At 42.5% G+C, this 72,089-nt stretch overlaps 2 protein-coding genes and 1 long non-coding RNA gene across 3 annotated transcripts in view; all 3 read left to right on the top strand.

The window, feature by feature from the left end:
• The first annotated feature begins 23,608 nt into the window (after positions 1-23,608).
• Positions 23,609-41,582, top strand: LOC134185367 (uncharacterized). The gene is made up of 22 exons (XM_062653147.1): positions 23,609-23,663; positions 23,728-24,174; positions 24,257-24,288; positions 24,418-24,568; positions 34,339-34,479; positions 34,544-34,978; positions 35,040-35,363; positions 35,425-35,571; positions 36,611-36,931; positions 36,987-37,241; positions 37,311-37,625; positions 37,686-38,006; positions 38,081-38,086; positions 39,079-39,264; positions 39,307-39,363; positions 39,423-39,541; positions 39,622-39,914; positions 39,970-40,261; positions 40,322-40,352; positions 40,423-40,546; positions 40,614-40,765; positions 41,262-41,582. The coding sequence occupies exons 1-22, from the start codon at positions 23,609-23,611 to the stop codon at positions 41,378-41,380; spliced, it is 4,323 nt and encodes a 1,440-aa protein (XP_062509131.1). The 3' UTR covers positions 41,381-41,582.
• Positions 41,583-54,321: 12,739 nt separating this feature from the next.
• On the top strand, positions 54,322-55,547 carry LOC134185366 (beta-1,4-galactosyltransferase 1-like). Its single transcript, XM_062653145.1, has 7 exons — positions 54,322-54,361; positions 54,436-54,554; positions 54,604-54,720; positions 54,781-54,968; positions 55,029-55,151; positions 55,210-55,314; positions 55,387-55,547. The coding sequence occupies exons 1-7, from the start codon at positions 54,322-54,324 to the stop codon at positions 55,523-55,525; spliced, it is 831 nt and encodes a 276-aa protein (XP_062509129.1). The 3' UTR covers positions 55,526-55,547.
• Positions 55,548-70,270: 14,723 nt separating this feature from the next.
• The window catches only part of LOC134186263 (uncharacterized), a 6,646-nt gene continuing 4,827 nt past the window's right edge, over positions 70,271-72,089 (top strand). Inside the window, exons 1-2 of the long non-coding RNA XR_009970942.1 lie at positions 70,271-70,494; positions 70,558-70,714. This is a non-coding gene — a long non-coding RNA (uncharacterized LOC134186263). The remainder of the gene's footprint in view (positions 70,495-70,557; positions 70,715-72,089) is intronic.

The raw sequence follows: 72,089 nt of genomic DNA, 5'->3' as shown, positions 1-72,089 counted from the left end.
TGCTTGTAATCTCAATATTCAATTCTATTAAAATTAAAATTGACTGATTGACAAACTATAATTATCTGCGGATTATAATAAATATTGAAAACATACTTAATTTCTAACCCATTTTCTATTTCAATGCAATGCAATATTGAAATTGCAAGCACGTTAGTTTAATTTTCAATGTTAAATTCAATAATCAATTTAAATTTAATTTAATTTTAAATTTAATTTTTATTTTCAATTTAAATTTTTAAAAATTAAATTTTGAATTTTGAATTTGCATGGCCAATTTGTCCATTTCATTTTTAATTTTTGAGACAAATTAAAAATTGAATGTCAAATTAAAAATTGACTGGCGTTGTTTGCTTTTACCTGCGAATTTTCAACACTTGCTGTGTCCACTGTGGACTCGAGCCCGCCACACGCGGGGAAGTCCCTAGAGGCACTAACCTTAGTGGATACAACAGATCAACAATTCACAGGTAAACACTTTGTGCAATGATAAGGTCCTTACAGGCCTGTACAGGCACCTCTACACGTTGTTGTAAACATTGTTGTCTAGAGACGTACGCATGTTAATTAACATCGTAGCTTGTATCCACTAGGGTGCCTGTTATAAGAAAGCCTTTATACAGCCTTTAGGGACATTGGAATAGATTGATAGTTTGTTGTATTTGAGATTGTTCTGCGTTGTCTAAGTAAACTAATAAAGTAAGAAACATGTAGAAACATGTAGAAACATGTAGAAACCAGGGGCGGATCTAGGATCTAACTGAAGGGGGTGCGCGACGGTGCGAAATCAATTGTGGGCGTGGTCAGAAAGTTGTTTAACTAGGAAGCGGAGCCAAGCTGCATCCTATGCAAGAATAAATGACACACACACGCACGCACACGCACATGTAATGTGTATGTACACGTACAGTATGTACCGTAAGTGTAGTCACAATCACTGAATGCAAGATCGAACAACGAGATCACACCGCCTCTGATTTTGAAAGATGACTTTGGCATATTAATACGCACAAATCAACGTCGTGCGCAGATTGTCAGTGTAAAGAGAATCAAAAAGCCTTAACAATATTGAAACTGGTAGATTCATACATAGATTCTTACATAGTATGATACTGCGTCAAGAGACGTAGAGACTAAAGGTGCGTTCGAATACTAGTTCTAGAACTGGAATTGTAGGGGGGAGTAAAGTTCTATAGCGTTCGATTGGTAGTTCTGACAGTTCTAGAACTGTCAGAACAGTTCTAGCAGTTCTGCCTAGCGAGCTGGAATTGTTGGAACTGTCACGCCCTAAATGCAAAATTCCCGGAGGTTGACGAAGTGAAATGACGGGTACAGATGCCGAGGCCGTTGTGGACCTTCTTGTTTGTTATAATGAACACTTGTGGCGACCATCGGCTTGCCGAACACCAGAAGAACGACATTTGGGACTGATTACAGTGACCTTCTTGGCGCGAGCAGCTCCAAAAAACCCGAAAGCGAAAGCACTGCTGATGTTCGAACAGACTACAACAAGTGGAGTCGAAACGTCGTGCTACTTCGTATTGACGCTTACCGGAAGTATGAGCCTTTTACTCATGCTCAACTTGCTGACAGTTCTAGGCGTTCGTTTGCTAGCAAGAGTTCCAACAGTTCTGGCGGTTCCAGTTCTAGAACTGGAACTAGTATTCGAACGCACCCCTAGTCTGCCCGAAAGGTGGCGCGCGACCCTCGCGCCCATGCCTGGATCCGCCCCTGGAAACGTGTGACTGTGTGTTGAGGGTGTTGGCTGACTTAGCTAGATTGAATTACAGAGTAGCCAGGTGTTGAATATCAGACTTGGGTGGCAAATGGTTGCCAGGAAACGTTCTTGTTACACGAAATGTTCTTGCAGAGTTCTACACAAATTGCTCGTAAGCAGCCGCGAAACTCAGCAAGAAACTACATCTCCATAAAAGTATCGAATCTAACGAGCCATTTCCACGTCTCAGACTGTTCCCTTTGAACAACCACTACGTGAGTGTCGTCAGAAAGAAAACATTGCGGGGAGGAGGCATGAGAAATGCGTGGGCGAGACCGTATTGGCACCCTACAACAGCTAGAGCAGTTCCTTTTAGACTAGCAACGTAAATACAAACAGCCACAGTATCACGGCAGTAGCTTGTTACTGCAAAAAATTGTCAGTGCAAGAAACCGTGCATGCAAAAACCGACCTTACAAAAAACCGACCTTGCAAAAAACCGTGCGTGCAAAAAACCGTGACCCTTCTCGGCCACGGCAGTGTGTGTGTGTGTGTGTGTGTGTGTGTGTGTGTGTGTGTGTGTGTGTGTGTGTCTGTGTGTGTGTGTGTGTGTGTGTGTGTGTGTGTGTGTGTGTGTGTGTGTGTGTGTGTGTGTATGTGTGTCTGTAGACAAATCTTGAATTTCTCCTCCCCACGACCACGTTTCATGATAGGACCTACCTTAAAAATCGTTTTCTTGTCCGACTACAGATGAGTCTAAGAACGATTCGTGCAAGTGACCAAACGGCGGCGAAAACGCTTCCTGAACTTTCGTCGCCCCATCCTTTTGTATTGTAGCTGAGGACTTTGTGTAAGTGACAACCAAGAAACACCTTCAGGAGTTGAATGCCACCTACACTCAACTATTCACACGTCCCATCCTACGTATACGGTACAGTATGATCAATCCTTTACTACACTGACAGTCTGTGCTGCATCTAACACTGTTGATAGTCAATGTATGCGGTTTAACGCAGTTAGACAGAGTTGACTCCACCCCGGAAGGTAGTAGTCCTTGTGCGGAAGTTCGTAGCGTGTCATTTCATTTCACCCCCGGGTATACCAAGGTTTTCTATTACGGATGTAAAGAGATGTCGTAGTAAATGAATATTTTAAATGTTGGCAGCGTCGGAAATGTGCGACACCTGCACTAGAGCTTAGCAATTTCCGTAAGTGAAGCCTTGGACACCAGACCGTCGTAAGAAGAGCGCAATTTGGTCTTTACAGCGTTTTTTCTTGATTTAGCTAATACTGTTTATAATTGTATTTACACTACCCCGTTTATTAATTAAGTGATAAGTAGATGAACTCGTTGCGCAACGTTAAAATACGCTAAAATAACTACTGCAGCGAGTGTACGTACTACATCGTATACACTGCGATTAATCTATGAAAGTATTATGCTCACTCAATATCAGACTCTAAATCAGATTCCGAATCATCATCATCAAAGTCAGAAGGTAGTGCCGTATCGTCCAACTTTGCGAAGGTGGAGTTAGCTTTCTCTGATTCTCGAGTGTTGGACTCTTCCTGGCGTTTGTTTTTACAATTGCAACACCCTCAAACATTCGTGCATCCCAAACCGGAATCAAAACATGAACATGCACATTGGTAGCTTGTACAAATGACATACCGACGCCTCACACCGTTCCATAACGTCGTCACGGCAGGGCAATGAGTTTCCTAAGCCAGACATTGCCAGCCGAACAGAATCCAATTTTTTTGTTGTATGAGGTGGAAAGTGGCTCGTTTACCTTTCCCTCTAAAACATGACGTAGTATCGAACGCATGCATTCCTGGCAGAGCACTCACAAGATCTTAACCTAAGCTGTTTGCAATTGCTCCTAAATCAATAATTCGTCTACGTTCTTTGGTACCAGTCGACCACAATAATCTGGCATCGATAGAGAATGAATGTAAATTCCAATGACTGCGACATCAGTGTCTGCCAATGATATCACGACAGTCTGCGCTTGACCACCTTCCGTCGAACATGCATGTTTGGCATGAACAAACATTCTCGTGTCAGCCTCTCTGTGATCACATGTAAGAACTGGTTCACGAAACAGTGCGTTCGAATTCCATCCTCTGACATTATCCGGTTCTACAAAGCTACGCGGTTCTACAATGACAGCAGTACTTGCACTACGCTGCACTAGTATACCATTAGTACAGTGGGTGGAACTCTTTCCAGACAACGTCTCTTCTAGGATATCATTACTAAGCAAAAGACTGCAGGTCGACCAAGCTGAATGTTACTGGGAATGTATGACATAAACTCTCTCTCCTCAAGGAGTTGTTTTGCTACCGCCGTATCAACTTCGTCCAGCTGTTTGCGTGAAATACAACGCCCAAACTTGTTCACCAGAGAGAAAATTGTCGTGTTTCCCGTGAGATGACGAATTGCAGTGGACAAAGTGATATTTTAGGGCGTTTTACATTAACTCGACTGTTGTGTGTTGCATAAACTATACCTGAGCAAAAGACATTATTAGAATTGTGGCACAGGTTTATTAACTTCAGTAATAGCACAGTTCACCCCACTTGCCTTATAAAGCTGGATTTACAATACAGCTGATTATCCACGAGCAAGGACAGCTCCCTACACAATCTATGGACCGCTCAACGTCGAGTACAGCGCCGAAATCAGTAATCATCACTCACGGTAGCCACACGTGCATTTTAGTTGGTCCTGATTGGTCGAAATCAAGGTGCTACTTCCGACGCGACGTGCTCAGCTTCTGCTTCGACGCTCAAATAGAACTCGATTTTATTTGAACGCGTCGTGACGTCGCGTCGCGTCGAGTCATTTACAATTTGAACTTAGTACGACGCGACGCGATGCTCAAGCGTTCGCATATTGTAAATCCAGCCTAGATATCACTTGGCGGGGAGAAAAGGGGAAGAGCTGGCTGCGCAAAACTACTATACAAAATACCAAGCCAACATTCTAACAAAAGTAATTTTTTTTCTTGTCAGCAGGGTCGACGCAGTACTCTAGTACATGTACAGCAGCAAGTATTCGCTCTCCGTGACAGTCTGGCATATACAACCACCGCCCACATCCGTAACTCGAGTGCCTCGGCTAGAGTATTTTGCGTTCAATTATCCGAAGCCAAAATATCTGATTGATTCAGGCAATCAATTATCCAAATTGGGCATTCAATTATCCGTTGCTTAGCTAATTACGGCTGTGCATGAAAAAATAAATAACTTACATACTATACTAGATAGTCTGCAGTTGGGCAGCTGCCGAAATATCATTCATCAGCTGTTTCTACGCAATAATCCTCTTTGTAGTATTTGTAATGTGTGTAATTCTTGAAGTTAGGTAGGCGTATTTGTCTAGGTATTGTGTGTGTTGTGAGCTCGAATTTCACATTGCCTTCGACCACATAGGTGCCCAAAAATCAAACTTTAAAAAATAAATCTAAAGATCACAAGAGTCAAACATCAAAAGATGAAAAACCATTTTACCAAAAAAGGAAAAATAAAAATTAAAAGTTAAAATTTAATATGCTGCTTTGCTAGTGTCCAAAAGGCGGGGCTTAAAGACGACGACGTCAGCCAATTCTCAAACAACAACATGGAGACGAAGGCTGGATATGGAGATTCTCACACTTCGACGTGCGATCTCACTGTTGCTGGAGGTTAGAAAGGGTTCATCGGGCATTCGTATGTTACATGAACTCCGACGTCTTCGGCATCGGTTGGGCATTTCCTGTTCGGAGAGTTGTGAGGTCTCCATCAATCGATTGAAAATGGAACTTAAGTCCAAGGTCGAGCGGACCAGGAGGCTGGAGAAGAATCGTAAGAGACTTTGCCAGAATGGTTTGTTTCAACGAGATGCTGGACGGTTTTACAGAGAGCTGGATAAGCAGACTATCCGGGTCACTTCCCCGCCATCCGAGTCTGAGATGGGGTGGTATCCTAGAAACTGAGGTACATCACAATGAGTCTGCCTTCAGACTGAGACGTCAAACCGATGACGAGACGCACCGGAAAGATGAGCAGCAGTGGTTACCTATCTCAGACAATGAGGTCACATCGTGTCTCAAAAGGATGGGAACTGGAAGTCTCCTGGTCCAGACAAGGTTTATGGTTTCTGGATCAAGCGTATCACGTGTCTTCACACTGATCTGACTCGTAACTACAACCTGATGGTTCAGAATCCAGACTGTGTACCCGACTGGTTGTCTCAAGGAATAACCACTCTGATTCCTAAGAATGACAAGACTGACCAGGCCAAAAATTACCGGCCTATCACGTGTCTGTCTGTCTTCTATAAGACTCTCACCTCAGTCATCAGGCAGAGGATTGCAGGGCATTTGAATCAGAGAAACCTCATGGCTCCGGAGCAGAAGGGTTGTCGACAGGGATCTTTTGGTGCAAAGGATCAGCTGTTGATCAACAAGCTGCTTACCGAAGACTGTAGGACCAGGCACAAGAGCTTGAGCATGGCTTGGGTGGACTACCAGAAAGCCTATGACAGCGTGCCACGCAGTTGGTTGCTCCAATGCCTTCAGCTGCATAAGATCAGTCCAGTTTTGTGCGGGTTCTTGTCACGTGTGATGAAGAGTTGGAGGACATCGATGGTGCTTTCTTGCGGGAATAGTACTATCAAGACAAGGCTTATGCAGATCAGGAGGGGTATTTTCCAAGGTGACTCACTTTCTCCACTTCTCTTCTGTATGGCTCTCAATCCTCTGAGCAAGGAGCTGAACAGAACCGGTTACGGCTACCGGATGACCACTGGGCATGGTGAGACTGCCAAATGTCAGCTTATCAGTCATCTACTTTACATGGATGATCTGAAGCTGTATGACAGAAACTCTGATCAGTTGGATGGGTTGTTGCACACGGTTCGTACCTTCTCTGATGACATCCAGATGAAGTTTGGTCTGGACAAATGTGCTGTTGCACACTTTGTCAACGGCAGACTATCTGGACACAACTCTGGAGTGACGGTAGGAAAAACGGACACCATCAACTGTCTGGAACCGGGTCAAGTCTACAAGTACTTGGGTGTAGATGAGAGTAACGGTATTCAGCACAGCATGATGCGGGAGAGACTCCGTCGTGAGTACTTGCGCAGAGTGAAGGTGGTTCTCCGGACTGAGTTGTATGGTCGGAACAAGATTCTAGCCATCAATGGGTTTGCACTACCGGTTCTCACTTACGGTTTTGGCGTCATTCATTGGAGGTGCACGGACCTGCAGCAGCTCGATCGACGGACCAGAAAGCTCCTCTCTATGCACGGTGTCCACCATCCTGCTGCAGATGTTGACCGACTGTACGCTCCTTGCAGTGATGGGGGTAGGGGGTTACAACAGATTGAGTCGACATATCAATCTTGTATTGTGAGGCTGAACTGTTACCTTGCTGACAGTTCTGATCCTTTCATGCAGATGATACGGGAGTGTGACTCTGGAAAATCTTCACACTCGATCAAGCACATGGCTCGTCGGTTTACTGCACAGCTGCGAAGGAGTCTTGCTTCGGACGACAAGTCGCAGAGCTTACACAGGAATGCATCCATCTCGGTTGAAGGTGGCTTTGAGCAAGTACCTGAAACAGATGCGAGACATTACCGTACGTGTTGCAGTTCTCTTCGTGTGCAGTCCTGGAGCGGGAAGCCCATGCACGGGCAGTATCGTCGTCTCACTGAGCAACCGCCTGTGGACATGAAAGAGACCTACGGATGGCTAAAGGCAGCGACTCTTCCTGCTGCAACTGAGGGACTGGTTGTTGCTGCTCAAGACCAAGCTCTTCGGACTCGGTACTATGAGCGCAAGATTCTACATCGTGATGTCAGTCCTACTTGCCGCATGTGCAGTGTAGGCCTGGAAACAGTCGACCACATTGAGAAACATGCTGAGAAGTTGGCGAAGTACAGCGACTTGAGGGTGGAGATAAGCCGCATGTGGCACTGTCGAACACTGGTGGTTCCGGTGATCTTGGGAGCTTTGGGCACAGTGCACGCAGGTATTGCACGGTGGCTGGACATTATTCCAGGTCATCACAACCTGCAGCACTTACAGAAAACAGTGCTTCTGGGATCTACTCTGATCCTTCGTAAAGTTATGTCTTCTTTCTAGACAGCCGTGATGGTCTAAGTACTTCTGAAGCAGGGTTTGCCTCCGGTACTTGTAATAGACTTTACAAACCAGACTGATCTGGTTGAGCACGACATAAAACAAAAATTTTAAATAAGAATGCAAGTAAAAAAGTAAAAATAGGAAATAAAAAATTACAAATAATATTAAATAAAAATTGAAAATTGAAAAATGAAAACATGAAAATTGAAATGCAGATAATTAAATGGCCGAACCATCCACTGATCGCCTTCCCATCTCCGTTTGATCAATCATCTAATGATCGGCTGAAAAGTGAGTGAGCATTGTAGAAAGACGTCTTGAAAGGAATGCGCGTGGTGTCGACTTATATCTATCGGACTGAAAGAATTACTTTCCTTGGTAGTTCTGTGACACAACCTCGGATAATTGATTGCCTGAATCGAATAATTGAACACAAATGACTATAGTACTGTACTGTAAAAGCATTCGGCACGGTTCTGTACATACGGGCGGCCGATCGACCTCTGTACAAAGTATAAATAACCTATTTAGTATAGTTTTATTGGTCCGGCTTAATTGTGCTACATATATATACGCGACGCCAAACAGTCACTGTTCAGTGCTTTAGAAAATGTCGTACCATGAATGACATTGCTTGTGGGATCTAACGCTGCATGTTTGATGACGTCACACTTGATGACATTAGATATGTTGTACACGTCATAACTATTTAATGTCGAAAAACTAATTACCCAGTAGGCTAAAAGTTTACTAGTTGTGAGATTGTAACTGGGTGTAGCGTGATCTCTAGAAATGAGGGGCTAGACTTCAGGACTCTTTGGGACATGCCCACTTCTTAGTGCATGGCCTAGCTGATGCATTTGTACTCATCCACACGCTTCATGCATGCCTAGACCCACAGTATACTGGTGTACATAGTAAGACTGACTAGTGTATACGCGTCCGCTAGAAGATTTAGATAATACTGGCCAGGGGAGCTATCTAGCTATAGAGCTATGCAATTGTCTATTATATCCAAATTCATATTACATGTGACTCACACGTGAAGCCTTGGTATCCCAATATTGATATTTAGTTGAAATGCATTTTCAAGCATTACGTTTTTGAAGTACACAAAATTTAAGACCACGCCTAAAAGCAGGGGTGTTGTTACCAGGGCAATGGAGCCAAACTTGGCTTCATCCATGGATCCTTAAACTTCTGGAATCTCCAAGTTATGAGAGTGAAACTAAAAATGTAACGCATTCCCTTCCCGTGTCGAGTCTTTGTCAATGCCATTGTCAGAGACTTGACTCCGGGTCCCACAAGTACAAGAATTATGCTATCAATGGTCTGCCTATATGAGGCTACAATTCTATATACTGTCCTCTCCCTACGACTGGCCAACTCACGATAGCATCTTGCTGGAGCGGCAGTGCAGCAACGCTTACAGACAACCTCGATGTTAGTCTCGTAGGACGTACAGGGTGGTGTGAAGCTATCGTGGATGTTTTTGACTGAAGTGGTAGTAAGCGTCTAGAGGCAGGTGGCATACTGTGTCATGTGTTTGTCAAATTGTTTAATAAATTTTGGTACTGTACTCAGTCTCTGGGTCTCGAGTTGTGCCACCTTGCTGGGTGCATACATAGTATGCCAGTCGTGGACAGAGCAAGTGCACAGCAGCCTGTAGGTGTCAAAGGGCTTTGACTCCAGGTACAGGGCAGCAACACCTAAGTTTGGCTTCAAAATTGACAACCACCTGCAACCCTGAAAAAAGCTGGGCTATAGAGCCAGGTCTAGCCCACGCCACACTATGCCCCTGATTGGTTTCACAACAATTGAATAACTCTGGCAAGGTACAACAATCACTTTGAAATGAGTTTGGACGTATTGTATGTAATACGTAGTGACTTCATATCAGTATTGATAGTGACTTCAATAGTAGGTACTGTCTGTAACTGTGCTTGAATTCTAGTGTTGTGCGCTTGCTGCACACGGCCTGCATGCTACTATGATTGCTATTTCATGTTCATAGGTAAGAGGAGGGAGTCTTAATTTTAAGGTTGATGAGTGAATCTATGGCACGTTTCTCTCAGCCATCTTCAAGCATTCGTGTCCATGAGAGAAATATACATGTGATATGTTTCTTGTTAGGGGTGACAGTAGTGTGCGTGGCAGTGCTGACTCCAACCATGTTTCCTCGAGTTGTTACCAGCACACCAACACACAAGAAAAGACTTTACAGGAAAGTTATGACCAATATGCCAATGAAAGTTTCTAGTCATGCATCTCTTAAGTCATCTCCTCTTGGCATGGTAACTTCAGTGAAGAATGACAATGCTGGTGTTTCTTCTATTATCTCACCTAACAACACGTCAGAGTCTTTTAACAAATTGGCCAGTCTATCACCACTCAATGCCAGCATTCCTTTTATTATCCCATCTAACAACACGTCTACGTCTTCTAGAAAATTGACTAATCTATCACAACTTCTCTCGCATAAAGTGTCTCCAAAGTCATCTCCACAAATCAGTCGGTTAACATCTGCGAGTAAGTCATTCTGGTCTATTGTGACGAAGGATATATTTGTAAACAAACCGTTTCACATTATGATGACTGCTTGTGATCAAAGTGGAAATCGAATGAATCAAGGTGGTGACTTCCTTCGTCCTATTTTGAGCAGTAAAACAAGAACGGGTCAGCAGAAAGTGACCATTCTGGGTGAGATGAAGGATTTTGCTAATGGTTCTTATCTCATTACATTTCTTCCCTCTTGGACTGGACCTGCATACATTTATATTCAACTTTGGATGACCAGTCGTACAGTGAGCATGATCGAAAGCAAGATACTACATTCTAACTATGTTTTCTTGTGTGCACTTGGACACAATTATGGCTATGATGTCTCATATGCTGACCCACAATCACGAGTGAATATTTTGAAAAACCTCAAAACGGCCGGGAAACGAAAAGATGGCGAACTACGTTTATGTCGAATGGACTGGCAACCAAGTTTAGTAGATTTCTCTAGCAAATCATGCAACATGTCGTTTCCTCCTAACTATCATTGGAATGGCACATGTGAAGGAGAACGAACTGGTGATTCGACTATGTGTCGTTCTCATCATTGGTGTGTTTTTCATCAGCAGATGGCTGCAAAAAATAAGAGAGAACTGGCAGCTAACAAACAAGGCATTGGCATTGTGTCAGGTGATGTACAATCGGTAATAATTAGAGGAGACGAAAATAATTCTGTGGAGACAAATAGACTAGAGCCTTGCAAACCACAACCGTTGGTCGTTTCGAGAGGTTATTGGCGAGACAAAGAATGGGTGAACCAAGACTGCTTATTCGCTTGCAACAGCAAAGAAAAATGGTGAAAGTATCTAGAAGGCAAAAACCTGTATCTGATCGGTGATTCTACTGTAAGACAACTGTTCTTAGTTCTTATGGCAAGTGCAGGCACACGGGTACCAACAAATGGTGCATTTGTTCCACCCAAGTTTAAAGACTATTCTATTGCAAAATACAAAGCTACAATTCATTATAGATTGCATGGTCTGCCTTTGCTGTCATCTCTCGCTCTCAATTTTGGAAAAGCTAAGTACACAGCTGATATCATTGATGGTATTCCAGGAAATATATGAATGAAGTATTGATATTAAGTTGTGTACATCATTTGGTTTTGTTGCCTCCAAATGTATTTCGAGATCGTCTTCAACAAATTCTGTCTGCAATCAGTCGACTTAGACAGAAAAGTTTGGGCAAAACATTCCAATTTATATTCCGAACAGCAAATCCTCGAAATTGTGATTCAGCTCGCATTAATTCTTACCGTATCAGATGGTACAACAAGATTGCCATTGATACATTTACAGCTTCTAATCTGGGCATTGTTGTTTATGATATATTTGATATGTTTGCTGCTACTAACTTTATAGAACTCGTTCATTTGCCTGCGGGCATGATTGAGTTGGAGTTGTCTCAAATGTTCAGTTTACTTTGTCCAACTTGTTGATTGGATATTGATGCGTTCTTTATCATTTAGTTTTATTTGAAATACAGGAACTTATGATTTCCTAAATATCAGTCTACAGTACACCAAATGCTAGATCTTATCTTTCGAAAGTTCCCGTATGTTTGACACTGCCACGCGAACTAACTGACTTCCGTTGGCGCTGGTAAGGTTCTTTGATGTCTTGGCTTTGCCGACCCCTGCATTCCATGGAGTCTAGACCTAGCGATGATCTGTTAATTAATTAAGCTACGCAAGCAACTGATGGTAACGTACTACTATGTGCAGCGAAGTTTTCGCTTCTGTTTCTGCTGCAGGTGCTGCTGGACTTTGTTCTTGTTCTAGGCGAGTTCATTTGCTCTCACAGGTTGCGTGGCTGCCTGCTCTAGGGATATGCATGATAAGAGAAGCATGCAGGTCGTCTTCTTGTACGACATGAGTTGTTCTTCGCAAAATTGCCCAGCTAGAGACTCATCTGGACGTCACGCAGCTGCACTTGCAAGGGCGTACGGTACAGCATATCTATGGGTCATAGTTTCACAGCGAGTCTGCTGCGATTAGCTCAGTTTCGTGCATGGCTTGTCTCATTTCTCTCTAGTACCGGTAATGGTTTAGCCAAACCTGAGCTATTTAGAAAGGCGCTGACCAGCTCACAAATTTTGATTTTAAAAATTTTAATATGTTAATATGTTATTGATATCAATGATTTTATTTAGTGCGCGTTATCAAACCTATAGCGCGCTTTACAATTTGTGTTATCATTATCCGGGCTTCAAAGGCATGTTTAGCTATCCCGTATAAAGAACCGTACATGTTGGTCAACGGCGTAATCTAAAGAAGGAAGTCTTGCTACTGTTCGCGACATGTCTTCTGCTTTTTGTTTGCACGGCGTTTGCGCAGGTAAGTTGCTATAACTATACGGATCTTACTGTGTATGATGTAATATCCAGGCAATCAATAGTGGTGATCGTAATAAGTTGTTACAATTGGTGTACATTTCTATGATTTCATATGAGCCTTAAACTTTGGAGTTCTGTCACATCTTTTGGTTCCGGCGCTTCCTTCACTGATTTGACCTTGATGGGATCCAGATGCAGTCCTTGTTTATCAAATGATGTGTCCCAAGTAGGTGACTGACCTGGTCATAAAGGTGCACTTCACCCTCTTTAATCGGAAACCTGTCTCTTTCAGCCTGCTCAGCATGCTAGCCAGAACCTGCATATCATCTTGCTTTGACTGTGTCGCTACTAGAATATTATGAAGGTAGTTGTTTGTTGTGTTCTTCCCTTCAGCACTCCTTCCAGTACTCTCTGAAATATGTACTATAAATCAACAGAATTTCGTAAGCATCTAACTTTTGTAAATTTTGTAAGGGATCTCAGATTTACTAAAGTTAAATGCTTACTCATTTTTGTCACTTTGGGGGAAGGGATTAGGGACACTTCCGCATAGTGCTAATAATCATCATGTATCACGCGTACCAGATAGACTGACACCTAGTTGGTGAGCCTAGGCAATAGCAGATATTTACGTGTGGTGCTGTGATTTTGACATGTCCACACATGGACACCTGGTGAGATACTGCTAGGACGTACACATGCCTAGCCACTGAGCAGATACTTACTCGTGGTGCTGTGGTTTTGATTCTGTTGATTTTGTGTTGATGTTCTGCACAGAAAGTGGCTATGTTCATCAACGCTTATGAAAGTTGGCTGCTTATGAAATGCCGAATTTGGACACTTACGAAAGTTTTCCACTTACGAAATTTTGTTGATTTACAGTAGTTGGAGCTGATTCGATACCGTATGGCAGTCCTCTTGAGGTGTTAATGGTGGTATATTTCCTGGAAGCGTTATTGGTCAGTGCACTTTCTGGCCATTCCATTTTCCAATTTTTTTAGTTTAGCTAAAAATTGAAAGTACATTGTACATTTCAATTCTTGGACCAATTTTTAACTAAATATTAAAAATTATAAAATTGAAAATTGAGTTACTACATATAAAAAAATCGAAAATACAAAATTGATATGACAGTTGCAGTTTCCAGCCAAGTATATTCTATCTAGTCTTTAGTGACAGCACTTGGACATGATAAAGCAATTTTTTGGCACCATTTCCTCCAAGGTGTGCACTCTCTAGGTGACAATTGACAGACAAATCGCTTAAATAACACTTACACTGATGAAATAGCAGCTATGCAGTAACCATCTGTAGGATTCTCTATATAGGGAAGCGAATTCTTGTTCAGTTGATGTATGTGGTGTAATTCGTGGATTCTAGGTGTATACAAAGCAATTAGGGTTGTGGCACAGGTGTACACATAGCTATCTGGTTTTAGAAAGGTGTTATTCCCAAGAAACAATAATTAGCACATGATGATCATGGAGAGAGTTTCTGTTGAATTAGTCGAGCTCATTGTTCTTGTTACATCTACGCTCAGATTGCCCATTTCTTTGGCAGCAATACCTGTATCGAGAAGATCATTATCTGAGTGGTCTGCTATACTTTGTGTTCTTATTGTGCTAAGTAATTTGTGCTAAAAACAAGCTATAGTTGGCTTAGCGCTTATGGCAAGTGCAGGTGCATTGTGTACATAGGCAAGTGCAATTCTAATCACTTTGGCTCAAGTACAGGTGCACCGTTACTATTTCTGCAAGTGTGCTAGAAACCAAATCCCTCTACTAGCGCAAGCGTACATTCGACAAATTAAAGACGCCACATCAACTGAACAAAAATTTACTTCTCTATAGAATCCTAGATCGTTACTGCTAACTGCTATCTCATCAGTATGTTAATTGAGATTGTCACTTATATATATATATATATATATATATATATATTGATATGTATATAATTATACTTCTTACAGATCCCAACTGGGATCAACTCTACCATCTAAAGCTATTCTACATAACACCATCTTAGCATTGTATAACCATAGCTTTACAGACAGTTGCTGATGCAAATTACAAACCGATCTACTGATACCAGCATAGTTCAGAAAAGAAGTCCTTCGTACTATAATTTTAAGTACTTGTAAACTGTTCGATGTTCATAATCCTAAAGACTCTACCACGAGGGGATGAAAATACCTCCAGTGTTCGAAGCCATCGCATCATGTCGCTGATCTTTCTCAATCTCTCCTGCTGCAGTCGCTGCCCCTGGACAAGTGGCTGCTTGAACAAGGTAGGATGGCTGTAAGGAGTTTCGGACGGTCAAGTCAAAATATGTTGGAAGACCATGTTCGAAATTTGGGTGAAAAATATCACCAGGTCTTGAATTGCTTGTGCTACTGCATCGCATTTCTCGACGACAACGAGAATCATCCACTAGGAGTGCATTGAAGACTACTTCACAGAGTGCATTGTGACGCTTCATTCTCAGATTCTGCTCTTGGTTGCAACCCAATAAATGATCACCGAATTTGTCAATGATTGCACCACATGTACAGCGTTTGGCATCAGAAGGCAAGTTAAAGATTGGAATGCCCAACCATACTCTCAAAGCAACATTAAATTCTTTGCTGGTCATGGCGAGGCCGACGCTTAGGGTTGGCAATGCCCACAACCATGCACCAGCATGTTGGCCAGAAATGGTGTTCAGTCTAGCGCGATCTCGAATACTAGCAGAATCTTCTAGGGAAGAACTTAAATCACAATCCAGCCTACTCTGCAAACTTCGTTGACTGGTTATTTCAGTCTTAAGAGCTGTGTCTGGAATACTTTGACATAGGCGTTCATGAGCAGGCTGCTCTTCTGGAAAAGTGTGCTCGTTTACGATGGAAATGACACTTTCAACTGAGAAAGCAGAGAATGGAACCGACATATCAATTGACGAGTGGAGTTACAACTGGCAAGGTAAGATGCAGGGGCACTTCTGCAGGCTTCCCTCAAACCAAGGCCGGCCAACGAATTGGCCGTGTGGCCTGTTTTCACGAATTTTCAGAAAGAGCAGTTAGCTATTTCTTCAAGACTTTTTCTTAAGTTGACATCAAAACGCCGCAACTGGGAAGTGGCCTTATCAGGTGGCACACTTGTGAGCAGATGGTTGATCTTGCACAATGAAAGGCATAATCTCAACAAATGTAACTCAACCTGAGGAGTTTCAAGACTTTGAAGGTTTTGCTGACATTCCCAAATCTTATCTATTTGCTTTGAGAAGCAATTCTGGAAGAAATCGTTCGATCCCCACACTGGAGAACCCAACAGCTCAACACCTCCATTTGTTTGAGCTACTCGTTCAATGGTTGATGGAAATTCTGGAAATGTAGGATCTCCAGTTGGCCAGAAGACCTCACACTTGGACATATTGAGCTGGAGTCCATAAGATGGCCCTTTTGATCTCACCATCTCTAACATTGAAGCGATGGTGGAACGCTGACCAACGAAGGATCCGTCGTCCAAGTACCACAAATTCATAGATATTCCCTCCTGTGCACCAATTTTGTCCATCAGCTCTAGAATGACCAGTGAAAAAAGCAAAGGACCCAAAGGATCCCCTTGTTGAACACCAGCCGAAGATGTTAGTCGATTCTGGCCAAACCTAAGTTCGGCCTCCGTGTGACAACACCATTGAACCCAACCAAATAACTCGGGCAGATCCCTATGTAGGCGTTGCAGGAAAGGAGTACGATGACAATTGTTAAAGGCATTTGCCATGTCAAGCTTGAGGCAGCATAGAGTTGGATTGTCACAATAAGTATCAATGAAACTAGACATGGAGTGAACAGCTGCCTCCAAACCACCTGGAATCTCAACACCTACTTGCCCATGTGGTAGAAATATGTTTGGCAGCTTAGATTTGACTGCAGCACAACAAACTCGGCTTATCAGACGGCGGAGAATCTCTCCAACTGCTATGGGTCGAACACCACCACCACCTTGCTTCTTGTACAGAGCTGTTAATGGAGCGCCCGAAAGCTTTATATATATATATATATATATATATATATATATATATATATATATATATATATATATATATATATATACTAGTACACATGGCCCGTCCTTCGTACGGGCAAGATACTGTAGTGTAAAGATAGGTCTGTGGACACGTCACGTGCAATCTTTGTTGCGAGGTCCCGGATATGCTGAATGAATTCGAATCTGGCTCTTCGCGCTTGTTTCGATAGAAATCGGCACACTCCCCGTGTAGCGCTTGCTGCAGAAAACGTGTAGGTTGGATTCAGTGCAAATATGATCAGAATTTGGAGAGAAACGCAAGCGATAGAAGAGTAAGTTTCGTCGGCAAGAGATATTCGATCGCTCGAAGCTTTGCGAAGGACATCGATGCATAGGGTCTACACGGGACTGGTGCGGGCGTGTGTTCGAATGAACTGCAATGTGTAGCGTTTGCGTCGTCGAGAAATTTTACGGGGAGTCGATCCCTCGAGAGGGGACCCGGTGCAATATTTTTTTATTTTTTACGCAAACCGTCCTCTGTGCGTGCCGAGTGTGCGTGCCGATTTCGGTTGCAAACGGACAAAAGACGTGACCGCCAAACGCGAACATACATACACACACACAGAGACACACACAGACACACACAGACAGACAATTTCAGCTTTGTATCTAATATATAAAGCTCAAATTGTCTGTCTGTCTGTCTGTCTGTCTGTGTGTGTGTGTGTGTGTGCATGTTCGCGTTTGGCGGTCACGTCTTTTGTCCGTTCGCAACCGAAATCGGCACGCACACTCGGCATGCACAGAGGAAGGTTTGCGTAAAAGAATTAAAAAAATTATGCACCGGGGCCCCTCTCGAGGGGTCGACCCCGCCTCAAATTTCTCGACGACGCAAACGCTACACATTCCGGTTCATTCGAACACACGCCCGCACCAGTCCCGTGTAGACCCTATGCATCGCCGTCCTTCGCAAAGCTTCGAGCGATCGAATATCTCTTGCCGACGAAACTTACTCTTCTATCGCTTGCGTTTCTCTCCAAATTCTGATTGCATTTGCACCGAATCCAACCTACACGTTTTCTGCAGCAAGCGCTACACGGGGAGTGTGTTGATTTCTATCGAAACAAGCGCGAAGAGCAAGATTCGAATTCATTCAGCATATCCGGGACCTCGCAACAAAGATTGCACGTGACGTGTCCATAGACCTATCTTTACACTACAGTATCTTGCCCGTACGAAGGACGGGCCATGTATACTAGTATTATATATATATATATATATATATATATATATATATATATATGTATAGTGTACACCTTGAATGAGACTGTAGGCGCCATCAATCAATTGCTTTAAATCAAGTGCAGGTGCTGTCACTGAAGACTACATAGAATATACTTGGCCGGAAATTGCAGCTGTCATTTTCAATTTTGTATTTTGATTTTCTTATATGTAGTAACTCAATTTGTAATTTGGTAATTTAAATGCTCAGATGCCATCACAGTAAATGCTCTGTGCCCCTCCCATTTTCGGGTTATGTAGAACAAGAAAACAATCGAGAAAGCGCTTTGTCGTTCAACTGCAAGCGATCTGAAGATGGTAAATGGTAAATGTGTGGATAAAGAATCTAATACTCTTGTCATTAGCTTTCTTGAAATGTCAACTACGAGGATGCATTTGTTAGTGCTTGCCATGCATGTATGCTTAGCATGGCCGAATTAAACATTTACAATTTCTAAGCTGGGCATTGTTGTCTAGTGGTATATTTGATACGTTTGCTTCTACTGACTTTATAGAACTCGTTCATTTGCCTGTGGGCATGATTGAGTTGGAGTTGTCTCAAATGGTCAGTTTACTTTGTCCAATTTGTTGATTGGATATTGATGCGTTGTTTATCGTTTAATTTATTTGAAATATAGGAACTTATGATTTCATAAATATCAGTACTGTACCAATGCCACTACATTCGCGTGTCACTGATCGACCTCCTTGGGAGGATAAGTCAAAATGTTGGCTAGCTGAAGCTGTTACAAACTCAACTACTGTTCATACTATGCGGCATTTTTCCACATCAGGTATACTGAATGTAGAAGTAGAATGAATGTAGATGTAGATGAATGTAGAATACAACGAGAAGAAACGCTCGAACTCACTCTCAAACGGAGACAATATCACGTGATACTGCCCGGTGGCTATCCTCTCGTGGAAGGACCACCGAAAGCAAAGGAAGGCCTAGCGTCGAGGCTATTTGACTATCTTACTAGTCTCCCGTCGGGTCTTGCCTACACAACCTTTTTGTTGTAACAAACTTGCCTAGTATTTCCGTCATGCTTCCGTGGAAAGAAACCTTTGCAACTGTTTGTTTTTCTAGCTGTCTATAAATAAATATGGTGGGTTCAACTGTTCATGTCCAGTGGTATGGGTAGACGAGATTCGTGTAGCTTGGTAGTGTTACTAATTGCTAAAATAGAGTCTTCAAACTGGTAGCTTACTTACAACCTTACTACATTGTTGTGTCGGAGTCATGAGTCTGTCTACTAGGTAGTAGGTGGCTTCTGGGCGTGCCGGTACTCTAGTGTTTACCTGGTACCGTACAGTACGCGTGCATCTCTGCAAGTACTACACTAAAACACGGGCGGACGACAATTGGATCATACTAAACGCTAGTTGCAAGCGCGAGATTGCTGCAGTGCTTGTCTTTTTCTAGCCACGTGCACCACGGTACAGTGTAGTGTCACTGTGTACCTACTACCACACGTGGTGACAGCAATACCACGATAGTCTTCTGGTAATGGTTCTAACCTTTTTAATTAATTAGAACAGGCGCTGACTTGGTCTCTCACATTTTGATTTTGAGATTTTTGTAACCGCAATTATTATAGTAATGTTGTTGATATCCATTGTTTTATTTAACGTGCGTTACCAAACTTTACGAAGTTTGGCTTATTAGCAGACGCTACATGATTATCCGGGCTTCAAACGCATGCTTAGCTATCCCGTATAGCGGACTACCGTAAGTTGTAGACGTTCGTCACGGAATAATGAAGGAAGTCTTGCTGCTGTCCGCGACTTGTCTTCTGCTTTTGTGTTTGCACGGCGTTTGCGCAGGTAAGCTGCTATAACTATATCCTACTGTGTGAGGTGCGAGAAAACCTTTCCTTCTCACCTACGTTTAGGTGGGTGCAGTGCTCGTCACAGTTTTAGTTTAGCGTCAACTAGCACTTTGATACACCCGATTATCGTACTCCGAAGTGCTCATGTCGCAGCGGGACCCCCTTTGTGTGCGCATGATGTTCATGGAATAGTTGTCTATCTGCAGGGAGCTACAAACGTCCCGAGGTTTACTTATGTTACTGTATAGCGTCGGCGGTGCCAACGAATTTTTGGCAAGTGTTAATTAATTAATTAAGGTGCGAAGTTTGGAAGTTTTGAGAACAGAGTGTGTTGAAAGTGATGTGACAAGTGATATATTGATTATCCGGGTGATCTTTTGCGGTGATCACAATAACATGTAGTACAGTTATGGTTTCTATGATTTCAGCTATGAGCCATGAGAAACGGAATTTGTAATGGTCACGTGACTTAGCAAATAACTAGGGTGTACACTCAAAAGTGCTTGCTAGCTCTGGTCACAACATCTGGTCTGCGTGACTTCTAGTCCCGCTAGCCACGCCTCTTTTGCGAAGGGGCGTGGCTATCAAGACTACACTCTAAAAGTACTTTTGAGTGTGTGTTTGGAATGTACCACGCCTTCTGTGGAGGCAGTCACTAGCAGTATTTCCGTTTGGTTGCACACTACAACTGCAGACAACCAATATGAGCAGCGAATAAAGTTCATGACAGTGTTTTACCACAACAGTCTATTTCGTGTTCGCAATTACTTATCTTTGTCAGAAATAAACAATGAAAAGTTGTCTGCAATGCATTATGATATTTGGCCAACGCGAAATCAGTAGTGTTTCCTACTCACTGCATTATTCTAGAGGAACTTAACGTGAAGGGAGTGGCCGTTGGCTGGGACAGTGAGAATTTTTTTGTGTTATATAGGCACTAGTCCTCACGTAGCCAGACTTGCTCTCCGTTGGCTGTCTGTCTGGTGGGGAGATGGTCTCATGTGTGTTTTGATGTCATTCTGCTCCCCCATCTAATGATGGGAAGTTCCGAACTAATTGCTTACTAGTAGGCTGTTTATGACAGATATGTAGTAGTGGAGGGATCTAACTACTACACTAGAGCTTCAAAACATCACTACTAGTAAAATATAGTAGAATATAGAAGGATTTTTTTAGTAAAATATAGAAACCTAGTCTTCTATGCTGGTATCTAAAGCCTTTAGTTAACATGGTCAACAGGCATGCCTGCAAGTTGAATATTACCAAATCTAGCCAACAGTGACTGTGGAAAATGCCAATTAGCACTAATCAAAGGACTAAGAAGTGTGACAATCTGGCCATGGTTAGGGCTGGGGGCTTACTTGAGTTTTTGGATAATAATTGAGGGAGTATGGTAAAAGGTCCAGACAAATTATTTCTTCAGAAACAGCTTTTGGAAGGAGAAGAGTTGAAATTGTACAGAAATGTTTGATGTCTGACAGTTATTTTGAACACTGAGTCATTGAATAGCCTAGATAGTTGTAGCACTCGTAGCACAACTTTTGCTAGTTGAGTGAGTGCATTTTATGCTATCTGTGAACGTTACAGCTATCACTAAACTGGCAACAATGCCTGTAATCATTGCTTCAATCATAATTTTACATGGAAAGTTTGATGAATGAGTACCGTATTACCCCGCATTTTGCTGCATGCCCGTATATGCCGAAGTTGACCAGGGTGTCGGTATACTCCGGGGTTTACTGGCATGCAGCAAAATGCGGGGTCAAATGACTGCTTCTCCAAGTGTGCATGGGTCATTCACAAAGAGACTATAACTAGAAGGTAGAAGAACAAAACTGCAACACTGAAACGTAAATTTCAGTCTTCAAGTTCTTCCTACATGTCCTCTGCTTCTTTATCTAACGGTACAACTTACAACACTAAATGGTAATGTTCAGTTATCAACCTCTTCCATATCCTCTGCTTCTTCATCCTGTTCTTCATTTTCTTCTGTGTCTGTAAGACCACTAGCTTCTTCATCTTCGTCGTTAACTGCCTCATCTTGCAATATCAGTTGTAGTCTTTGGTGAAGTCTAACAGATGCTTCTCTAGTGATTCCACGGCTCAAGAATGGCTGGTGGATGAAGTCATTAGACAAGGCTTTCGAGCATTCAGACACCCGATGCACCACCATTTCATAGTATGCTGATTTTTGTTTGCCAGAACGAGTGTACTCCACTTCTCCATCACTGAGCCACTGGATCCACTTCTCTCTCACTGTTGTCTTAAATGGCTTGTTCCAGTGGACATCTGCGGGCTACAATACTGGAGTCATTCCTTCTGGTATTATTGCTACTTCAGTGTTGTAGTGTTGTTTGAAAGATGAAATGACAGTTTCTTAAGGTGACTCGTTGCGCTGTCCATGACAATCATGGATGGTGGGCGCCAAAATCCTCCTGGTCTTTTTTCACACACTTTGTTTCCAGACATTCGGAAGTCATGTATCCCTTTTCATTGACTTGTGCAAGCACATCGTTTGGATACTTCCCCTTGGGAACATGCTTCAGGCCCTTGAAAATTACCATTGGAGCAAGCTTTGAGCCATTAGCCATAGCTGACAACACAACTGTGTACCTCAGTTTTTCCTTTCCTGCGGTCTTTGCTGGTATAGATTTGACCCCTTGAAAGTCATATGATCGTGAACTTGGCATATCAAACCATAGAGGTGTCTCGTCCATGTTGCCAACATAGTTCATTTCAAACTTTCTTGTCAAAACCTTCTCGTGTACATATTAAAGAAAGTTTTCAGCGAGATCTTTGGCATTGCTGGGTATTTTCTGTCCCTGGCTTGTGACGCTTCTACAACAAAGGCTGTGATGTGATAGAAACCAGTTCAGCCAACCGTGAGAAGCTTTAAATTCAACTGTTGCATCTTCTGGAAAGAGTTCACCATACACCTGTTTGGCATATCTTTTGATACCGCCTCCGCTGATCGTGACGCCCTTCTGTCTAAGATCTTTCATCCAACTAACCACTCTTTCTTCCAAACGTGGAAACTTCCTCCGTTCTTTTTACAAATCATGCGTACTTGGCGCATGTCTTCTCTTCCGGACTGCTATTTGTCGCTCTCGTTTGGTCTCTTGCAGTGATTCTGGGTCTCTTACCCAATCCTGGACACATTGCGTGGAGACTCCGCATTCTTTGGCTGTCTTTGACTTGTTTCCGCGTAGTTTGTCGTACTTTGAAAGTACGCGAAGTTTCCTGGCAATGCTATCAGATTTTCTTCCACGTGCTAGACTACTGTCGTCTTCAATGCTTGTTTGATGCTCTTCCACGGCAGTCGTGTCTTCCTCCTGCCTCTTGAGAGTGCCATCATCCGGCTCCACCATCATGCAACACGTGCGCGATGTTAATATCTATCGCATCGCCTTCACCAGCAGTACCCTTGCCACCCACATCCAACCCTATACTGGCAAACCTCACCCTATACCGGCATTATCCCATCCTATACTGGCAACCCTCATCCTATACCGGCATTACCCCACCCTATACCGGCATGCCGGTTTAGTTACCAGAACTGTCTCACGCAAGTTTTGGTAAAACTCGAATATACCGGCATGCAGCAAAATGCTGGGTAATACGGTAATGTTCTATTGATTGTCTTGTGTTGTGTTTCCAGTGGATTGCAGTTGGGGTAGTTGGAGTTCATGTAGTGTTGAATGTGGAAATGGCACCAGAATTCGGAAGATTAGTCAAGCAGCTACAATGAGTGGTCAGATGTGTAGAGGACCATCGACTGAGATCTGCATAGTCACATCTTGTATGATTACTGTTATGGTGGAAGTCACACTTGTTGCTTTATGTGCAATGTTTATGTGATGTAGGTATGGCAATCAATCTAGCTGCCTCTCTTGGAGCAACAGTGAAAATGAGTTCAGTGCACAGTTCTCCGTTTGTTGCTGCAAAGGCTATAGATGGCAATCCAAAAGATGTTACTGGACAGACCCTATTTGGCACTGATTGTGCCGCTACAATGAAGTCTGACAATCCTTGGCTTCGAGTTGACTTGCAAAAGGAATATCTTGTGTCACGTGTTAGAATTATCCCTATAGGCGATAGAGGTGAAAATGTGTATGTTCATGTTGGTAACAGCTTAACAAACAATGGGAATGACAACCACGAGTGTGGAAAGGCTCCATATGACGGCTCTTCCTCTAATGCAATATGGCGAGATGTTGACTGCAGCCCACCAGTTTGGGGAAGATACATTAATTTACAGAGAATAGTGACGAAGAACATTCTTCAAGTATGTGAGGTGGCTTTCAACTATGGTTAGATGATGTTGTGGTGTAGGTAGGTGTTGAATGAAGAGTAAATGTGTTTTTGTTGTAGAGTTGGAGATTGCTATTCTAGACAATAACATGAATATTGAAGGAACAAGTGTGGTAGTTGATGACAATCAAGATTACTCTAATCCTATTGATTGTGGTGTCAGTCCTGATGAGACCAACTTTAATGCTCTCTTGCAATGGAAACACAGCACAGCCAATGACGTACCATCTTCAAGTGTACAGAATGCTGGTGTATATCAGATGTATGAGAATGGTGTGCAGCGGCTCTACATCAAGTCAGCTAATGCCTCTGACAGAGGAGTGTATACATGTCAATATACCACAACTGATGGTTCTATAGTGTCAAAGTCGTTTACATTGAATGTTATTGTGGGTAAGACTACATACTTGAGATAATAGTTAACTGGATGCTTTGAGTTTGTTTTGTGGTTTTCAACTGTTCAATAGTATTGTAATGATGAAATGTTTGTCCATATTATTATGTCTGTCTGTTTTGTTTGTTTGTCTGTGTGTCTGTCTATTTGTTTGTCCATCCGATTGTGGTTGCAATTCTCTGACACCTTTATTCTTATCTGGACCAAACTTATAGAAACTCATTTGAGCTCCTGCCATGTTTATGCTTTGAGCTAATCAAAATACAGATAAGAGAATTATGTAAACCAGAGCCATCTATCTGACTGCTGGGTAGGTATTACTACTGTGGTTTGATCTGCAGGGAAATACTGTGTGGTGTTCTTTACGAATGAGTGGAAGTTACTACGTATATAATGGTTTACAACACATGAATTTTGCACAGCTGTAAACTGCTACTCTTAAACTAATTCGATGCAGTTTTTGACTTTGTTAGGCATTGGAATGTTTTCTCTTTGCTATGAACCTTAGATCTACTGTTTATGGACAACACAGTTTCTGGTATTGTATTTACAGTTGTACTCACTGACACCAGGTACATGTTTACACACCAGGTGTCTCATGGCAATAGACGAGGGGGCGCAGCTTCTAGAGCATGCGCAACCTTGAGGGTAACACGCACCTTTTGCCGATCACACTGCACACAAAGTCAACGTTTCCGGGTCTGCTTCTGAACCGTAGATCATCTTGCCGTTGACTAGGCTTTGTAAGTAAGTTCACTACTTACCATTTCGTGCATCTTGTGAGAGACTTTGCCTGCGTAGAGACGCGTAGGAAATCATTTCTTGAGTACGGCTTCTCGAGGCTAAGAGACTGCTGTTCGAGCTGAAGTCGCCTGATTCACACTCTGAACATATACACGTGGAGTGGAAAGACAGACTACTCATTTCCTAGCGATGGAAGTTTTATCAGGTGAAGATTTGCGGTAGGGGAACCCATTCGGGGTGCCGAATGTGACGCACTGTGCGGCTGAATAGGAGTACTTGTTTCCCCCATCTAGCATTCTGGAACCGTGAAACTGTGTATCTTGTCGAACTAGAGTCTGCAAAATTTGTCTTGCCTATTCAACCCTTCATGGAAGGCGGTGAGCTCATGAGCTTACATCACTTGATGTACCTTGGCCTGATTGTTTGTTTGCTATACAGAGTAATAGTTTTGGCTGCTGGTTCAATCCAACTCCACACTGTATCAAGCACATTTCTCAACACAAAACTTGTAAAACTTGATTTTTCTTTATCGTTTGGCAGTGTGTTGATCGAGCGATTCCTTGCAACTCCTTTGCAGATACAAGGTCTTACTCGAGAACTCTAATCTTGTTTCCAAGTTCCACTATTTCATTTGCTTGCTGTTCAATTATTCGATGTAAACCATCAGCTTCAGTCTCATTGACATTTTCGACAATCAACATTTTCACTTCTCTAGGGTCACTAGACTATATCCATATCTCGATCAACTGCACCTGCGGATGAGGTAGAACAGCCTCTGCTTTCTGATTTAGAGATTGCAGCTATGAAATAGCTAGTGCGTGTGTGTTGTGTTACTTTAGACATAACTGTTGCTGGGACTTGTAAGCTGGCAGTGCTAATATACAGACTGTAGTGTACGTGTACTGTACTCTGATCCGCGTCAGTACCTATCGAGTGCAAGTTATCACAGTAACATCTTCGACTTGGCCAATCACATATATACAGAAGCAAGCTAGACTGCCCAGAAACAATGCAAAACGTCCTACATGTCAGGTTACCTCAAATGGGTTCCCAAGTGGCATGATTTCACTCGCTAAACTAATCTATCACTAGACAATGAGTAGTCTGTGCTTCTACTCCACGTGTATATGTTCAGAGTGTGAATCAGGCGACTTCAGCTTGAACAGCAGTCTCTTACCCTCGAGAAGCCGTACTCAAGAAATGGCTTCCTACGCGTCTCTACACAGGCAAAGTCTCTCACAAGGTGCACGAAGTGGTAAGTAGTGAACTTACGTACAAAGCCTAGTCAACGGCAATGTTACCCTGGAGGTTGCGCATGCTGTAGAAGCTCCGCCCCCAAATATCGTCTATACTAACTACGCCTAAAAGTGCTTGCACCAAATCTTTGCAATATGGCACTGGTTGCGAGGTTTGCAGGCTAACGATCATTGCAAGAGCACAAGAAGGTTAGCATGCCAGAGTTTACTCACTAGTAACTGAAGATGTGTTTTTACTTTCAATTCCACATTATGGTTCCTCTGGAGAAATTGTTGACTTCTTGCGAAGTGTTACAAATTTAGATGCCATTTTGCTTTCGAATGTGCTACTTGAAAAAAATCTTTTTAAAATTGTACAAAATGATTATTATTTCATGTGACTACAAATCTTATAAATTTGCTCAAATTGTTCGTCATGTCAAATGGTGAAATTCAAGACATGGAACGTGGATATCACTCTGTGTTAGTTAATTCTATATAATTTTATTGAGTTGGAAAAATGATTGCCTTTACATTGGCCATTGCAGATGTGTAGGTTTCAGTTGTTTGTGTTTAACAAGATTCTGTGATTACAAACATGGATTATAAGTCGTCAAGTCGTCTTATGACGAGTTAAATTTTACAAGTGACGACTAGCGTTAAAGTCTAGGTCGTCAAATGATGACTATAGCAGACGAAGGCTAGTTTGTAATGGCTTTCTCAGTATGCAGGTGGATAGCTGTATTGGACTGAAACATGCGCCGGTTGACGCTTGCATTGGGACATTTGTGGCACAATGACATGTACGCGTAATAAATTATTACGCCAACAAGATACGTGGACAAGCTGCCGATATCCCGGATAAGAACCATTTCAGGATTCCGACAGAGTACAGGCATGAAGTTTATGACCAGGGAGCACGTGAGGAAGCAGTGAGGAAACACCTACCGTGGTCACGCAAATTGACAGGACATAGCTAGAGACTGTGATCCAGTCAGCAGTACAAGCATCGGTAGCTGCCATGTCTGAAGCTATTCGTTTCATGCTCAGTTGTTCGAGATCCAGGACAGGCTCTTCCCGCCACTCTACAAGGGAGGGCCGTACCCGCGGAGTCGCAGTTGTGGGAACTGGAGCAACAAACAACGACAACAGCCAAAGCTCTCGCTCATCATCAAGGTCTTGATCACCACACAAACAACGGTCTAGATCTCTCAGTCGCATTCCTGCACAAGATCAAATCATGTTTTTTCAACCCTTGCACATCTCTAAGCCATGCATGGACGGAAGTTGGATCTAACGATCAACCGGCATCCTGGAGGCTATCTAGGAGGACAAACAGGAAGATACTAGCAGGTGAATATGTTGGCTTTGACACCATACTTACTGAAGTAACGACTAACACGGGTGGGGTCACCGTGGCAACGAAAGCCTCGGTGTCCGGTCCAACACGCAGACGTGTCTGTGACATCAGCTCGTTGCTTCAGGCTTGGTCTGCATACGTGGCTACAGTCTTACTAGCGGATTTGGTGTGAGGTTACGAACTTATCGGCCACCAGTCTATAGTCGCTCAAGCTAGGTCGGAATATCGAACCTCAACCTGGCTGAAATACGATAGAGCTTTTCATTATTTTGCCAGCAGGACCACTGGCATAAGATGGGACACGATCAACCATCATTTGTGGGCTCAGTGCTTCACAGGTCACGCAGCAATCTCGATCATCTGCCATACATGCGGCCAACCAGGTCACATGGCAACAGACTGTGCACACACTGACCAGTCCTTTCGTCCCCAGGTGAGCAAACGCATCTTCCAGTAACATCTCTAAATCCTTTTGCAAACCCAAAATCTGCCGTCTCTTCAATGCCGCTACCGAGCTGCTCCTAGCCTGTGCAAATACCGACACGAATGTTTCATCTGCCATGGCGATCACCCTGAGGCCATGTGTTCCCGCAAGGGCATCAATAAACAATCATAAACTAGACATTCCACTGCAGCCTGAGGTTTTTGCAATGTCACTACGCAATCACCCTGATCATATGTTTGTTGAATCACTGCTGTGGTCGCTGTGTCACGTTTTCAATCTTGGCTACACTGGTGCACGTTAGGTTCGTTTGTCTTCCTACCTAAAGTCCACACTGGAGCACAATTAAGGTCATTGTTTAGCAAGGGCTGGGCTCGATTTAGAATGTGAACACGGTCACATGGCTGGCCCTTACAACGAACCCCCTCTGCCAACTCTCCAGTGCTGTGTCGCAGGTGTTGTTCCAAAGAAAACGGTAGCTGGAGACTAATTATGCACCTCTTCGCTCTTCGTGGACTTAGTATTAACGACGACATTGACCCTGAGGAGTACCACTTGCGGTACAAGAAAATTGATAATACCATTGTCTTCGTGTAACAGACCGGTCAGGGTTTCTGGATGGTGAAGCATGGACTGGAAACATGCCTTTCGTTTGTGCCCTGTCCGCCGAGAGGATTGGGACCTACTGAGAGTTTATTGGGACGGCCAATACTACTTCGACAAGCGCTTGCTCTTCGGTATATGCTCATCACCAGAACTATTTAATCAAGTAGCAGACGCGTTTGAATGGATCCTAGTAAAAGATTGCCACATTAATCGTGTTCTACACTACCTCGATGATTTCTTCTTTGTTGAACCTGACAACTCCACTTGCCATGCATCCATGACACGGGTGAAGGACAAAGCCCATCAGCTGGACGTACTGATGGAGCCGAGCAAAGAAACAGGCCCGATTACAACCATAGCTTTCCTTAGGCATTGAACTGAAAACTGAGGGATCTAATGGATGAAATTCCCTAATGTCTGTCACACCATAAGGCGACCAAGTGCGACTTACAATCCATCATTGGTAAGCTTGGTTTTGCATGGTCTTTCCGGCTGGCCAAATTTTTCTACTACGATTCATCGACTTGACATCGTCCGTCCGATTGAGTCATCACCATGTCTACATTGACAGCAAAACTAGGAAGGATTTCCATGGTGGTATCGCTTCTTATAGTCCTGGAATGGGGTTGCAATGATGCTGGATGTCCATCTCTCTGCCGTCGCAGACATGGAGCTCTACATAGATACATCCAGTTCACACGGTTTTGGCGCTACTACAGTTGTGCCTGGATCCGGGATGACTGGCAGTTGCGTCAGATGCTTGAATCAGGGAAGTCTATGGCAAGAATTGTTTGCTGTCGTCGTTGCCTGTTTGACGTGGGGTAAGCATTGGTCTGGCGAATGAATTTTATTTCACTGTGACAACCAGAGCGTAGTCGACTTATGGCAACAAGGCTCATCTCGCTGGCCCAGTCTAATGCACTCGTTCGATGCTTGTTTTTATGGTGGCAAACATTAACTATATTGTCATTAGACATATTCTGGGCGTTTATAACGTAATTGTTGATGCATTGTCTCGCACACAGATGCCCAAGTTCCATGCATTGGCACCTCGGGCAGCACCACGGCCAACTGCACTGCCTGCGGGAGCTCTCACCATTGGTCTCCCTGATCAACAGCCACATTCTTCTAAACGAAAGCATCGCCGCCTCATCACGACAAACCTGTAACACAGGCGTGTCACAGTATACGGAGTTCTGCAGACAGGAAGTGGTCATCATTTCCAGCCTCAGAGTCATCTTTCGTCTAGTTTGTCGTGTCATCAGCTTTGGAGGTGCGGTACCAGACGCTGAAGGTATATCTGGCTGGCATCAAACAACATCATCAACTCGCAGGCATGCTAGACCCCATAGCAACTTCTATTCGCCTTTCCCTCGTCCTCCGAGGCATCTGACGCTGCGTACTTTAGTTACCTCCAAAACCTCTTCTTCCAATTACTACCAAGATCATGGGTCAAGTGAAATTGGTGCTGTGAGAATGTCTTGACCAATCAACCAACGACCATCAGATGTACTGGGCCGCATTTACCACGGCCTTCTTTGACTTTTCTTCGGTGCTCAGAATTCACGCTCTGATCTCACAACCGACAGCAACGGGTATCGGCTGCACATCAAGGCTTCTAAAACGGACCATTCCACTTAGGCGTTGACTTATTTCTTGGACGGACATTTCATTCAGTTTGTACGGTAAAGGCGTTGAAAAACTACCTAGCCTGTCCGAGAGCATCGGATCTACCGCTATTTGCACACGCAGACGGGTCCTTTCTCACTCCCTCTGCGTCTTACCTCTATGCTTCGGTCTTTGCTACACAAATTGGGGTACAACGAAGACCACTATGCAGGTCACAGCTTCTGGATCGGAGCAGCAACAACTGCACCCGCCGGTCCGGCCAGATTGGCTGATCAAAACTCTCGGTTGTTGGTCTTCAGACTGCTACCAATGATACATCTAACCGAATGGCAAGGCTCTTTCTTCTGTGGCAAACACGCTCGTTAAAGCTCCACATTTCTACCAACTTTTCACCGTGGTTTGCTGACTGACATGTTTTTCTTTCACATTTACTCACAATAGAGACGGTTAATGCTCATACCTGTTGGATTTGATGGTTCCAGGCTGTATTCCAGTGCTCTGGTAGACACGCAGTCTTCTGGCTCTCTTTGGGGTAGCGTGCCATTTGGGGAAGGGGCCTTGTTCAAGCCAGTCTTGGCCCAACATTACGAGTACCTCCACTCAGGTTGCAACGTCAAAGCGGCTAACATCTTTGGCACAAGCCAGTGGCCTCATGTACATCATTAAACGGAATGGGTTCTGTGATGGTGTGTTGAGCCTCTAACGTCGACTCCACTGACCTCTTGGGCTCAAGTGAGGTTGGACAGTCTCCAACGTCAGCTTGACTGACCTCTTGAGCTTGAGTACATGGTTGTTCCAATGGGCGTTGATCCTCCAACGTCACCATGAGTGACCTCTTGGGTTCACTCCACTTGTTGGAGCTCAACGTGTGAGCTGACCACTCTGGTTAACCCCGTTGTTCACAAATCCCTCACGACCTGGCACGTTGCCCCATTGAAGCCCACGCTGTCTCATGTCTATGCGGTATCGAAACTAGCGGGCATGTTGCTTACAAGACAGTAGTGTATTACGAGTGATGTTAATCATTATTTAATAATAATATGTTTGCAATCGCAGTAAACTATCTAAGCATTATTGTCTACTGGCGCTAGAGCTCTGAACGGTTCGCTATCAACTTTGGCACCTACTAGTATTGATAAAACTCGTCTATTGTACTCTTAATGTTTCAACAGGCACTTGTTGAGTCTGTCAAAAGAAACACAATTATAACAATGAGGATAAAATATTCAAAGCTTGGACAGCATCAGTTCAGTTCACCTCCGGGTCAATGCCGTCGCTAAGTTGGCGAGGAGCGGAGAGGTGTGTAATTAGTGTCCAGCTATTGTTTTTCTTTGGAACAACACTTATGCCAGAGCACTGGAGAGTTGACAAAGGGTGTCTTGTAAGGGCCAGCCATGTGGCCGCGTTTGCATTCTAAATCGAGCCCTTGCTGAACACACTGCAACAGTGGTCTTGTGCTGCAAAGTAACCACGTGTTTACACTCGCGACAAGACATGGACGATGACGTTTTGCTTTGTTGCTGCAGCCCCGTAGTCTCAAGCGTTTCCTTTCATTTTTAGGTCCTTGTAGTTTTTTGACTGGACTTGCCAAAGGCAGGGAAACCACACACACACACTCAATGAAAAACTTTTATCGATGCCATTTGAACGAATAGAATATCGCAGATACGGCCAGTTGCTCTGACTGATTTTCGATTGGTTGAAAATGAGCATGTGCTGTCATCGGACGCTGGTTTACTTCCGGATAGGACGCTCAATTAGAACTTTTCTCTATTCCAGCATTGTCTATGGACACTAGGCGAGCATCACAGACGCTGACATGTTCACAATGTGATGCTGACGCTCGCTCATCTTCAGTGTTTAGGACGCTCGCAAGACGATCGTGGTAGCATCGTACTGTGAACCAGGCTTATCGTGCACCAGTGTAGCCAAGATTGAAACCATGACATAGCGACCAAAGCAGTGATTCAACGAACATGCGATCAGGGTCATTGTGTAGGGACACTGCAAAAACCTCAGGCTGAAGTGGAGTGTTTGGTTTATGCTTGTTTATTAGTGCCCTTGAGGGAACGCGTGGCCTCTGGGTGATCGCCGTGGCAGATAAAACATTTGTGTCGGTATTTGCACAGGCTTGGTGACACTTGGTTCTTGCAGCGACCAGCGTTGAAGAGTCTCGGCAGAGTTTGGGTTTGCCCAAAGGGGGTTGGAGATGTTAGTGAAGATGCAGTTGCTGGCCTGGAGAGATGAAAGGACTGGTCGGTGTGTGTACAGTCTGTTGCTATGAGACCTGGTTTGCCACATGTACAGCAGGTGATAGAGGTTGCTGCGCGACCTGTGAAGCACTGAGCTCACAGGTGGTGGTTGATCATGTCCAATCTTGCACGGCAAAATAACGAAATGGTTTATCATATTTCAGCCAGGCTGAGGTTTGGTATTCCGAACTAGCTTGAGCGACTATAGACTGGTAGCCGATTAAGTTTGTAACCTCGAGCCAAGTTTGCTAGTAGTACAGTAGCCATGTGCGCAGACCAAGCCTGAAACCACGAACTGATGTTGCGGACATGTCTGCGCTTTAAGCTGGAGATCGAGACTTTTGTTGCCATGGGGACACCACCTTTGTTAGTTGTTACTTCAGTAAGTATGGTGTACAATTCAACGTATTCACCTACTAATATCTTCCTCTTTGTCCTCCTAGATAGCATCCAGGATGCCGGTTGATCACTAGATCCAATTTCCGTCTATGCGTGGCGAAGAGATGTGTAAGGGCTAGGACAATATGATTTTGATCTTGTGCAGGAACGGGGACTGGTCGATCTAGATCGTCGTTTGTGTGGTGATCGGGACCTTGATGATGAGCGAGAGCTGTGGCTGCTGTCATTCTGGTTCCCACAACTGCGACTCCGCGTTCGGGTACGGTCCTCTCCTGTGGTGTGGCAGGAAGAGCCTGACCTGGATCTTGAACCAGTGGGGCGGAGCTGGGGGAAGAGGGGGAAATTACTCTCAATTTGTCATTGGAAAGCACTTCTCAACAGGAAATGCTTACTGAAAGCTCACCCTACTCCATGTACTCCGATGTCTTTTTATGCCCCCTAACTTGCAACTTGCGACTCGCTCCACCACCCCTGCGAAAGACTGAGACTAGGACTAATAGCTTCAGACATGCAGATACCAAAGCTTGTACTGCTGACTGGATCACTGTCTCTAGCGATATGCTGTCAATTTGTATGGCCATGGTAGGCGTTTCCTTCGCCACCTCCATGGATAAAGCTGCTGCTGGCTCTAGTTGTAGTAGCTCTGTCAGTAGGAAAAACAGCGGACAGTTGCTTAATCCATCCCCGTCTGGAATTAGTGGAGACAAGATGGTGTTGCTCTAGGAGCAAGCAAATTGATATGTCCAAAAGCGAAGCAATTTCTTCCAGAGACAGAGGAAGAGTGAGGGGTGAGGGGCGATGCTCGTTGGGTTGAACGATTACTGCGCTTACTCATACCGAGAAAGCTACCAGCTATACAATGCTAACCGAACAATGCTACTCTCACAGTCATTTGTATTAATACATAGTTCACCGGCTACATGAACAATACAGAGCTTTGCTAGCGTCTGTAATCTTCTACTCTTGATGTTAACCTACATTTACTATGTAAAGTAACCATTTATTTATTGTTGAAGTAATGATTACGGCATCATCTACGAAGAGAGTTGTAAATTTGTTGAATGAATAATATTGTATTGACTGTCTTGTGTTGTGTTTCCAGTGGATTGCAGTTGGGGTAGTTGGAGTTCATGTAGTGTTGAATGTGGAAATGGCAGCAGAACTCGGCGGATTAGTCAAGCAGCTACAATGAGTGGTCAGATGTGTACAGGACCATCAACTGAGATCTGCATAATCACATCTTGTATGATTACTGTTATGGTGGAAGTCACACTTGTTGCTTTGTGTTCAATGTTTATGTGATGTAGGTATGGCAACCAATCTAGCTGTCAGTTTAGGAGCAACAGTGACTATGAGTTCAGTCTTCGGCAAAACTGCTTCATCACCTGGCTTATTTGCTGAATTAGCAATAGATGGCAAATCAAACCATGATTTTGCATTATGTGCTGCTACAAATAAATCTTCTTATCCTTGGCTTCGTGTTGACGTGAAGAAAGAATATTTTGTTTCAAGTGTTCAAGCTGTTCTGTATTCTGGTAAACTTACAAGTGTCTATGTTTATGTTGGTAACAGTTTAACAAACAACGGGAATGACAACCATGAGTGTGGTAAGGCTCCAGATGCGACCTCTCTGATTTGGAGAAATGTTTCTTGCAGTCCACCAGTTTGGGGAAGATACATTAATTTACAGAGAAAGGTGGGAAGTCATTTTTTTCAAGTATGCGAGGTGGCTTTCAACTATGGTTAGATGATGTTGTGGTGTAGGTAGGTGTTGAATGAGAGTAAAATGTCTTTTTGTTGTAGAATTGGAGATTGCTATTCTAGACAATATTAAGCATATTGAGGGAAAAAGTGTGGCAGTTGATGAGAATCAAGATTACTCTAATCCTATTGATTGTGGTGTCAGTCCTGATGAGACCAACTTTAATGCTCTCTTGCAATGGAAACACAACATGACTATTGATGTACCACCTCCAAGTGCACAGAGTGTATATCAGGTGTATGAGAATGGTGTACAGCGGCTCTACATCAAGTCAGCTATTGTCTCTTTTAAGGGCCTGTATACATGTCAATATACTGCAGCTAATGGCTCTGTCGTGTCAAAGTCATTTACACTGAACGTCAATGGTATAAATACAGAAACATAGTTGTGTTTAGTGTTGTATAGTAATTGTTTTGTTGTTTCTAGTAAACTGTGAATGGAGCTCATGGTCAGATTGTACATCAGCATGTAGTTTTGGTACTCGTACTCGTACACGAGCACGCCTTAAGCAACACAATGGAAAGGACTGTGTGGGGTTGCCAACTGAGAAGTGTGACAGCAAAGAACCACCATGTAAGGACAGTGGGATTTGTGTGCTTGGTGTGTTATGGAGGTAAAGATGTAGGTTTGTTAATTACAGCAACAAATTCTCAATATTGCAAAGTTAGGCATGATATCATGTCTTTAATTGTATACATTTCATCATCGTAAGACTTTCAGTGTAACAAACTTGCTTATAATGAAGAGCACACAGAAAGATGTGGCTGCTACATACAGAATTCTCAATCAATGCTTGCCACGATTAGATCAGCTTTTTGTAGCCAGAGACAATTAGATGGAAGAACTATGTAAGATTGTTTAGCCTTGCATTTGTTGAATTTGAGCAATGAGTCCCAGATGCACATAATACGAGGCCTTGACATAGCAAAAGGAGCAGTTGGGTCTCTTGGAATTTTGTGATATCAAGGTACCACTATAATGCAGTTACTTTGGACCAACATCAAGCAGCACAAGGAAAGCCAAAAGACTACAAAAAGATTTATGTAATAAATGAAAGACAAAGTAGGGATGACTGCGTACGTTAAGCTAGTGCTCGAAGAAATGGGGTCGAAACTTTTGCAAACAAGTAGGCATACTTTACATGTGAAACCAATCTTCCACAATTAATTTCCTACTTCACTCCTATCCAAACAGCCACCTTCAAAGCAAAGATGAGTGAAGTAGGGATTTAATTGTGGAAGATTGGTTTCAGATGTAAAGTATGAGTACTTGTTTGCGAACGTCTCAACCTCTATTTTTTCAAGCACTAGCTTACTAGTACAGTACACAGCTATCCCTACTTTGTTTTTATTACCCGAGGCAGAAATATGTATGAAAACACAGTGGTGATAAAAAAATTTGATTTTTGCGTCATGAAACTGAATAATGCGGTTTTTAGGTTGTAACACTACGTCGCAATGACCAGATAAAAACTACATGCTATTTGGACAGGGTGGCATTTACATGTATGATCTATGCTATCATTATCTAGTGTTAATACACAGTTGAACTTGTTGTGTAATACTAGTATCTGTTACTGTTTTATTATGTTAAGCTTACGATATGATTGCAGGTGTACCAACAGCTGGGCAGTCACCAGGAGTTTCTTTTGATGAGTCGTCCGTGCAAGAGTTGAGTTGCACAGCTTCACAGTATTCTGGTCTGAGTGGAGACATTACATTTGGATGGTACAGGAAAGAGAATGGAATTGATTCAGCTATTGCATTAGACTCTCGAGTAACAACTTCAACGAATCATGATGGTTTGGGCAGATTTACTGGGAAATTGATTTTTGCACCTGTGAAGCGTTCAGATATAGGATTAATCAAGTGCAGTGCTTTTAACAAGTATGGTGCTAGTGATATATTATCAGCTACATCAGTTGATGTCAAATGTGAGTTGGTTTGGTACCATTTCATGGTGCATTGTTACGAGTGAAGTGTTGTTAGATGCTCCTGAAATTGTTAAAATTAGACCATCCAATCCAGTAGGAGTGAAAGGACAGAGTATCACTTTAAACTGTTCTGCTGGTGGTAATCCCTCTCCAGATTATGAATGGAGAGGAGGCAAAAGTGCAAAAGGATCTACTCTGGAACTAACATCACTTGAATTTAAGGATGAAGGGACATACAGATGTGTTGCTAGTAACACTATTGAAGCTGGTGCAAAGTCCAGTACTGCATCAGTACAGTTGATAATTGAAGGTAACGTTCTTTTCGCACGTGTTTGTTGACATTTTGTATGTTTAGTTAACTATATGTGGTGTGTTTTAGGTCCTCCACAGAGATGTGTCGTGTTGTCAGTCAAAAGCTATAATGACTCTGAAGTGAATGTCAAAGTCAACTGTCCTGAAAATGGAAACTCAAGTGTAACTGAATATCGTATAGAATATCAGTTGGATGATGGCACCAGCAACATGCTGTGGGAAGAAATAGAATTCAGTGCTACTGATTCTCAACCGTTTGTTGTTGTTGGTCTCAGTCCATTTACAAATTACAGCTTTAGAGCAACAGCAAGCAACAGGCATGGCTATGAACCTGGAAGTTTGGCAGCTGTTAATGTGGTGCCTGTGACTACTGCGGAAGGCTGTAAAGTTTTTCTAATTTAAGGATTTATTTTGTGATTGTGTGTTTTGCTGTATTTATTAGATCCCGGTTCTCCTAATTTAGTGAGTTTGTCAGGAAATGCTTCTGCTCACTGGTGTGTTGTGTCTTGGTCACCTCCCAGTCCACCTAATGGTGTTCCTCGCTATTACTTTGTTTACTACAAACCAATTGGTGTTCGTCAAGTGAGATATGTGGATGGGTACAAGAGACTGAATGTAACAGCCACGTTGGCCAATTTGACAATGCTCACTCCATTTACACAATACAGTGTTGAGGTGGCAGCAGTGAACGTTCGGTCTCATGATGGTAAGGTGTTGGAAGGACAAAGAAGTACTGCCATTGTTGCCAACACATCAGAAGATGGTAAGTTTTTATTATGATTTGGCTTGGTATACATTTACTTTGAAGATGTGTCTTATTCAAGTTAGTTTTTGCAGGCAGAAGTATGTTACAGTAATGACAAGTATGTTCTTTGTTTTATTTATTGCTAGTGGTTTAGCACAATTGTCAGATTTGTCTTCATTGTAATAAAGTTCAGCAAATACATTTGGTTGATTGCCTAGTAATGCGTGGTAGTTTTAGTTACTTGTAGCACCACATTATGTAACTTTCTGGCAACAAGTATGGTCCAACTATTGTGATAGGCACACATGATGTAAAGCAGTTTGAGGGCAATAGATGCTTTTATATGTGAAACCTTTGTTGAAGAGTAGTGCTGCAAACTTGTAGCTTGGGTGGCATGTACTTACTATGTATATGTATGGTTTGTAGAAGATTTGTAAGCAGCTATAATACACAGTACATGCTAGACAACGAACTTGCGTAATACACAACAGCAGACAACCAGTAAGCTTTTCGTCTTACTATCGGGTGTTGTCATGCAATTGACGAAAGGAGAAAATCTGATTCATCTGTTTGAAGATTGGTTGGTTTTTTGTTGAGCCTACGTGCATTTGTTCGTCAAGATGTATTTATGTACTCCAGGTTATTCTGGAGCATTAGAGCTGTATTTTGCTGTAAAAAGACTGAAACCCTGACCTGAGAGCAGAGAAATCTTATGGCAGATGACAGGTTTTTGGCTTTCGTATTTTATAAAAGGGCTGGAAGTAGAAATACTTGATTGATGTAGATGACTTGGTTGCATGCACAGTCTACAAGCAGCTCACTATAAGCAGTTGCCAACTTTGTAGTTTGTTTTTGTCTAATATTGTATTGTTTTATCAAATAAATGATGCTCTGGTAATTACTGTAGTTTAGTTGTAAATGGGCCTGCTAAACTGGAGCAACTAAATTCAAGATACAGCTGAAAGGTGCATTTCGTTTTGACTTCTTAAATACTGATATGCTGGATGTAATCATGATGATGATGTATGAGTGTCTGTCTGTCTGCAGAATATTGCTGTGTTCAGACTATGTATCTGTTGTTGTTTTGTAGCTCCTGCAACTGCACCACTTTCCCTGAAATATTCTTTCAATCCACCACATACAGTCACTGTAATGTGGAGTGAACCTGAAACACCAAATGGAGTTATTAGATATTACATTGTTGAATACATGCTGTCAGATGGGACTGGAAACAGAACACGTTTGAATTTTGCGAAAGAGCGTATTCAAGAGATTGGTGGTCTAATACCGTCAACAAATTATACTGTCACATTTTAAGCTTTCACAGTTGGTGTTGGACCAGCAGCATCCATTACTGTTATGGCGGCTGCTATAAGTAATTTTTGCTTTCAATATTTAGTGTGGTTTTATTATTACTGGATTTTCTTGATTTAGCACCAACACCACCTCAGAATTTGAGAAGTTCAAGTGTGACATCAAGCTCAATTACTCTACAATGGGAAAGGCCTATTAGCTTTAATGGTGTTTTTCAGTACTACACTGTAAGCAAAGTTGTATGTGGATGAGTAGACGCACGAATGCATATGCATACATGCTCATGACTGCAAATGATTGTTTATACTTTACTGTGCAGGTTTACAACAGTATTGGTGATGCTTTGTACAGCAAGAGTCCCAACATTGAGAGTCCTGAAAACCTATACACCTTGAAGAGCCTCAAACCGTATACTGACTACAGACTACATGTGACAGTAACGAATAACGCAAAGTCCAATCCAGAAAGTTTCCCTAGTAACATGATTATAGTGCGCACACTGGCAGCTTCTCCTCAGACACCAGACAAACCTTTAGCTAGGGATGTTACATCATCAACGTCATCTGTAGTATTTGTACCTCCTACTGTGAATGATGAAAATGGTCCAATAGAGTATGTTTTGACTTTTTCATTGTTTTGTGAATGTTTTAACGTGACAATATTTTAGATATGTTGATATTATTGTTTATGAGGGTACCACTGGATCTAATGCTCCTTTGGTATCTGATGTACCACGTACTGTTGGACCGTATGAGCAAGAGGGCACAGACAACGCATGGTATGTAACAGCTCGATACAGTTACATGATGTACAAACAGAACATACAAGGGATGCAGTTTACCGTTGGAAATGATTCAGTGTCTGGTGAAAACAATGAGTACAAAAATGTTCCACTTAAGTCTGATTCGACTTACTTTATATATATTCGTGTGGTTGCAATGTTGGATAATGGAAGTGGGGTATGATGATACGTGGATTACTACATACCTTTGAGAAGCCTTTTATATTATGATTTCTAGATGAAAGAAACAGCAATTGGTAAACCACTAAGTAAGATGATGATTATTATTTGGTTACCCATAGTTCCGTTACAGTAATATTGATGGTTTTTGACCCGAAGGAGTTTTGACAAAGGCAGAAGATTTACCATCAAAGGGAGGATCATCTGTGTTGATCATCGCAGTTGCTGTTACACTAAGTGTCATCATTCTTGTGCTAATCATCGCCCTTTTTGCTTTTCTGAAGTGAAACATCTAAGTTACAACTATGTGTAATATTTAATTAACTTTTAAGCTTTTATGTGTGATGCAGGAATAAGTACAGATGTGTTAGAAAAGAGATGACATTGGAGCCTGTGAAATATGATAGCGTCATTATCAATCCTAAAGTAACATCTGGAACAAATGAATGTTTGGATACAAGCACTGAGATAATGACAGTTAATAGCTTATACACTTCTACAGGTGAGAATATTGACATGACATGAAATTGCAAACTATATAATTTACTATTTATCAAGGCTTAGTTCATTTATGGCATTGTTTTGTATACAGGTCATCACTAATGTAGTAGTGTTTGTTGACGGAACACACTATAGATCTAATTAGTGGCCACGACTGCAAGATTTTGACTACTGTACAGTAGGTAGTAGGATGCATGGCAAGTGCCAGAATGCAAGGAGTGAGTATTGGCTCTGCATGCATGACGGTTTTAATAATAGTTTATTAACAGTTGCACATAACTATATTTTTCACAAACCCATTGTTGCAATGTAATTTGAAGCGTCATGTTTCACTTTTGAGATACATGTAGTTTAAAAAGGATTATATTTAATATTTATAGACTTGTGCATGCAGGATTGAGTCTTGTCTTGTACACAGTACATCACTGAATACCTAAGACACTCAAGTCTTTGTCTAGTAGTTATCGTGGATAAGCACATCAGATTTGCTCTTACAGGTGCAGGCAGCAGTTATGGATCACATGGATATGTAGAGGTTAAAGCTGTTGCAGTTGATCAAGACAGGAAGAATGAGGAACCATTGTATGAGAGTATGGATGGTGAATCGGCACTTTGATCTGAGTGTAATAAAAGAGAACTTTTTGATAACGATCTGTGGCTTTTTGTCATTTAAAATGCCTTTATTAGTGCTTCCGTGTGTTGTATGTTGTAGCTAAAAGGTCAGCTAGAAGTAAGAATAATAATTGACTTTGTATTGTTTGGGATTATCTGCTTGTGAGAAGATAATTAAAGCTGAATAGAGTCTAAACAAACAAGTTTTACAAGAAAAAGATTTTGAGTATCAACTGTCAAGTTTACTGGTTGAACTGACAGCAAGAAGCAACAGTTGACACATCACCCCATTCACTCTCAGACGTGCAGATGGCACTATCACAGCCATTACGTGACTACTAAAAATTAAGATTTTATATAATTTTTTTTAATGCGAGTTCTCATTTGTTATGGCTGTATGCAGTTAGGTATGTATGGACTACATGTAGTACTGTATACGTTAATTTCTATAGTCACGTAGATAGTCATGCAGTTAATTAACCATGTGTGTAAATTGCATTGCAATTGCAGGGATCATCTAAAGTTCCCGTCCTTTTACTGCATGATTTAGAAAAGTCACTTTCTGATGTCTAAACTAACAAACCATGCTCTTGGTATAAACGTTAGTCTTCAAACTGGTAACTTACCACAGTGTTGTCAAAGTTAATGCGTGATATACTCATCAATTCTGTGGCGATTTCAAAGGGTACCGGAATCACAGCTACTAGAAGAAGGCAAGCAGCTTACTGTTACTGTCTATTCTTTGTCTAGACTAGCTAGCTATAGTTTAGGTAAATGCTAGTGGTTTTAGCTATAACTAAACCAAGCTCACTTAGTTAAGAGGAATAAAAAAAACCGACTTGACCACACGCACTTATAAGTGAGTGTTACTATGAATACGCAACGTATTGCTATCAATGATTTACCCCAAACCTATAGCACCCTAAGTTAATTAATTATCTGGGATTTAGTAGTTGTCCTGCAAAAATATCTTGTAAAGGGAACTTCCGTATGTTGTGGGCGACTGATGAAGCATGTTATGCTACTCTCCGCGATATGTCTTCTGCTTCTGTCTTTGCACAACGTTTGTGCAGGTAAGCTTCTCTGGTATCATACGTTCACTCCAATTACGGAGATTTCAAACGGCGTACTGCAGAGATAGAAACCAGCAAAAGCCAAAAAAAGAAGTTCATCTATTTACAGTACCTTTTTATAGTAACAAACACTCCGTGGGTTGTGCTCCACACGGCAACCGAAGAAAAGATGCACATCCACACTTACGAACACATCCGAGTACCGCAGAGGCCATTCGTACAGAAGCAGGAAAAGCAGAATTGTCAAGGCATCCGTATAAAGTCTACGTGCAAAGACTACTTCGCTGCCAAGAAATGTCGAACAAGTGTGGAATCACAGTAGGCAAAAGAAGGTGCATAACGCTGTAGAAAAGGACGAGTTCTTTGCTGTAATCAAACAATGCAAAGAGGACGAAATGTCCGACAAGCCTTCTAAGTTATGTACAAGGCGCTTCGTATCCAATGTGTTTCTTGGCCAATGACAGGCAAATGAGAGATCTAGTCAAATGCTGTACAAATCCTGCAGAATTAACTATTATTGGAATCGATACCACTTACAACTGCGGTGAATTCTGGCTTAAATTAAATGTCTTTCGCGTGCGGACACCGCTTCCTTCATGCGCGTGCTAGGAGGGCTTGCGCAAGAGGCCTACTAAGTAGCTAATTTTTTAGGTGTAGTCCTAGTCTCGCGTAGACAGACCATCTCCGCCACATCTTTCCGGCGAGATATGCGGATGTGGTTTGGCTACGCGAGACTAGTGTCGTCCGGCCTTAGGTTGATAGCAAAGAAGAAATGGCCTTACACGCACACTATATTTTGACATACATACAATAAATTGTCTTGTGACTTTGGGTTGAGTCCGCACAACACTAGTACTAGCAGCCAAGGCCGGACACGAATCCGGAGTGGTATGCGTTGATTAGTAGGCACCTACGTATACACTGTCTGACTCTCGTTGAATTCAATCACATTCTCAACGTCTAAATTGTCGAGCTAACGTCGTCAGAGAGTTGTAGGGACGTTTTTCTGGAAGGTACTCGTAAATTACTATTGTGCTAGTGTGTGCTACTGTGTGTGTGTGTGTGTGTGTGTGTGTGTGTGTGTGTGTGTGTGTGTGTGTGTGTGTGTGTGTGTGTGTGTGTGTGTGTGTGTGTGTGTGTGTGTGTGTGTGTGTGTGTGTGTGTGTGTGTGTGTGTGTACGCTATTTACACGTAGCTATGAGACGTACAGTACAGCTGCGCTTAGTCCGCGTTAGTCTGTGTAACCAGCACTTGAACGTACCGTAATACAGTGTTTGTGTGTACTAGTCTAGCTGTGTAGCATGAATTTTGGCAAAGCGAGAGAAATAAAACGTATCGTACTAGAGACTAGCAGCAGATACACACGTGCATGTTTCCTAGACAATCAGCAACTTCGGACGTGTCTGAATGTACCAGAACTATACTTTCCCTAGGTTTCACGCTGGTCCGACTCCATCCAAGCACGTTTTGGCTGTATTCATTAGCGATGGCTCCTTCTAGCAGACACAGCCTAATTAATAGATTCGGTGACGTAACTTGCAAATCATATGCGTATGGGTCAGTGCACTTACCGGCCATTCCATTTTTCTATTTTTAGTTTGGTTAAAAATTGAAAAGTACATCGTGCATTTTAATTTTTGGACCAATTTTATTCAAAAATTAAAAATTACAAACTTGAAAATTGATTTGCTACATAAAAGAAAATCAAAAAGACAAAACCGAATGACAGTTGCACTTTCCATATCTGGTCTTCAGTGACAGCACCTAGACGTGATAAATCTATTTGATTGTTGGCACTGTCTCCTTCAAGGTGTACACTCTATGTGACAATGTCAAGTAACAGGCTGATAAATAGGGGTTAACAGTAATGATCTAGGATTCTTTAGGAAAGCGAATTCTTTTTGTTTCTCTGATGTGGCAATTTGTTGATTGTACACACTTGCGCTAGTAGAGAGCTTCAAGCCTTGGGTTTGTAACACACTTGCCGGTATAGAAAGAGTGCACCTGAACTTGCGCCAAAGCGATTAGAATTGCGCCACAGGTTTAACTTATTTAATCAAGCATAGCACAGTTCACCTGCACTTGCCATAAGCGCTAAGCATATTAGCTTGTTTAGCGCAAATTACTCAACACAATAAGTATACAACAGTGATAATTGAACTGTATAACTCAGCACTCAGATAACCATCTCCTGGATACAGTACAGGTATTGTTGCTGAAGAAAATGGTGGCTCTGACCATAAGTGTAACTATTAATTAATCAACAAGAACAAGGCGCTCGATCAATTCAACAGAAACTCTCTCCATGTTCATCATGTGCTAATTATTATCTTTTGGAAATAATCGCCTTTTAATTGAAACCAACCCTAGATAGCTTGCTAGTATGTACACTTGTGCCACAACCCTAATTGCTGTGTATACACCCGCAAGTCTGTTACAAGCAATCCCTCCAGAGAAAGTCTATAATCGGAATTACGCCACATCAACTAACTAAACAAGAATTTGCTTCCCTACCTAGAGAATCCTAGAGATCATTACTCCATAGTTATTAACTGCTATTTCATCAGCAGTAGGTGATAGCTATTTCAGCTGTCTGTCAGTCAATTGTCACTTACAGTGTACACCTTGACTACAATCATGACTGTAAGCCCGGTGTCATAGGGAATTTGGCATCCCCGGGAATTTGGTATCCCCGAGCCATATTCACTAGGGAATTTGGTATCCCTTCGGGACATTTTGCATCCCCGAACCGTATATCCTAGGGAATTTGGAATCCCAGGAAATTTGGCATCCCCCGAGTCGCATTTCCTAGAGAATTTGGCATGCCCGAGCGGTATTTTATAGAGAATTTGACATCCCACGCCGTATTTCCCAGGGAATTTGGCATCCCCGAGCCATATTTTCTAGGAAATTTGGCATCCCCAGCAGTATTTCCTAAGGAATTTGGCATCTCCGAGCCATATTTCCTAGGGAATTTGGCATTCCCGAGCCATATTTCCTAGGGAATTTGGCATCCCCGAGCCATATTTCCTAGGGAATTTGGCATCTTCCGAGCAGTATTTCCTAGGGAATTTGGCATCCCCCCGAACAGTATTTCCTAGGGAATTCGGCATCCCCCAAGCCGTATTTCCTAGAAAATTTGGCATCTCTCGAGCCGTATTTTTTAGAGAATTTGACATTCCTGCGCCGTACTTATTATGAGAATTTCGAAAATCTAAAAATGTGATATTCTAAACTCTATTTTACAGTCCGCGTTTTTGTGATAAATTTCTAACAAATTGACATGATACAAATTGCATGTTTGTTGTCTAATTAAATTTGCGACTGAAAACATCTATTTTAGTTAACTTCGTTAAAGAAAGTGACTCTGTATCGTCTACTGTAGGTACAGCGTTCTTACAAACAGTTGTCACAGCGCCATTTGTCACTTTGTTGTGGTAGATCATGTTGAAGACAACCAACGTGAAACCAGTCCTCACAATTTTGACACCGCACGGTATCATCGTATTCTTCTGGCATCAAACAGTTATGGCAAATTTCTATGTAGGTACGGCGAAGTCTAGGAGTGCGTCTAGCAGTTGTTTTGGGGCATTGCGGAAAACCTGTTATTTTCTTCTGATGTAAGCATTTGTACAGATGCTCCCTCATTCGTGGTTGGTCGAATTTCAGGCTTGCTACATCATCTCCTAGAGCTAAATGTACAGCAATTGCAATAGCAAACACACCACAGTCAACGCCTCCCCTCTGCTGTTGAACATACGGCAATTCAATGTTTTAGCAAATGGAACCACATTCATCTTCACCGTTTTTGTTGCTTTGACCCATTACTACAGTCTTATATATTACTGCGAGTTGACGACAAAGAGACGAACTGAGTTGACTCCATCGTGTGTTCATAGCTACAATTGATTAGCCGTCCAGGGCTATGCATGGCTATCTACATATGTGCATTAGGTCGTAATGCATCATGTAGCTAAACGATCAGTCGGCTGACCGTGAACTTCCAACGAGTCACAGCGAGGCGACGGTATAGGGTCATGTGACAGTGCAACATGGTGATGTCATCCTAATACCAGACACGATTTAACCTAAATGATGACGCAAAGATCAACATACAGCCTACGCACAGCCGGCAGACGTCACTTCTTCCACCTAGACTTACTACAATTCAGACCGTGTAACATGCTTTTCTCAGTTTCTGCAACACTTCTTAGAATGGTAGAACTAATTGAAAATGATGAGGGACAATCCAGACGTGACACAGCTAGCCGGCACTGGATTTATCTTGTACGAGAACTTGTGCATGGCATGGGCTAGTCGGTGTTTCGTACTAAAAACAATGACATCACCGAAAGTTTGTGAACTCTGCAGCATAGTGGCACATGATCGTCTCGCATCATCGCACAATTACTTCTTGGAAGTGCACCGGTAGTTCGTCGGCCGACTGATCATTTACCTACATGATGGATAGAGGATACCAAATTCCCCAAGTGATGCCAAGAGGGTGCCTCAGACCCTCAGAGAATATGGCTCGGGGATACCAAATTCCCTAGTGAATACGGCTCGGGGATGCAACAAACAGGAGATGTCAAATTCCCTATGACACCTGTGTGAATACTCTCTCAAGTCATGAAATTACTATGTCTTCTAGCTTTGGGTTGAGTCCGCGAGACAATGAAGCAGCCGTGTTTGTCTAAAAACAACTCAATTAATTACTAGTTGCTGCTATTCCAAAAAATAGCTTCGAAATATTTGCATCAACAAGCCGGAAGGATGTAAGCGGAGATGGTCTGGCTCCGCGAGACTACTCCAAGAGCCGTTTGGCGGCACAACGGCCTGGGAAGCCGAGGCTACAAACAATATTGACGCCGACGTCGACGTCAATGCGGCGTCATGACGCCGGAATAGAGCAAAGCTATTCCAGCGTCAAAAACCGTGGTTAGCGTCAAATGTAACCACGTGGGCATGTTTTAGCGAATCAGCAGAGCTGTAAGCATCCCGGATCTAAAATGTTGATTGACGCCGCAAGAGAAGCAGCAAGTGAAGATCATCATTGGAATCGTTGTCCATGATTAGACACGCGTGCGCGATCTGACTCGAGACTCGAGACCAACCTTTTTTAGTAGTGGCGTCTCAAGATAGTGTGAACAGGACGACGTTGACGTCAGCGTCAATATTGTGATCTAGGCTTTACGCATAATTTGCTACGCAATAGTCTCGAGCAACCAGCCCCTCCCCTTTTCGACTTTCGTTGGCGGAGAGTAAAGGGGGAGGAGCTGGCTGCGCAAAACTAGCTACGAAATACCAAAAGCCAACATTCTAAAAAGTGATTTTTTCTTTTAGCAGGGTCTACGCATTACTCTAGTACATGTATAGCTGCAAGAATTCGCTCTCTGTGACAGTCTAGCATATAGAACCACCGTCCACATCCGTCTATCGATCCACCCACATTCGATGAGTCGGTCGTCGAACCTACAGTGGTATTTCTGTAACTCGAGTGCCTCGACTTACCTAGTTGTACGGTACCCGTAGGCGCCTCGCTTTCGTGAGTAACACGTCCAACGGAGTTTTCAGACCGTCTACTGAAACGCCGAGTCCTAGCTAGACAATACGTATTTGTTGAAACCCTAGCTGTCGTGGAAGTAAACATGCAAACTTCCTAGTAGTTTAGATTACGTATCTAGGCCTGATATAGATAGTCGTCGTTTTGCGATCGTGATCAAGACAATTGAAATGTACAGTCTAGGTATGCACTCAGTTCCGCTGTAACCACAGTGAGATGGTATTTACTGACATAGAAATTGATATCGGCAAACATTGACTATCAACAGTGTTAGATGCAGCAAAGTGTAGTAAAGGATTGATTGCAGTACGGGACGTGTGAATAGTTGACTGTAGGTGGCATTCAACTCATGAAGGTGTTTCTTAGTTGTCACGTACGCACAGTCCCTAGATACAATACAAAAGGATGGGGCGACGGAAGTTCATTAAGCGTTTTCGTCGTCGTTTGCTCACTTAAACGAATCGTTCTTAGACTCATGTGTTGTCGGACACGGAAACGATTTTTTAATGTAGGTTCTATCATGAAACATGGTCGTGGGGAGGAGAAATTTGAGATTTGTGTTTACACACGCACGCACACACACACACACACACACACACACACACACACACACACACACACACACACACACCAAAAGCTCGATGGAGAGCCATATAGGACCACGCCCGTTTCTGCTGTACGACCCGGATTAGAAGCCTCGCTATGCTCGGCAATTAGCTATAGTATTTTGCGTTTAATTATCCAAAGCCAAAATATTCGATTGATTTAAGCAATCAATTATCCAAATTGAGCATTCAATTATCCGTTGCTTAGCTAATTACGGTTGTGCATGAAGAAATACATAACTTACATACTATATATATTTTAGATAGTCTGCAGTTGGGCAGCTGCTGAAATATCATTCATCAGCTGTCTCTAAGCAATAATCTTCTAGTATCTGTAAATTGTATAATTGTTGAAGTTAGATAGGCGTATTTGTCTAATTAGCGTGTGTGATGTGAGCTCAAATTTTACACCACCTTCTCACCTCGGTTTCATCAATCATCTAGTGATCAGCTGAAAAGTGAGTGAGCATTCTAGAAAGACGTTTTGAAAGAACTGCGCGCTGTTTCGACTCATATGGGACTGAAAGAATTACTAGACTTGGTACTGCTATGACAGAACCTTGGATAATTGATTGCCTGAATCGGATAATTCAGTGGCGTAGGAAGCGTAGCGGCTGGGGCGGCCATGGCCGCCGCACTTTTGAAAAAGTGGCTTTCCGCCAGCTGCTCATTGCCTGTAACTTCCGTTGCTAGTTGTGCCGATTAAATAAGTAATATATTTCAGTATAAAATGCGAGCAAACTTAACGTGCGCTAGATTGCTCGTTGTACAGCGCACAGGCACGTCCGTTATATGCACGTGATCACCGTTATATCCACGTGGACAACCCGGACACGTGTAGATGTCGAGCGGCAACGCATGCGCACTCACTTCAGTTTTAGTAGGCGCGGTTTCTTTGGACTACAGTGAAAGGGTCAACTGGATAAGTGATAAGTAGGGCTGCAGGGCCTTAGGAGCTGCGGGTCGGTGCGACCAGAGGCTGCATGTGTGTACAACTAGGACCACACCTCCGTATGGTAGCGCACGCTAAGTGACCACACCTTCTAACGCGCATTAGGCCGCACCACTTTTTAATAGCTTCCTACGCCACTGTAATTGAACGCAAATTACTATAGTACTGTACTCTACAGGCATTCTGCTTGGTTCTGTACGTACGGGCTGCCAATCGACCTCTAATTACCACGTGTACAAAGTATAAATAGCCTATGTAGTTTATTTATATCGGTCTGGGTTAGTTGTGCTACGTTTAGATACGCAACGCTAAACTGTCACTGGTAGCGAGCGACGTTTTGTGCCGTTTGCCCGTTCATTGTTTTAGAACAGTTTGTGGCATGAATGACATCACTTGTGGGATCTAACGTCACTCTTGATGACATTACATATGTTGAACACGTCATGACTATTTAATGTCGAAGAATTAATTAGCCAGTAGGATAAAAAAGTTTACTAGTTGTGAGATTGCAACTGGGCATAGCGTGATCTCTAGAAATGGGGAGCTAAACTTCAAGACCCTTTGGGACACGCTCACTTCTAGCTGATGCATTTTGTTCTCACCCACAGCTGTTGTTCCGGTTGGTTGATCATCTGGTTAAATGGTTTCCGGTTGTGGTTGTTTATCGGAATCTGGAGGTGGTGGTGCTTCTACATCCTGTTTCTCTGACCTAGTTCCTTGCTCACGGGTTCCTACCTTGACCTCCTGTGTTTGCTCAGCATTTGGTGGTTCTCTGTGCCGAACTTGATCCTGGTGCTTACGTACTATCCTTTGGTCTGCCAATTGACATCTAAATGACAATGGCCCAGTCGCCTCCACTATTTTGGCAGGACTCCAGGTGGCTCCCTTGTTACGATTCCGAGCATAAATGGTGTCTCCCGCTTGTAAAACTCTGTTCCGCGCCGTTCTATCATGGCCATCCTTTTGCCTGGCCTGCCTGTCTACCACCCGTTCCTCTAACCCTGGCCTGACCAAGTCCAGGCAAGTCTTGAGTCTCCGTCCCGTCAAGAGTTCGGCTGGAGATACTCCAGTAGTGTTGTGTGGTGTTGTTCGGTATGCAAACAAAAAACGACTAATCCGATCTTCCAAAGTACCCACTATCATTTTCTTCACTCCAGTCTTGAATGTCTGGACGGCACGTTCTGCCAGACCATTGGACGCTGGGTGATATGGTGCAACCTTGATATGTTGGATGCCATTCTGCCTCATGACCTCTGAAAACACTCTGCTGGTAAAACACGGCCCGTTATTCGAGACTACTGCGTCTGGGAGTCCGTGTTGAACAAAAGCTTGTCGCAGTTTACCTACCGTCACCGAGCCTGTAGATGCCTACCCTGTGTTGTAAACGTCCATCCACTTTGAACGCGCATCCACTACTACTAGGAACATCGACCCTACAAACGGTCCTGCATAGTCCACGTGTACTCTCGACCATGGTTTTTTTGCCACTCCCATGGGTGTAATGGCGCTGAAGGAGGGTTTGGGCGGTTCATTTGGCATATTTCACATTTCCTGACCAGCTGTTTCACCTCTGCGTCAATGCTTGGCCACCAGACCACACCCCTTGCCAATCCTTTCATCCTACCAGTTCCTGGATGGGCCTCGTGAAGCTCTGTCAAGATCCGTCTGCGACCTGCAGGCGGTATCACAACTCTGGATCCCCAAACTACACAGTCAGCCTCCACAGACAGTTTTTTACTCATTATCTTGTATGGACGTACATCTTCTGCTACCTTTTGTGGCCAGCCTTTTCTAACCCATGTTCGCACTTGAGACAGTACCGGGTCGTTGGTGGCCCACCATGCAATCTGTGTAGCTGTGACTGGAAGTTTCTCCAACTGTTCCAAAACGTGAAGCATTGTCTCTGGCTGACATGTATGGTGTGGTAGATCTGGTAGGGGCACTCGACTTAGTGCGTCAGCATTGTTGTGCCTTTTCGTTGCTTTGTAGCGAAAGGTATATTGATATCCCGCCAATAGTAGCGCCCACCGTTGGATCCGTGCCGAAGCCGTCACTGGAATGCTTTGTCCTTCGCCAAACAGTCCCTTAGTGGTTGGTGATCAGATAAAAGTTCAAAGTGTCGCCATAGATATAACGGTGGAATTTTGAAATTCCAAATACGATTGCAGCCCCTTCACGGTCAATCTGTGAATAATTTGGCGACAGCAATCTCGATGCAAAGGCAATGAGATGTTCATTCCCACTTTCAAGCCTGTGTGACAAAACGGCACCTAATCCAAAGGTGAGGCATCACATGCCAGCGACAATGGTAACTTGGTATTGTAGTGTACCAGTACCCGAGAAGATGTCAACAACCTTTTCAATTCCTGGAAAGCCTTGTCTTCATCCTTTGACCATTTCCATGTTGCTCCCTTCTGTAAAAGGGCATGCAGCGGTGCCAACACTGTCGCTCGATCTGGAAGAAACTTACTGTAGTATGTCAGCATTCCAAGGTATGCCTTCAACTCTGATATTCCTCGTGGTATCGGTGCATCTCGAATGGCCCTCACCTTTTCCTCCGTGGAGTGTAATCCATCTTTGTCGATTCGATGTCCTAGATACACCACAGAATCCTTCATGAACTGACACTTGTCTTGTTGTAATCTCAACCCAGTTTCTCTCAATCTCTTCAAAACTTCTCTCAAGTTCTCCATGTGCTCAGTATGACTCTTCCCCGTTATCAAGATATCATCAAGGTATAACACGACGCCCGAAATGTCTTTTAACAAGTCCTCCATGATCCTCTAAAATATGGCTGGAGCCGAGGCTATTCCAAACGGTAACCGGTGGTACCGAAACAGTCCTTTATGCTTGCTAATTGTTGTCAGTTCTTGGGACTGTCCTCCAGACGTATCTGGTGGTATGCTCGGCTCAGGTCTAGTTTTGAGAATGCTACCCCTCCTGCTAACTGTGACAGCAAGTCATCTATGTCCGGCAATGGGTGTCGGTCAACTTCCAATATGGGATTTACTGTTGTCTTGTAATCTCCACAAATCCTTACTGTTCCATTGGACTTCACCACTGGAACGATTGGTGTGGCCCAATCTGAAAATTTCATTGGGCTAATAATACCTGCTGCTTGAAGCCTGAACAGCTCTTCTTCCACTTTCTCTTTCAATGTATATGGCACCTTTCGTGCCTTATGAAAACGTGGTGTTGCTTGTGAGTTTGTGTTGAGTGTGGCTTGGATACCTTTCAGCTCTCCAAGGTCATCCTGGAAAACCTCTCTGTTCTCTTCTAACAGCTACTTTAGGCTACTGTGTGTGCTTAGACTAAACAGTGCCTTCCAATCCACTTGTATGTGTCGTAAATAATCTCTACCCAGCAAACTGGGTCAGTTTCCTTCCACCACGTATAACTGCAGTTGTTTAGGAGGGGCTCTGTCTACCTCTTGTATCTTGGCCTTGAGAGTCTCCAACACTTTAATTACTCTGCCCCCATATGCTCTCAGCATGGTGGTACTCTCTCTAAGAAGTGGAGGAGACGGCCCCCACATTGTCTTGTACGTTGTGGCACTAATTACTGTCACTGCTGCTCCTGTGTCAATCTCCATTGTCGAGCATCTCCCATTTAGTTTCACTTGTGTCGTCAAGGGAACTGCTTTAGGTTTACTTACAGGGTATATGTGTTTCAGCTCTAAAGATTCTTCTTCGTCATCCTCTGCCTGTTCCACCTGATGTGCGGTTTGCAGTTTAGGCTGTGTTTTCATAACCCGAATGGCTTTCTCGCCTTGCCCTTTTGATCTACAGACTTGACTGAGGTGTCCCACTTTGTTGCATGCAAAACATTTGACTTCTTTAAACCTGCATTCAGTAGCAGAGTGTCCTGACCGTCCACAATGATAACAGGTTTTGGGCATTTGCGGTTGCATTCGCTGTACAGCCACTGCACCCTATGCTTCTTCTGTTGTGTCAACAACTTTGGACGTCATTATCTCCCGCGCATTCTTTCCCGCCGCTTCTGTAGCGCGCTATTTCCAAGGCCCGCGCAAACGACAACTCCTTTTCTGCTACCAACCGCCGCTGTGTGCGCTCATCGTCAATACCACAAACTAAACGATCGCGGAGCATCTCGTTCAGTGTCTCTCAATACTCGCAAAACTCGGATAAACGCGCGCAACGCGGACACAAACTCTGCAACTAAGTCATCCGTATGTCGGACTCTCGAATTGAATCGCAGTCTATGTACCATGACCGAAGGCTTGGGGTTGTAGTGGTTGGACAGAGCTTCCCTCAGATCTGTGAAAGACCTTTCTCTCGGTTTGGCGGGAGCCGTCAAATTGCGCAGTAGCTTGTACGTGCGTGCGCCGACTGACGACAGAAAAATTGCCTTCATTTTGGACTCATCCGTGATGCCGTTGGCTTCGAAATAGCACAACATTCGTTCCTCGTACTGCGGCCACTCGTCGGACTCCGCATCAAAGGCGTCTAACCTGCCGAACGCTGCCACAGGCATTGGTGTGGCTGTTGCTATTCCACTCGCTGTGGCTTCGTCCATCCTCGTCGCCAATGTAGTGAACACAACTCAACATATAGTTCTAGTAGTCGCGCCACTAATCTATAGCATCCGGGAACACAGATCTACCCGGATTATGTTACTATGCAACCTGTCTCTCCAATCTACTACAGATATCGATATGTGACTTTGATGCATCATTGACTGCATGTGCTTTCACTTGTCAAACGATAGACATCATGCACTTTATCATTGACAATGTTCGAATGTGTTGTGCAACACGTGCATGCATTGTTGTGTAAACAGTGTGTTATGTTTGTCGTGATATTTCCTTGCGTTTTGTTGTCTAATCGGGTTGAAACGATTCTCTAGTCGGTAGCTTGTTCGTCAACGCACATGCCAAAGTGAACCTCGATGAAGTAAAGAAGAAAAACCCACGAGTAGTATTTGGAGGTTTCTATACACCTCCAGACTGTCAACCACGAGATAGGGTAAGAGCCACGGTTCTGTCTGTTTTTTAATCAAAAACTGTGTGATTAGGTTGCTATTGTTATTCCATTTCGAGACAGAGAGGAACACTTGAAGGATTTTCAACACTACATAATACCGGTATTTCGTCGTCAACTTATCCAGTTCAATATCTATGTTATCGAGCAGGTCGGTCAATTACATGTACGTGTGTTAAGGAGTTGTTACAAACCCTAAAAAATTGATTAGGCCGGCAACTGTGACTTCAATCGAGGCATGCTTCTCAATGTCGGTGTACTAGAGGCGGCTAAAGACGGTGACTGGCAGTGTTTTTGTCTTCACGATGTCGACTTAATCTTGGAAAACGATCGCAACCTTTACACGTGTCCAGAGAGGCCTAAGCATTTGTCGGTTGCAGTTGATAAATTTAATTATCGGTAAGCAACGAGTGAGTGAAAATTGTTTAATTAACTTAATGTCATACTGTGGTGTTGTAGTTTGTTGTATTCGACTCTTTTTGGAGGAATCACAATTTTAACTAAAGAACAATATTGGAAAATCAACGGTTACTCGAATAAGTACTGGGGATGGGGAGGAGAAGACGACGATTTATACAAGAGGTAGTGCATTGTGACAATGTGCAGTGAATCTGTGTATCGGCTAACTTGTGTTATAAAGAGTGGTGAATAATGGCATGACGATAATGCGACCAGATGCGGCTGTTACTCGTTACAAGACGGTTAGAGGCACACATCAAAAAACGAGCAAAATAAATCCTGCCAGGTATGTAGACTGCTTGTGAGCGTCAACTCTGTCAAGTCAATGTGTTTGACTAACTGCCGTTTTCCTGTGTAGGTTCAGTTTACTATCGACGGCAACACACAGAATGAAAGAGGATGGTCTGAACAGCGTATCATATAAGGTAACTGGTCGGAAAGAGTACCAGTTATATACTAAAATTACTGTTGCTTTAAATGGTCATGTAAATTGCTGATCCTTCTTTTATTTACATCAATGGTTCGATTGAAGAAGTAACGACAATATCATCATTATCCATGTACACTGTCCATGCGCAACATGTGTACAGCTAGCTAATACTTTGTTACATTTGGCTACAAAAGTTGTAGCAATTCTTTAGCAATTCCTTTACACATGTTCAGCACATGATCGATTGTGTTGATAACAAACTAAACTAGAGGGTGATTGACCATAGTGTTTCTTGTCTGTTTTGCAAATTGGCTTATGTGTTTGTGTAAGCATGGCCTTGTTAGATCTAGAGATGGTGGAATTCATTGTTGTAAAAGATGCAATAGGTCGAAACCATTGATATAGCGCATACCATTACAGCCTGTCATAAGATGAAATTCAAGTTAATTAGATGTGCCGGCACCGCTTCCTTCAAGCGCGCGTTAGGAGGGTCTGTGCAAGAATCCTACGTGTAGTCCGGCCCTAGGTTAATAGCAAAGAAGAAATGGCCTTATACGCACAATACATTTCGACATACATACAATACATTGTCTTGTGACTTTGGGTTGAGTCCGCACAACACTAGCAGCCAAGGCCGGACATTGATTACGAAGGCGCCTACGTATACGTACTAGACACTGTACTTCTTCTCCGACTCTCGTTGAAGTCAATCACATTCTCAACGTCTAAAATTGTCGAGCTAACGCTGTCAGAGAGTTGTAGGGACGTTTTTCTGGAAGGTACTGTACTCGTAAATTACTACTGTGCTACAGTGTGTGTGAGTGTGTGTGTGTGTGTGTGTGTGTGTGTGTGTGTGTGTGTGTGTGTGTGTGTGTGTGTGTGTGTGTGTATGATAATTACACGTAGCTATGAGACGTACAGTACAGCTGCGCTTAGTCTGCGTTAGTCTGTGTAACCATACAGTATTTGTGTGTACTAGTCTAGGTGTGTAGCATGAATTTTGGCAAAGCGAGAGAAATAAAACCTATCGTATTACCTACAGACCAGCAGCAGATACACACGTGCATGTTTCCTAGACAATCAGCAACTTCGAACATGTCTGAATGTACCAGAATTATATTTTCCTTAGATTTCGCGCTGGTCCAACGCCATTCAAGCACGTTTTGGCTGTATTCATTAGCGATGACAATAGATCCGGTGACGTAACTTGCAAATGATATGCGTATGGACCGGTCCGTGCACTTTCCGGCCATTCAATTTTTCACATTTTTAGTTTGGTTGAAAATGAAAAAGTACATCGTGCAAAATTGAAAATTGAGTTACTACATATAAGAAAATCAAAAATGCAAAATTGAAATGACAGCTGCACTTTCCGGCCAAGTATAGTCTATCTAGTCTTCAGTGACAGCACGTAGACGTGATAAAGCAATTTGATTGTTGCCACTGTGTCTTTTAGGGTGTACACTCTAGATGAGAATCCCAAGTAACAGGCTGATAAATAGGGGTTAGCAGTAATGATCTAGGATTACGGGGGAAGCGAATTTTTTGTTCAGCTGATGTGGCGTCTCTAATTTATTGATTGTATACATTTGCGCTAGTAGAGGGATTCAGTTTGTAACACACTTGCAGGTATAGAAAAGGTGCACCTGAACTTGCGCCCAAGCGATTAGAATTGTGGCACAGGTCTAACTTCATTAAGCATAGCACAGTTCTCCTGCACTTGCCTTAAGCTGGATTTACAATATGCAAACGCTTGAGCGTCGCGTCGCGTGCGTCCTGTCAAGTTGTCTTGCGTGGGAGTGGCACGTACGCGTCACAAGCGTCGTACCATTCACAATACGATTTCAGCGCGCCGTAGACGTCGCTGCCTGAATTATTGAACGGACCACTCGCGCTTCGATTTTCTACTAGCACAACTTTGCTGGAACCCCAAACTTGCTCAAAATCAATTTCTGCTCGTTCTCCCTTGCACGCAGGTCTTTGTACATCTTGCAGTTGATCATCCACAAGCAAGGATAGCTCCCTACACAATCTATACACCGCTCAACGTCGACTACAGCGCCGAAATCAATACTCATTGCTCACGGAAGCCAAACGTGCATTTATAGTTGGCTGTGATTGGTCGAGATCAAGGTGCTACTTCCGACGCGACGTGAACAGCTTCCGGTTCGCCGCTCAAATAGAACTTGGTTCTATTTGGACGCGTCGCGTCCGTCGAACGTCGCGTCGCGTCGACCATTTACAATTTGAATTTGTACTACGCGACGTGACGCGACGCGACGTGACGCGATGCAACGCTCAAGCGTTTGCATATTGTAAATCCAGCTCTAAAAAGCTGGATTTACAATACAGCTGATCATCCACGAGCAAGGACAGCTCCCTGCACATTCTATAGACCGCTCAACGTCGAGTACAGCGCCGAAATCAGTAATCATCACTCACGGAAGCCACACGTGCATTTTAGTTGGCTCTGATTGCTCGAAATCAAGGTGCTACTTCCGACGCGACGTGACTAGCTTCCGGTTCGACGCTCAAATAGAACTCGGTTCTGTTTGGACGCGTCGCGTCGCGTACGTCGCGTCTTCCTCGCGTCGCGTCGCGTCGCGTCGCGTCGAGTCATTTACAATTTGAATTTAGTACGACGCGACGCGACGCGACGCTCAAGCGTTCGCAAATTGTAAATCCAGCCTACATGTCACTTGGCAGGAGAAAAGGGGAGGAGCTGGCTGCGCAAAACTACTCTAGTGTAGCTACGAAATACCAAGCCAACATTCTAACAAAAGTAGTTTTTTTCTTTTTAGCAGGATCGACGCATTATTCTAGTACATGTACAGCAGCAAGAATTCGCTCTCCGTGACAGTCTAGCATATACAACCACCGCCCACATCCGTCTATCGATCCGCCCACAGCCGATGAGTCGGTCGTCGAACCTTCGACAGCGCTATTACTGTAACCCGAGTGCCTCGGCTTAGTTAACTATAGTATTTTGCGTTCAATTATTCGAAGCCAAATATCTGATTGATTCAGGCAATCAATTATCCGAATTGAGCATTCAATTATCCGTTGCTTAGCTAATTACGGCTGTGCATGAAGAAATAAATAACTTACATACTATACTAGATAGTCTGCAGTTGGGCAGATGCCGAAATATCATTCATCAGCTGTCTCTACGCAATAATCCTCTATAGAGTATTAATAATGTGTGTAATTCTTGAAGTTAGGTAGGCGTATTTGTCTAGTTAGTGTGTGTGTTGCGAGCTCGAATTTCACACTGCCTTCGACCGCATAGGTGCCTAAAAATCAAACTTTAAAAGATAAATCTAAAGATCACAAGAATCAAACATCAAAAGATGAAAAACCATTTACAAAAAAAGGAAAATAAAAAATTAAAATTAAAATTAAAAATAAAAGTTAAAATTTAATAAACGCAAAATTTTTAAATAAAAAATACAAGTAAAAAATTAAAATGAAAACATGAAAATTGAAATGTAGAAAATTAAATGGCCGGACCATCCACTGACCGCCTGCCCACCTCGGTTTCATCAATCATCTAATGATCGGCTGAAGAGTGAGTGAGCATTCTAGAAAGACGTCTTGAAAGGAATGCGCGTGGTTTCGACTCATATATATATATATATATATATATATATATATATATATATATATATGTATATATATACGTATATATATAATATATGTATTATATATTTCAGACTGAAAGAATTACTTTCCTTGGTACTTCTATGACAGAACCTCGGATAATTGATTGCCTGAATCGGATAATTGAACACAAATTACTATAGTACTGTACTGTACAAGCATTCTGCATGGTTCTGTACCTACGGGCGGCCGATCGACCTCTGTACAAAGTATAAATAACCTATGTAGTATATTTTTATTGGTCTGGCTTAATTGTGCTACATATATATATATATATATATATATATATATATATATATATATATATATATATATATATATATATATATATACGCGACGCCAAACAGTCACTGGTAGCGAGCGACGTTTTGTGCCGTTTGCCTGTTCAGTGTTTTAGAAAATGTTGTGACATAATTGCTTGTGGGATCTAACGCTACATGTTTGATGACGTCATACTTGATGACATTACATATGTTGTACAAGTCATAACTATTTAATGTCGAAAAATTACTTAGTCAGTAGAATAAAAGTTTACTAGTTGTGAGATTGTAACTGGGCATAGTGTGATCTCTAGAAATGAGGGGTAGACTTTACGACTCTTTAGGACACGCTCCCTTCTTATGGTCATAACTAGCTGATGCATTTGTACTCATCCACACACTACATGCATACCTAGACCCACGGTATACTGGTGTACATAGTAAGACTGACTGGTGTATGTGCGTCCGCTAGAAGATTTAGATAATACTGGCTAGGGGAAGCTATCTAGCTATCTAGCTATGCGATTGTCCATTATATTCAAAGTTATATTACATGTGACTCACACGTGAAGTCTTGGTATCCCGATATCAATATTTGATTTAATTAAAACGCATTTTCAAGCATTACGTTTTTGAAGTACACAAAATTTAAGACCACGCCTAAAAGCAGGGGTGTTGTTAACAGGGCAACGGAGCCAAACTTGGCTCCATCCACGGATCCTTGGGGTCCAGGAATCTCCAAGTCATGACAGTGAAACTAAATATTTAACGTGTTTCCTTCTGGTGTCCAGTCTTTGTCAATGCCATTGTCAGAGACTGGACTTCGGGTCCCACAAGTACAAGAATTATGCTTTCAATGGTCTGTCTATATGAGGCTACAATTCTATATACTGTCCTCTCCCTAAGACTGGCCAACTCACGATAGCATCTTGCTGGAGCGGCAGTGCAGCAACACTTACAGACAAACTCGATGGTAGTCTCGTAGGACGTACAGGGTGGTGTGAAGCTATTGTGGATGTTTTGACTGTTGTGGTAGTAAGCGTCTAGAGGCAGGTGGCATACTGTATCATGTGTTTGTCAAATTGTATTAATAAATTTTGGTACTGTACTCAGTCTCTGGGTCTCGAGTTGTGCCACCTTGCTGGGTGCATACATAGTATGCCAGTTGTGGACAGAGCGAGTGCACAGCAGCCTCTGGGTGTCGAAGGGCTTTGGCTCCAGGTACAGGGCAGCAACACCTAAATTTGGCTCCAAAATTGACAACCACCTGCAACCCCGAAAAAAGCTGGGGCTATAGAGCCCGGTCTAGCCCACGCCACACTATGCCCCTGATTGGTTTCACAACCATTGAATAACTCTGGCAAGGTACAACAATCACTTTGAAATGAGTTTGGACGTATTGTATGTAATATGTAGTGACTTCATATCAGTATTGATAGTGACTTCAGTAGTAGGTACTGTCTGTAACTGTGCTTGAATTCTACTGTTGTGTGCTTGCTGCACGTACACGGCCTGCATGCTACTATAATTGCTATGTCATGTTAATTAATAGGTAAGAGGAGGGAGCCTTAACTTAAGTAATTTTAAGGTTGATGAGTGAATATATGACACGTTTCTCTCAGCCATCTTCAAGCATTCGTGTCCATGGGAGAAAGATACACGTGATATGTTTCTTGTTAGTGGTGACAGTAGTGTGCGTGGCAGTGCTGACTCCAACCATGTTTTCTCGAGTTGTTATCAGCACACCAACACACAAGAAAAGACTTTACAGGAAAGTAATGACAAATATGCCAATGAAAGTTTCTAGTCATGCATCTCTTAAGTCATCTCCTCTTGGCATGGTGACTTCAGTGAAGAATGACAATGCTTGTGTTTCTTCTATTATCTCACCTAACAACACGTCAGAGTCTTTTAACAAATTGGCCAGTTTATCACCACTCAATGCCAGCATTCGTTTTATTATCCCACCTAAAAACACGTCTACGTCTTCTAGTAAATTGACTAATCTATCACAACTTCTCTCGTATGAAGTGTCTCCGAAGTCATCTCCACAAATCAGTCGGTTAACATCTGCGAGTAAGTCATTCTGGTCTATTGTGACGAAGGATATATTTGTAAACAAACCGTTTCACATTATGATGACTGCTTGTGATCAAAGTGGAAATCGAATGAATCAAGGTGGTGACTTCCTACGTTCTATTTTGAGCAGTAAAACAAGAACGAGTCAGCAGAAAGTGACCATTCTGGGTGAGGTGAAGGATTTTTCTAATGGTTCTTATCTCATTACATTTCTTCCCTCTTGGACTGGACCTGCATACATTTATATTCAACTTTGAATGACCAGTCGTACAGTGAGCATGATCGAAAGCAAGATACTACATTCTAACTATGTTTTCTTGTGTGCACTTGGACACAATTATGGCTATGATGTCTCATATGCTGGCCCACAATCACGAGTTAATATTTTGAAAAAACTCAAAACGGCTGGGAAACGAAAAGATGGCGAACTAAGTTTATGTCGAATGGACTGGCAACCAAGTTTAGTAGATTTCTCTAGCAAATCATGCAACATGTCGTTTCCTCCTAACTATCATTGGTATGGCACATGTGAAGGAGAACGAACTGGTGATTCGACTATGTGTCGTTCTCATCATTGGTGTGTTTTTCATCAGCAGATGGCTGCAACAAATAAGAGAGAACTAGCAGCTAACAAACAAGGCATTGGCATTGTGTCAGGTGATGTACAATCGGTAATAATTAGAAGGGACGACAAGAATTCTGTGGAGACAAATAGACTAGAGCCTTGCAAACCACAACCGTTGGTCGTTTCGAGAGGTTATTGGCGAGACAAAGAATGTGTGAACCGAGACTGCTTATTCGCTTGCAACAGCAAAGAGAAATGGTGGAAGTATCTAGAAGGCAAAAACCTGTATCTGATCAGTGATTCTACTGTAAGACAACTGTTCTTAGTTCTTGTGGCAAGTGTAGGCACACGAGTAACAACAAATGATGCATTTGTTCCACCCAAGTATAAAGACTATTCTATTGCAAAGTACAAAGCTACAATTCATTATAGATTGCATGGTCTGCCTTTGCTATCATCTCTTGCTCTCAATTTTGGAAAAGCTACGTACACAGCTGATATCATTGATGATATTCCAGGAAATGGGAATGAAGTATCGATATTAAGTTGTGTACATCATTTGGTTTTGTTGCCTCCAAATGGATTTCGGGATCGTCTTCAACAAGTTCTGGCTGCAATCAGTCGACTTAGACAGAAAAGTTTGGGCAAAAACATCCCAATTATATTCCGAACAGCAAATCCTCGAAATTTTGATTCAGCTCGCATTAATTCTTACCGTATCAGATGGTACAACAAGATTGCCATTGATACATTTACAGCTTCTAAGCTGGGCATTGTTGTTTATGATATATTTGATATGTTTGCTGCTACTAACTTTATAGAACTCGTTCATTTGCCTGGTGGCATGATTGAGTTGGAGTTGTCTCAAATGTTCAGTTTACTTTGTCCAACTTGTTGATTGGATATTGATGCGTTGTTTATCATTTAGTTTTATTTGAAATATAGGAACTTATGATTTCCTAAATATCAGTCTAAAGTATATCAAATGCTAGATCTTATCTTTCGAAAGTTCCCGTATGTTTGACACTGCCACGCGAACTAACTGACTTCCGTTGGCGCTGGTAAGGTTCCTTTGATGTCTTGGGATTTGCCGACCCCTACATTCCATGGAGCCTAGACCTAGCGATGATCTGTTAATTAATTAAGCTAGGCGAGCAACTGATGGGAACGCACTACTATGTGCAGCGAAGTTTTCGCTTCTGTTTCTGCTGCAGGTGCTGCTGGACTTTGTTCTTGTTCTAGGCGAGTTCATTTGCTCTCACAAGTTGCGTGGCTGGCTGCTCTAGGGACATGCATGGTAAGGGAAGCGTGCAGGTCGTCTTCTTGTACGACAACATGAGTTGTTCTTCGCAAAATTGCCTAGCTAGAGACTCATCTGGACGTCATGCAGCTGCACTTGCAAGGGCGTACGGTACAGCATATCTATAGGTCATACTTTCACAGCTGGTCTGCTGCGATTAATTAATTAAATTTCGTGCATGGCTAGTCTCATTTCTCTCTAGTACCGGTAATGGTTTTAGACAAACCTGAGCTATTTAGAAAGGCGCTGACTATCTTCCAAATTTTGATTTTAAAAATTTCAGTAACCTTAATTAATATGTTATTGATATCAATGATTTTATTTAGTGCGCGTTATCAAACCTATAGCGCGCTTTACAATTTGTGTTATACTTATCCGGGCTTAGGCGTGTTTAGCTATCCCGTATAAAGAACCGTACATGTCGGTCCACGGCATAATATAAAGAAGGAAGTCTTGCTACTGTCCGCGACATGTCTTCTGCTTTTTGTTTGCACGGCGTTAGCGCAGGTAAGTAGCTAAAACTATACAGATCATACTGTGTATGATGTAATATCCGGGCGATCAATAGTGGTGATCATAGTAAGTTGTTACAATTGGTGTACATTTCTATGATTTCATATGAGCCTTAAGGAACGGGACTTTGTAATGGTCACGTGACTTAGCAAGTAACATCAAAGGCGTTTGACGTACTTGACTAACTTCTGGTCACAAACATCTGGTCAGTGTGATACTCTTGGGGTGTGTTTGGAATGTACCACGCCTTCTGTGGAGCCAGTCGAAGCAGTACTTCCATTTGGTTGCACATCACATGCAGCTACAGACAAATCATCAGACAACCAATATAGTCAGCTAACGTTCATGAGAGTTTTTTACCACAAAGTCTATGTCGTGTTTACAATTACCTGCTTTTGTCAGAAATAAACAATGAAAACTTGTCTGCAATGCAAATAATATTTAGCCATCACTAAGTCAAGTGTTCCCTAATCACTACATTATTATACTGTAATGTGAAGGGAGTGGTTGTGGGGTGGGACAGTGAGGATTTTTGTATTGTAATAATAGCCACTAGGCTCTCATAGCCATTTAGTGGGGAAATGGTGTGGGTTTTTATGTCGTTCTGCTAATCGCTTATTAGTAAGCTGTTGATGACAGATATGTGGGAATGAGGGATCTAAAAGCTATCAAACTATCTGAGTTGTGAAAACCTCTAACACACGGTCAACAGGCATGCTTGCAAGTTCAATATTAACTAGTAATACGTGAACCTCTGTTGGTTATCACTTCAAATGAAAGCTACAAAACAATATTCGTTGGGAGTAGCTTCTATCTGGAGTAGAGTTACGTTGAAATTGATTAAAACGTTTGATAGCTATCGTCACAGTAGATTCAGCTAGTAGAGATCTGTAAGTTACTGCGGAAATGTATTATTCCTACCCACAATGGTACGTACAGTTATTCCCTATGCATGCATCACTCATAACTTGTCAGACTTCCAATTTTCTCCAGCGCTATAGGTATAGAGTCTGCATGTCTTTGTCTATCGCTTTTGCAGTCTAGCTAAATTGTGTATCTAAATACATATTGTATCAATTCAATTTATGTACTTACAATATCTACTATATATTTATAGTTAGCGACTTGTGTTAGCAATGAAGTTCTGTACGCAACACATTCATTACGCTTCACGTTTGTGTGTACTACAGGAGCGTGATTGGATGCTGATAGAGTTTCAGGTAGCATTACTTGAAATACAACGTTTCTGTTTGTGATCAAAATTGACGTCTTTCTGGCTAAATTTTCTCTTATGTCGAACAACACTTATTGATTGGCTGCCCGGCCATTGTCTTTGTTGCTGAGTGTACTACAGGAGTGTGATTGGATGCTGATAGATTTCCAGTAGCATTACTTGAAATGCAACGTTTCTGTTTGTGATCAAACTTGACGTCTTTCTGGCTATGTCGAACAACGCTTATTGATTGGCTGCCCGGCCATTGTCTTTTGTTGCTGAGTGTGACACAAAAGAAAAGAATGTGCCATGATTGGTCACTGGTTTACATACCATACGTTCCTGAAACATAACACCCATATATGGTAATTTTTTGGCATAGATTATTAGTCAGCCACAGAGATTTAGTGGAAATTGAACCCCGTTGGAGTGTGCTCCTTGTAAGTCACGTGACTTTTTAAAGTCTTGTTCTTTTGACTCGTAGCTTTCACCAAATCTAGCCAATAGTGACTGTGGAAAATGCCAATTAGCACTAATTAAAGAACTAAGAATAGTGAAAATCTTAGAGTTTCAAACATGTCAGGGCTGGGGTCTTACTTGAGACCTGGAGTAATAATTGAGTGAGTATGGTAAATTGTCTGGACAATTTTTTTTCTTACAAGCAGCTTTGGAAGGAGAAAGGGTGAAATGTATGGAAAATGTGTGATGTGCGACAGTTATTTTAAGCACTGACTCATTGTATAGTTTACATAGTTGTATGCAGCATTCTTAGCACAGTTTATAGTAAGCTTTTGAGATTAAGTGTTAGTTGATGTCGAGTGGTCGTTGTGCCATCTGTGAACTCTAGAACTATCACTGGCAACAATGCCTGTAATCATTTACTTCAATCACCGTGGCTTAGTGGTTAGCGACAATAGCTATATCACTCTATGTTTTGGGGGTTCAAACCCCAGTGATGACAGTAAATTATGAAACTTGTCTGTCTTTCTTTAGCTTTGTCCATGAGACTATGACTCGTTTTAGTCGTTGAGGAGTTTCTGTGGTGCTAGGTATGCTGTACTGAGTTTGCGGTCACCGTAATGCCTGCAATCTATATTGAATTGGCTAGTCATTGATCACCATGTGGAGTACACAGAAACATGTACCCTGCTGGGCTCACCTTCCGGGTTGGTGGGCGCCCAGATGGGGGTAAAGACCCCACTTGCCCATCATGGAGGGTCACAACGACACATTAATAAATTAACTGAAATTTTTAATGAATGAGTAATGTTGTATTGACTGACTTGTGTTGTGTTTTCAGTGGATTGCAGTTGGGTTAGTTGGAGTTCATGTAGTGTTGAATGTGGAAATGGCACCAGAACTCGGCAGATGAGTGGTTAGAAGTGTACAGAACCATCAACTGAGATCTGCATAGTCACATCTTGTATGATTACTGTTATGGTGGAAGTCACATTTGTTGCTTTACGTGCAATGTTTACGTGATGTAGGTATGGAAACCAATCTAGCTGCCTCTCTTGGAGCAACAGTGACCATGAGTTCAGTTTATGGTTCTTGCTTTGTTGCTGCAAAGGCTATAGATGGCAATCCAAAAGATGTTACTGGACAGAGACTTGTCAATACTGATTGTGCTGCTACAAGGGAGTCTGTTTATCCTTGGCTTTGAGTTGACTTGCAAAAGGAATATCTTGTGTCATGTGTTAGAGCTATCCTTTGTTCTGTAGAGGTGAAAATGTGTATGATGATATTGGTAACAGCTTAACAAATAATGGGAATGACAACCACAATTGTGGAAAGGCTCCGTATAATGACTCTACTCGCCAGTATGCAATATGGCGAGATATTAGCTGCAACCCACTAGTTTGGAGAAGATACATTAATTTACAGAGGAAAGTGACAGATGGTGTTAACCATCTATAAGGATCAAGATTACTTTAATACTATTGATAGTGGTGTCTGTCAGTCCTGATGTGACCAACTTTACTTCTCTCTTGCAATGGAAACATAATACAACTAATGATGTATCATCTTCAAGTGTACAGAATGCTGGTGTATATCAGGTGTATGAGAATGGTGTGCAGCAGCTCTACATCAAGTCAGCCAGTGCCTCTGACAGTGGAGTGTATACATGTTGATCTACTGCTACTGATGGCTCTATAGCGTCAAAGTCATTTACATGGAATGTTAGTGTGGGTAAGTGCATACATGTGTTATATAATAGTTATCTGGATGCTTTGAGTTTGTTTTGTGGTTTCAACTGTGCAATAGTATTGTAATGACGAGATGTTTGTGTCTCTGCCATATTATTACGTCTGTCTGTCTGTCTGTGTGTCTGTCTGTTTGTTTGTCTTGTCTGTATGTCTATTAGTTTGTCCATCCGACTATGTTTGCAATTCTTTCTGACACCTTTATTGTTATCTGGACCAACATGAATGAGAGCCATTTATCGACTGCTGGGTAGGCATTGCTAGTGTAGTTTGATCTGCAGAGAAATAACTGTGTCACTGTGGTGTTCTTTTACTAATGAGTGGAAGTTACTACCTATGTAATGGTTTACAACATGTGAATTTTTGCACAGCTCTAAACTGCTACTCTTAAACCAACTTCAACGCAGTTTTTGACTTTGTTAGGTGTTGGAATGTTTTCTCTTTGCTATGAACCTTAGGCGTATTGAGTATGGTTCCTCTGAAGAAATTATTGACTTATTACTAAGTATTGTGAACTTAGATACCATTTTGCTTTCAAATGAGCAACTTGAAAAAGCCTACCTAAAATCATAGAAAGTGATTATTATTTCATGTGACCACAAATATTGTAACACCACTCAGATTGTCTGTCATTGTCAAATTTTTGAAATTCAAGACACATGGGACATGGATATCACTGTGTTAACATCCTATATATTTTTAGTGAGTCAGGAAGAATGATTGCCTTTACATTCATGATTGGCTATGTTGATGTGCAGGTTTCAGCTGTTTGTGTTCAACAAGATCCTGTGATTGCAAACATGAATTGGACTGTTCTGGTGAAAGCCCTGTCTGAATGTTGGCAGTTTGTTATTGCTTGTTTGTCCATTGTGGTAGCCACATATGACCCAATGTGAATATTACCCTGTAGTTAGACTAATTTGATTGCATTGGAAGGGTGACACAGTGTAAGCAGACAGATAAGTATGTACATATGCACATACATACCAGACAAATTGTAAATGCTTGAGCCTTCTTTAACTACGCTTCTTGCTTAGTCACATGACTTTTAGAAAGTTTTGTTTCTTATGGCTCATAGCTGACATTACAACTAATTATTTGGTTCTTTTGTTTGTCTGCTGCAAAATTCCTGTCAAACTTTGCTTCGTTGTGATCGTCAACACAAGGACGCCACCTGAAATACATTTGTGCCAGTCTTGTTCACACATGACCAATTCTATACATGGGGTATTACATGTTAGTTGCAGCAAGTCTTTAATCATTTATTGCCACTGTCAACAAATGAAGCAAATTGCATTGTTTAAATTTTGAGTTCGTGTTGTGTCATCTGTAGACTTGTGATTAATTTTGTTATTGAAGTAATGATTACAAGGAATCATCTACTATTAGTTTCATGATAGTTGTATAGTTGTTGAATGAAACATATTGTACTGACTGTCTTGTGTTGTGTTTCCAGTGGATTGCATTTGGAGTAGTTGGAGTTCATGTAGTGTTGAATGTGGAAATGGCACCAGGACTCGGCTAATTAGTCAAGCAGCTACAATGAGTGGTCAGAAGTGTAGAGGATTATTGACTGGGATCTGCGTAGTCACATCTTGTATGATTTCTGTTATAGTGGAAGTCACACTGAATTGTTGCTTATGTGCAATGTTTATGTGATGTAAGCACCAGTTTTTGTATAGACATTGTAAGCCAATAAAGCGATTTCGCCTTAGCAGTTGCAGATAGGTAAGTTCTGTTGTTTATTTCCACCAATTACACTGCTCTGTTACGAAACTCTTTCATGATCGATCATTTTGGTGGATCTGATTGACTTTTTGACCATTATCTCTGGTTGCCACATACGACATAAAGGAAATACTGCTCAGTGATTGGGCCCCACACAAGAGGCAAGGCACATTTCTGCAGTGTGACAGACAAAAAGTCAGCCAGCCCGCCACATAGTTTGCAGATTGAGCTAGACCGGAAGTTCAGTCTTATATGTTTAGAGTATGCTACTTGCCAAGTCTTGGGACTCTTGCAAAGTTCCGTTTCCTATGGCTCATAGCTGAATTAGTTGAAGCTGTGAGCCATAAGAAACAGGACTTTGTAAAAATCATGAGACTTTGGCGAGTAGCGTATGCTAAACATATAGGACTGAACCGACTTCCGGTGTGCGGACTATGGCTTACTGTTTTAATTAATGGGATATGTGGCTGTGACTAGCTGGCTGCCTGACTTTGTCTGTCATGCTGCAGGAATGTACCACGTAGGCTTCCTGTGTAGGGCCTAATCACTGAACAGTATTGCTTTACCATTTTCAGAGACAATGGCCGAACAGCCAATCAGATCTAGCCTCTTCCCCAGACTCTCTCGCACTAGTCTTGTCCGGTACTCATATGGCGATTCTCATATGACGATTCCAAGTGCATACGGGCACTGGACAAGATTAGCATGAGAGAGTCTGGGGACGAGACTCAATCAGATACAAGAAACATTCATGAAAGAGTTTCTTACCAGAACAGTGTAATTTATGTTTGCAATTGCCAGATCTTGTCGGAAGTAAACAACAGAACCTACTTGTCTGCAACTGCTCATGTGAAATCAACCGCTTTCTTGGGTTTGCAATATTTATACGAGAATCTAACAGTACATAACCACGAGCGATTTTATGTCCCATGTGTGATAACTCTCAATACTGTACTTCCACGATTACAGCCTATTTACGGACTTTGTGGTCACTTGAAATGACAGTCCCTATGTGTGATTTTAGATAAATTTTACACGTAGCATGTTTAGAAAGAAAATAGCATGTATATTCGTAATTCTTGCAACAATTAATCATATCGTGTGTGGTGTTTATTGTTGTCAACACTTGTAATTGTTTAGGCCGCCATTGACTGATTGATTTGGTCGTATACATGCAGAGGTACTGTACAAGCGGACCTCCGACTGAAGTGGACTGGTTCGTTTGCACACCACCACCACCCACCACACCACCCCCAAACCCTCCTTAAGTACACATCTGGGAAGTGACAGTGTAAACACAGCTTCAATTAGTAGTTATAGACAATGAGATGTATTTGGTTACTGATTAGGTTAAATTGCGTATAGTGTTGGATTGAGTTTGTATATGTAGGGTACACGACTGTGCCTGCAGAAAATGAGTCATCGTCTGGAGGAGTATCAAACTCAGTAATAATTGCTGTTACACTAAGTGTCATCGTTCTCATGCTAATAATTGTACTTTTCATTTTTCTGAGGTGAAATATTTAAGTTACAAATATTTGTAATATTGAACTTTTACGCTGGTATGTGTGATACAGGAAGAATTACAGGTGCACAAGAAATGAGTTAAAATCTTTGGTGCCTATGAAATATGATAGTGTCATTGCCAATTCTAACGCAACATGTGGAACAAGTGAATGTTTGGAGAAAAGCAATGAGATACAATGACAATTAATAGCTCATATGCTACTACAGGTGAGAATATTGACATGATGTGAAATTGCATACTGTAGAAATTAATTACTACTTGTCAAGGCTTTGTTCATGATGGCATTGTGTTTTGTATAGCTACTTTACTTTTGTTATGTTTATTGAAACATGTGCAAACAACAGACTCTATATCTGATATAATACTGCGATTATCAGGAGTTAGTGAAAGTATATTTAGTATGAGGAGCCTTCACATGTCTAATTGTGAATCTATGTGGGTAGACAATACATGCGCATTAGCCATGATTTACAACCGAGGCAACGGCTGCATGTCTACTTATTATTTAAGGTGCCCTCTCACAAATTCACTCGCACACACAGACCCACCCACACAAACTTGAAATCGTGCCTTTATCCACACCAATTACCATTTGCCGGTTTGAGATAGCTTTCTGTTGAACGACAAAACGATTTTTTGAGCTCTTCCTTGTTGCACGTAACCCAAAATGGGTGGAGCACAGCATTATCGCGATAGCATCCGAACATCTACCATGTAGGAAGCTCTACACCAGCTTATCAGTGTACCAACGCATACATCTGACTTGCAGTTGTTGAATTTCTGTAGAAGAAACACCACTACGGTACCGCATCGTCTGTCGCTAAGTGTAGCCTATTCTTCAATTCTAGCCAGTCCTTATGGGTATCTGTAGAATATTTAATTACCACTCTGCTTACCACCTATAGTACACCGTATAGTGGGCCTTACGTCACACCGAAGTCCCCGGATCAGCCCCAGTAACTACTGCATCTCCCCCTTACGGTAACTAATTATATAAAAGCTAAACTAAAACCAAAAAAAACAACAACAAAAGTTATGAGTCCAGTCTTTCAGGCAACTTCCTCACGCATTGGGAACAGCAAACCCCCACTTCACTGTTGTATTCAGCTCTTGGAGTTTTAGGCAGCTCTGGACTGATTGAGGAGTTTGCTGTCTTTTCAGCCTCTGTCTCCTTGTCTACCTTGTTGTCCAGTTCTGCTCCTTGCTCGATCACTTCGTGTTCTGTTTCGTTGTAGGGTTCTTTTCCCGCGTCTTCCAAATCTGATTCTCTTTCTTCTTCCTTTTGGAGTTGGTCCTGTGTCTTGATGTCTGCTCATCACTGTTCCCTAGTAGTCGGTTGTGAATATGGTTTTGTTGTCATCTCACTAGTTGTCCTGTTGGCAGTCGGCCGCAGAAAGACAGCAGTCCTTGCTGGCTTTCAATTGTAGCTGCTAACCATCTTGGACCTGGTCGAAAATTTTGAATCTAAAGTGCTTGGCCTGCTAAGGAGCTCCTGTCCTTGCTGTGTTGGTCATGCTGGTACTTTTGCTTGGCTTGTTTTGACCCAACCTTGGCTGAGCTAGATCAGGGCGGATGTGGTCC

The sequence above is a fragment of the Corticium candelabrum genome, chromosome 10 (assembly GCF_963422355.1).
Source record: "Corticium candelabrum chromosome 10, ooCorCand1.1, whole genome shotgun sequence".
Taxonomy (NCBI): Eukaryota; Metazoa; Porifera; class Homoscleromorpha; order Homosclerophorida; family Plakinidae; genus Corticium; species Corticium candelabrum.
Note: the sequence above shows the minus strand (reverse complement) of the source record. Positions and strands in the feature narration are given on the sequence as shown.

What these genes read in the sequence shown, in the direction of transcription:
- LOC134185367 (XM_062653147.1), top strand. Translation starts at nt 23,609, where the DNA reads ATGAGTGGTCAGATGTGTAGAGGACCATCGACTGAGATCTGCATAGTC. An exon ending in ATTTACACTGAACGTCAATG is followed by an intron (nt 35,364 to 35,424) that starts GTATAAATACAG and finishes TGTTGTTTCTAG; the next exon opens with TAAACTGTGAATGGAGCTCA. An exon ending in TGACAGCAAAGAACCACCAT is followed by an intron (nt 35,572 to 36,610) that starts GTAAGGACAGTG and finishes ATATGATTGCAG; the next exon opens with GTGTACCAACAGCTGGGCAG.
- LOC134185366 (XM_062653145.1), top strand. Translation starts at nt 54,322, where the DNA reads ATGTTCGAATGTGTTGTGCAACACGTGCATGCATTGTTGT. An exon ending in GACGACGATTTATACAAGAG is followed by an intron (nt 55,152 to 55,209) that starts GTAGTGCATTGT and finishes TGTGTTATAAAG; the next exon opens with AGTGGTGAATAATGGCATGA. An exon ending in AGCAAAATAAATCCTGCCAG is followed by an intron (nt 55,315 to 55,386) that starts GTATGTAGACTG and finishes TTTCCTGTGTAG; the next exon opens with GTTCAGTTTACTATCGACGG.